Raw genomic sequence first — 72,089 nt, forward strand, 5'->3', positions numbered from 1 at the left:
TACAGTATCTCTATACACCAGTTTGCATAACATGGTACTTGTCTCTGTAATTAGGTAAAACGAGACAAAAAAATACTAAGCAGAAAATCAGATTTCAGGCAATCACAAATACAGAATCAAGCAGCACAAGGCTGGTGGTGGAGATATCTAATGGCTACTAAAGTGTACACAATATTTCACAGATAAAGAGGAAATCTTTTGCCAGCAATCCATAGAATGTGTAAACCAAATAATCAATTTAAAACTCTGCAGTCCCTTTTGATTGGTATTTGCTTTTAAATGGCTTATAATCATTTAAGCATTAATGAGTATAAAATACACACAACCTCTGCAAATTTGCATATATCTGTAATTTCCCTCACGGGATCAATAAAGTATCTATCTATATAGTAGAAGGTTTGTGACTCTATTTTGTTAATATTGTAGTCTAAAAAACTTTAAAATTACATCTATACACAAATATAGTAAAAGTTAAACACATTGAAGTAATGGTAAAAATACTGACTTATTTAAGGTGCCTGTATATAATATAACATGGTAGGAAATTTATCTCATGGAAACATAAAAAAAGCTCATATAGATTTCACAGTGTGAAAAAGAAAATATAGGAATTCAGACTAGTTATACAGATATATTTATGTAGTTTTGGTTAAAAAATGGAACTGCAACATATTTTTTTCTCATAAAACAGGTTAATTAGACTTTATAAAAAAATATTTTTCTTTGGATTCTTCTCTCTTTACTGATAATTATTTAATGATTGTTACAATGCAGACATAAAATATTTTTATTTCATTATTCTTTACCAAATCTTTACAATCGTGGCATGTTGAACAACCCAGTGCCCTTTTTGAAGAGCGAAGATTACATTAATTAAAATTGCACAACATCTGTGAAGACCAAAGATATGGTAGAATTTTACAGTTCATTAAATCAACAACGCAAAATGTCAACATCTTCAGTTCCAAACCTGTCTGGTGTACTAAATCCTTCTTTTACATCTAGAGGAATATTGCAAATTACTGTAAGAAAAAACACACACACATTTCACTCTAATTAAATATGGTGGCCTATTGAGATAAATAAAATGCCAAATAAAGGGCATTTAAAAGAGTCTCGTCTAGAACACCAGCAATTGAGTTGTCTGTATGTCTGTTAATTACACCCCACAAATATGAATTAATGAAATCTGTCAAAACATAAGCATCATTTGGCAAAGTTAAAGGAATATTATTTCACCAGGAAACTTCTTTCAATCTCAAATATTTACCACCAAAACCATGAAAAATAAAACAAAAAATGTGTTTTATAATGGAATTGTAATGTTTTTCTTTTATGAGCTGCAAAGTGTTCTATGTTTCACATTCTGGATTCAGGAAATACGGTATATTGAACCTGGTTTTTAATATAATATAAATTATAATATTCACTGTTGTTGGAAAGAATGGATATTGTGACACTGCCATAAGAGACAGAATACCATATTTAATTTTTAAAGTAGAATGAAAGACTGTAAAACTGAGAAGTTTTGAGACTGTGTAGATTTCTATCCATACTTTACATCATTCATCAGGGATTAAAAATGTCACCAGCAAACTTTTTCACCAACATTTTTCACCAAATCCACCAAAAATAACATGTGGCAAATTGTGTCAAATTCTGTCAATTCTTATGTTTTAATTTAGTCTATAAGCAGCAGCTAGCATATTACCTCAAGACATGAAAACAGCAACATTTTCCATTATGGCTTTGTATATAAATTTGTCTAATATCACAGTGATCTTGCTGATATAACCAAAGCTCAAACTCTGAGCACCTTATAATAATACTTAATTAATTAATATAGACTTACAGTATTTAGTGCTTTTCTGGACACTCCACTCAAAGCTCTTTACAGGTAATGGGGACTCCCCTCCACCAATGTGCAGCCTCACCTGGATGATGCGACGGCCATAGTGTGCCAGAACGCTCACCACACATCAGTTATCAGTGGGGAGGAGAGCAGAGTAATGAAGCCAATTCATAGATAGGGACTATTAGGAGGCCATGATTGGTAAGGGCCAATGGGAATTTTGGCCAGGACACTGTGATTACACCCCTACTCTTTTCAAGAAACACCCTGGGATTTTTAATGAGAGTTAGGACCTCATCTGAAGGACAGCACCTGTTTACAGTATAGTGTCCCCGTTATACTGGGGACACTATTATACTGGGGCATTAGAACCCACATAGACCACAGGGTGAGCGCCCCCTGCTGGCCCCACTAACACCTCTTCCAGCAGCAACCTTAGTTTTTCCCAGGAGGTCTCCCATCCAGGTACTGACCAGGCTCACCTGCTTAGCTTCAGTGGGTTGCCAGTTGTGAGTTGCAGAGTGATATGGCTGCTGGCCATAAGATCCTGACCATAAGATTTGTGGTCTAACAGTTCTAAACCAACTCTTCAATGCAAAGCACTGTGCCTCTCACCAAGTGTGGGCATGTGCACAATGTTGTAAAATGACACTTGTGGTGAGAGCTCAGCAGGTCTTTGTATATATTGCTGGATTGCTCATCTACATTCCTCCTCAAGTGAAGATGTGTCCTACTGTTACACTAAATCAGGGGTCGGCAGCCTTTCAGAAGGAGCGTGCCAAGAGTTTGCTTATGCATTTGCTTTTACAGATTTGTGTGTCGTTAATACATTTTAATGTCAATAATAAATAATGTCAACAATACATTTTAAAGGATATAATACTTTTTAATGTCAATATAGCCCACTAACATTAAAAAAATATTTTAAAATATAATAATATCTAATATTAATAAATGAATATGTGTATCTTACCATTTAGTGTGATCTCTGCCCTTGCTTTCCCTTGCTGAGTTTTGGTCTCAAAACTTGACAATTTGAGTAGCACTCAATCCTCTGAGTATTCAGTTGTTAACCACCTACAGAAGGGACCTGTACCTGTTATGTTGATCCAAATGCTGAAACTGCAGTGAAAATGCCACTTTCTTCAAACAATCATATTCCATTGGCAGGCACATTCCAAAAGGTCATGATAGAGATGCTGTGATCCCATTCAGTAGCCTTAATGTGTTTTGGAAGATCCTGTAACTTTGAGTTCTGTTAAGTCTGAGCACTGTAATTCAATTAGCTGCATTTCAAAATTTTCAACACCAACACACTGAAACATGTCGCTGGTATCAAAGCAGTCTGGTTTAAACAGAAAAGAAAACACTGGGCCAAAGTGTTGGAACTCCTGCACAATCATGACAAAAACTCTGATGCCAGTTCTCACATGTCCACTCCAAACTCGGCAACATGGATGGTACAGTGTTTTGAAAGTTCTTTAAGATGTTGGAAATAACGGAAACTTGAAGTATCGATGTCCAGAGATAAAATGGCAAGTCATATAGCATTTGGAATAGTTTAATGGTCCACATGGAAGTGTGTGACACTAAGACATGTGCTTTCACAAAATATTGTCTTCATCTCTTTCCTACCACATGATTATGACTTGAGCTTTCAGGTAGTTGGAGACCACATCCATGAGTCACTCATCGCTAATTTCATTCTACAACTCAAACATGGCAAAGCTTTCCAAGGCCAAAATTTTATTAATGACATTCAATTACAAGTTTTAGTACAGGAATGGTTGAAAGAACTACAGTACCTTGTCATTTTATTACAAGCTCACCCATAACTGTAGACATTTCAAGTTAAAACATACAATATGAAATGCATCCTAATGACAACAACCTCAAGTATTAAAAATATACTTTAGATATACATATCTACATATCTTTCATATTAGATTCAGTGTTTTCATACTGACAAAGTATTTGCCATAGTTTTGTGTGAAAGCTTAATTTTAATATTGAATAACTTTGCATGCATCATATTATTGAGGTAGATTTTAATATAATATTGCACTGCATTTTAGTTTTATACAGAGTTTTTTGTATCCTCATGGACGGAAAGACCACCAATGGTGAATTACTGTATGATGGTTCTAGAAGCATACACATTACTTCACAGATAAAACATTTTGCCAGCAAGTCACAGAACATGAACATGAACGGTGTAAAACCTGTCAATCACATTAATTAAATGGAAACAAACAGTCGACACAATTTCGGTGCTAAACTGATGTATAGTGACTATGTAACAAATCGTTAAATATAGTTTTAATAATTGACAGTGTTAATTAAATACTTAATTGATGTGAGCATACATCTGTTGCAGAACAGGCTATTACTGTAAAGTCGCATAATGACTTCCTGTATTCCGATTTAGGTAGAATGTAGAATTGTAGAACTGATTTAATGAGACGAGTCTTTCGAGCAAACAAATTTGCAGCATTCTTCTTGGAAACTGTAGAACAGTTTTCTTTAAAAAATCTTTTTTGTCTTCAGAAGAGAGGGTTTATGTATTATGAAAATGAAAACAAAAAAACACAAAAAGCTCACACCAATTCAAGATCAGGCAACCTAAAACACAATAACACATAAATATTACTTAGACCCACAAATTAAAAACAAAAATGTAATCAGCAGTTATTTACATCCTACCTTCTCATCTGGTGAATAAGAAATATTAGAAAATGTCATTGAAATCGGGGTTATTGGAATGCGGCATGTATGAATGTATCCAGATTTACTACTATCGTACTGCACCAGCCTGGGTGCCACAAAAACAACTCCGTACTATATTTCCTGTTTTGCTAGCTATGGCAAATTTATTTTTAATTTTTTTCTCCAATTTAATTAACTTTTTGACTATTGTAACTCAGAATATTCCTACCCAAAGTTTTAACCAATTTATAACTCTGCAGTCTCTTTGATTGTTATTATTTCATTAAGTGTTTGCTTTAATTTCATTTTCTTATTCTACACAATTATTGCACACATTAAAAAAAGTTTTCTAGTCCTTTATATGTAAATGAATACGTTCCACCACAGCATACATGTCCTTTACAGCAGGACATTTATGACTATTTAGCGAATATCATACTGATTTCACGCTTTTAGCAATTAACAGCCTTCAAAGCATTTACTTTTCAATACTAAAATGGGTAGAAAAAGGAAAGTGAATACAGTACTTCTAGATACAGCCTGTACTGCAGGAAAATGAGCTACAAAGAAGTTCCTTAAAAAACTGCAGTAAGTATTTACACCGAAATCCTTTGCATCAAGAATTAGTCATAAATGTAATTAAATGTATAATTGTTATGAATGCATATGTATTAATCAACAAAAAGTCAATCGTTATTCAATTAAGTTTTTTATAGGTGAATTATTTTAAATTACTGATATTTTTATTATCAGTTTTGATGATCCTTTTATTAAATTAACAGTTTATTAAAAAGAAAGCTTGATTTTTGTTGGGGCATTAGAGATGCTATAAGGTTTATATAAAAGGTGGCAAACTGTGCTTTTGAGTACTATTTCAGATCTACCGCAAAGTCATCCCTTCCATTACAGCATTATACTGCTTTAACTTCTATATGAATCTTTCTGTATTGGTCTACATCAAAACTCACCTTGATCTTTCACCAGTTTTTCACCCTTTTCAACCCCACTTCTGACATTTGCACATTCCAAGGAAATGGAACAAATAAACATAAAAGCATTTTCAGCCTCTTTTCTCATCAATTCCTAATGTGTAAGCACACATTCCTCTCTTTTACGTAATTTTGAGCACGCTAGCAGTATTTTAAGCCTATTAATTGGATTGAAGGCTTTTTATCCTTTTTTCTATGGTTATGTACAATATACATATACCCCAAGGTGCTTTGACATCTGATTTACAAGTTTCTTTCTGCATTTTACAGCAAAATAAAATAGGTTGGGGGCAAATTTTGCTTGAAGTAAATAACCACAGAACTAATGTTTCACCCAAGAAGAAGTAAAAGAGGATTTTCATGTTTGAAACTGCTGCTTCGGTGCTCCAGGCTGATGATAATGTTCAAAGGGACGAACAGATCTAGATCAGATAGATAAGTGGCGTGACACTCTCGACAAAGTACATGTTATGCGTAGGCCTAAGAGAAGGTTTTCCAAGATTTTCCAATGAAACAGGATGGTATTTTTAAATTTAAAAATATAAATTTTGTCACTGATACTAGAGCATTTTCAGGTTAAGAAATAAGATCCCTTGGCTGGCTTGCTGTGTATTTTCATTGAAAATATCAGATGTCATGACTAACAGGATACTTCAGAAAGTCTAATATGGTGAACATTGTGGGGTTTCATTATCCATCTCATAACTTGAAACAAGGATTTTTGAGTTCATGCCTCAAGAGGGTATGAAATGAGGCAAAATTTACAAAAATGTTACTCCCTGCATCCCTACAAACAAGTCTTCTTTTGAAAAGATTGTTTTTTCAAATTTGCCTCATTTCCGAGTGCACTTGGAAATACACCGCATACAGTACAATTGTACATTTTAATAGCTAGATATCCACTGTGGAGTGAGATGCAGATGGAGTCATTTTATTGATTGGAATGATTACTTATAAACCTACTTACCTTGCATAATGAACTAAAGATAGGAACAAAAACCACCCGAAGAAAAATGTGGGTGGAGTAAGGTAGAGAAGCTTACAGTTCTGCCGTGTTACTGAAGAATGCAGTACTGCTGTAGGGGTCAGTAATGGTGGTTATCACTGCTTGTCAGACAGTTTCCCTTTCCTACCTAACTCACGTCACCCAGGTGTTGCCAAACCCCTTGGTTTCAAAAGGACCCCTGAATAAAAATGACAGGTTTAATCACATCTGTTCTATATCTGCTTATTACTAAACCCCTTAGTGTAGAACAATAAACAAATTGGCACTCATTTAATTTCTAGCTTGGTAAACCCAATTACGGTGGATCCCTCCCGTTGAAAATAAGGAGAGACAAATGGCCTCTATAAGCCTTCTCCATAACAGAGCTCGGGTTTCATGACCACTCTTTGCATGTTGCAACACACCACAAGTTGTCATGTGCAACAGAAAGCCTTGCCTGTTATAAGATGTTAATTTTCTGTAGCAGGAGACACCCTTCCAATCCCCAGTGAAACCTACAGGTGTGCCGAGTTCCACCCCCCACCTCAACCCATCCTAAAGCAATAACTGTTCTTGCATGCTAATGTGGTTACATTTTTCTACTGTGGTAATTCTCTTAATAATATGATATGTTTAAATAATTTGAAAGACTTTAGTGAGCTTAATTCTGTTCCAGATGGTGCTTCTGATGTTTGAAGACAAAGGGCTTTTTTGGATATCATTTTTGAATGTTATGACAGAGACCTATTAAAATAAAAAAGACCACCAATTACGTTTACAAGGTACTTAATCTATCTACATTATCTGATATGTTCATAATGGCCCCAAATATACAACTATCTGAAGTAGTATATTTTCTAAACTGTATTATACTAGAAACTTCCTGGGTGGCACAGTGGCACAGTCATAAAGACATACTGGTAAGTTCACTGACGTCTGAGAAAATTGGCTCTGTTGTTTGTGTGTGCGTGTCTGTATGTGTGTGTGCTCTGCTATGGACTAGCCTCCCAACCAGGGTGTACCCCACTTGCGTCCGTTGCTTCGGACCCCCTGTGATCCTGAACTGGATCAAGAGGTTAGGAGATGGATGGATAGAAACTTTTTGCACTCAATTTTTTCACCTGCCTCGATACCTTATTCAAATATGTTCTTATCACCGCAACCCATATCCAATATGTTTAGTGCCAGGATCTTGGGCTGCCATTCAGCTTCAGTGCAGGAACTCTTTTCTCCTTACAAAAAAATTATAATGAATGCAACATTGTTTAGGGTTCTTTGCATGATGGGTATTTAAAAAATACCATATCTTAATTCAAAGTAATCAACTGGAGTTTTGTTAAACCTGTTAAAAACTTGAAAGTCACAATGTCAAAAGCTATGACATTGAGGATATTTTTTAAGAACGTGAATTCCAGGTCAAAATGTTTACTGTAGCTTCTGCAGTTCACTAGAGAGCTATACATGATCTGCAGTTAATAATTTAACAAATCTCCAGCTTCTGGTTGGCTTTTGACAAATGGTCTTAAATGTGTTCAGCCAAATTTGAATATGCCTACTGTACACCGTGTACTGTACTCTACACTGTACACTGACTCATAAAGCCATGTAGTTTTAAAATAAGTGATGTCTAAAGTAAAGCTGAATTCCATGCTGAAAAAGAAAAGAAATACAATACAGTAATTCTTTTTCATTGTACTTACATGCATATGTACAACAAGGAAAGGATGATTTCTGTATGGTTGTGAACGGGAAGTTTTGCATATTTTGCCAGTTGTAAATATATACATAAAATGAAAATTTAAAGAGCTGTGTTTTCAAAGGTGTGCTTTATGGATACACCATAGTAAAAGCAGACAGATTCTGAGTAATACAAAAAGACAAAAATGTAAAAAGCGTTTGTCCACAAAATGCTTTAGGCAACCTGGACAATAATTTTCTAGCACTAAAACTGCTCTTTTGGAAAAATATTTTGCTTAAATTTGATTCACTTATTTCTTTTTGCATGGACTTGCATAACTACTGATTTAGGGCCCTTTGACAGTTATACTGCAGGTTTAATTTACAATAATTGATTACAGTCTGCTTTACATTGCTGTTTTTTAAGCTGTCAATGTTACTAGCAGTCCTGAGAACCCATCCACTGCCCTGGAGCTAAGCTAAAAAGTTTGTACTGCTGCCAATTATTACATTATATTCCAAACTGCTAGTGTCAGAAATGGTGGTTTAAAATGTTCAATTACTATTTGTTTGTGACCTATCTGTTATTTTTTGCTGCAGGCATTTAATGCATAAATCAAAGGTATTTAGAAAACAATTCCCTACATTTTAATTTTTTCTGAGCCTTATTTTTCCTTTTATTTTTTTTCCAGCTTTATACACAAGAAGGCCTGGGCTTATTCCTTTAACGCATTATTTAAAGATAAATATACTTCCAATAGTTTTTTCCCATTATAGCTCTATAAATAATATAACAGACAACGATATTTTACACTTCAACCATATAAATTCAAAAGAGATTTATCCTTTATTTTAAATTTATACACTGGTATTTTACAAATTTGCTGTTAACACGCCAATACTACATACTACAAGTTAATACTACAAGGTGTAGGTAAATAAAGGACAAACATACTGTACATACACATCTATAAAGGACTGAGAGCAGTTACTGTAGGTGTTCATAGTTCAAGCTCTTTCATTTAACAGTGCATAAACACCTTTAGTACATTTTAATACATCATTTTTCATGTGTCCCAGTGTTTTCTTTTTTATAACATGATTCTCTCGGCTCTCATACAGGCCTCTACAATACAATTTCCCAGTGTAAAATTTGGCACCACTCCTTTGCCACTGCAACTGCAACAACCTCTTTGTTTATCAGGGGGCTCCAACTTCATCCACATGGTTTAACTTTGTCTGTCAGACCCAGTGGGTCAAAACCCCAATACCAACAGAGTTTCTTTACCTGCATTATCTGAAAGTGTATCTTCTGAATTGCCAAGAACGATGGCTTCTTGTACATGCCAGAATGTGTCACACAACTCTTCCTAAAGATTTGTTTAGAAGTCATCTTCACTTTAAATTTTCATCCAGCAAGAAATTTTTAAGCCATCAATCTATGTTCAATCAACCCTAAATACTGTTAATTACATTTTTAAAATAATGATGAAGGATTTAATCTTCTAAATGTCCTCACCAAAACATCTGTAACCCCAAGCCAAATAATTTAATTTTCTTTGAGCTGTGTGGAATTACAAAGTAAATGTCTTATACTTGGCTGTGAGAATCTACCTGTCCTTTCCTGTTTAATACACCCCCCCAGACATTTCAGTTAAAATAGAGATAAAAAATCTTTTTACAACAATGGAAAGCAAAGAATTAAATATATACAGTATTTAATCTGCAAGTATTGCATATCTACATATAAAAAATGACCTCATTTGTAAAAGCCCATCCCCACTGCACAAAGCTCGATCCAACACATAGTATAGTAGTAAACAGGATACTCTTCAACACCGTTATAAGACACTCAAGGAGTAAATACGGTAAGGAAAATGTACTGTACGTTGTACAGTAACATCTTGTTTGGACAGTGATGTGATCATGTTTGTAAATGGCATTCACCACATTGATAAACATGTCCAAAGAAGGTTTTAATCTGCACAGTCTGTTTTCCTTAATGTAGTGATTACTTGAATATCCCAAGCATCTGCTGGAGAATATAATTGCCCTCCTGTAAAAAGTGCACCAAAAATAAACAGCATATTGAAATTATTGCTCAAAAAGCATAATTTGTCTATGATTTTTTAAAATGTTTTCCTACTTTTTTTTCCCTTATACACAGTATTTGTTGTTGAATGGTTACAGTAAAATAAAGCAACCAAAGATGCAAAACTGGCTCCTTTTATTTTATACAAAAAATATTTATGGGAGCTGTGGTTGGAGGTTAGTAGGGTTATGCACCAATGAAAAAAAAAATTACAATCCTCATATTGCTGCTCCAGCAATCAGGCAGTAGGGAGGAATAACCAGACTGATTAAACAGGAACATGAGAGATAAATACCTACCTTACTGAAAAAAAACTGTTCCTTTAAATTCCCCCAAATCAACATGCTTATCCACAGGCAGCAAAAACACGTGTTTAACTTTTCATCAAACCACTGCATGATTGCTGTTGTATGGTACAGTACGTCCAAAATCACTCTGGCTTTGTGACTTTTATGTCTTGTAACAAATAACAGACAACTTTTCGTTCATGCTGCTCACATTTTGCTCTGTAAAGATCTGTCACACTCAACCAGGGAATTACATGTTCAATTACTTTGGATTACAGTCACAGATATAACATCCTATTATCGGTGTGCAAGTCAAGAACTGGATGGATGCCCAACTTTCTAAAGGAAATGAACAACATTAAATTTGGGTTGCTCTGTTCACTTCCCAGCCTATCAAAATTGCTTGTCAAATTAAAATTAGAGTGAATGTTACAATTAATTAACAGTTAGCCAAATCAAACGCTTTAAAACCCCTTTCTTGGATGGACGTTTATTTTTTAAAATATATTACCATATTAATAACATAAAAATGTAAATGTTTCTATTTCTGTACATTCCTTGCAGCATTCCAGTTTTCTGAGCATTCCAGGAAAGCTTAATACAGTGAAAGTCAACATTAAGATACAATGTGATATTTCATTTTTTAATGTCTACAATTAGACAATGCTTCCAAGAAGTTGGATTCCATATTGAAACTAAAGACTTATTTTATTAGTAGATTTTATCAGTAGCACACATTATTGTATTGATTTGAGACAATAAATTAATCAACAATATTCAAATATATAAATCATACACAATGGCTCTTTCCTTAAGTTCACAAGCAACATAACAGAGATTTGCTTTGTGCACTGTGGAAAAATAAAGAGCAGGATTTTTGACATACGTAAAGCTAAAAATAAAAAAATCACATGAATCAAACAAACTACACTGTATTTAAGTATATTGTACATGTATGTACCTACCATTGCTGCTGCTTCTTTGTATTTTTAGTGACGATTTTGCATTTCTAGTAATGAAGAAAATATAAGCACAACATTCAGAGAAAAATTTGATTCTAGGCTTTTTTAAAGAACTGTTGATAGCTATCACATTCATGTTTGCATAGTAATTATATTGAAGAAGACAACCACTTAAAAAAAATCAATTTCAGTTTATAATTTTTATACAAATCTAAAGAATTTCTGATGTTTCATTTAGAACAGTGATTCCCAATTTTTTTTTCATTTTTAATTGAGCAAATGTAGCTTAAATAATGCTAATGAAATTGCTATAGTGACTCAAATGCTTATTTTCATTGCCATCCCATTAGTATGATTGCTAATATTAATGTTTCATAAGGCGTTTCTTTGTACATTGAAGCGATTGTTTTGCATCTGTTTGTCAGCAATGGTTTTGTAGCCAACATGTTACAAAAGGCTAAATCTAATGTGCTTTTCAGCCTTTGACAGAGGTAACATTGAGGCATATTGTTTTGAAATGAGAAATAAAAAAGGCCAAGACATATGTTTTGCTGCCAATCCAAAATTAAAAACTGTTAACAGTCGGTTTTAAAATTAATTTTGAAAATTATTACCATATGTTTGTGACACCTATTGCAATTTATCATAAAATTGTTTCAGGAATTGTTGATTACAGGCAAAGATGTTAATAGGAAAGCTTAAGAGAAGTTCCTTTATGCTTCTACTCACAGGAAGTTAAGAGTTTTGTGAAGAGCAAAATTTGAATAACATTATTCTGAGTCCCCAATATAAGCACACAAGGTACTGTTTTTACTTGTGCCGTTTTTATCATATGTGTGCAAAAGTACTTCATTCGTGGTATGTTATGAATAACACAGAGCAAGACTTAATGACATACATGATCTAAGAGTCTGTCAGCAATTTTGAGAAGGTACCTTGATCCAAATAATATTCATGGGAGTTCTTTGATATGCTTTTATTTATTTAAGTGAAGGTTAGTGTGAGTCGTAATTTGTTTCAAATAACAAGAAGGCTAAAAACCACCCATCTATGGCACTGTGAATAACTAACACTAGAATAGAAAAAATAATACTAATTGGATATTCAAAAATTTAACTTGCCTAATTTCCTTTTTAAAACAAAATATGAGCCATAAAAAGTGAAACTTTATAATCTAAGGAAACCTTTATTATTTGCCAATCATCCTGCAATTGAGCGATAAAAAAACAAAAGAGATGTATGTTTTCCACAGCTGCATTTCTAATCTGTGGCAGGAACCCACGTCTGGTCTTGAAATGTGAAAATATTACATGTAGCCCATGTTGCTTTTTGTCTCCCATCTTTTCTTGGCTTCAAACCTGAAATAATGCATAAAGTTTTCATTTTAGCAGTTAAATCATGCTGTGTGCCACTGCACTGCTGCAGAGAGTATTAAAAACAATAAAACATAAAAAACAAGACAAAGAAGCACTACTTTTCATACTTTAAACATTTTAAGTTGAAGTAGCTATATACTATATTTTGACTTGTCACTGAACTTAGAAGCTTTAAAAAAATCAACCTTTTAGGACCTTATGAGGATCTTTAAACAAATGCCTATTAATAATTAAATGGTAGAAGGTTGTGTCAGAGCATCTTTTAAACCCAAAGTAGAAAAAAATACCTTTCATTCTCTGGCACTTTATTGTAACACAAACACCAGTATGACAAGCAAACCAAAACCAAAAGGCAATTCTTATCTGAGACTGGACAGCAAGACTCTTTACCATCACAAACTAAAGTTGTTAAAATCATTCTGATCAGTTTTTAGCTCCTTCTCACTTCTGCTTCGTAAAATAGACCACACATCCACATACAGCCTGTGTTAGATGGCCTTTTAAGCTTATTCTGACTGTCTCTGCAAATCTGGGCTCATTTTATCTTCAGTACACTAAGTTTTCTGTAATTCTGTAGCTCCTAAACTCGTTTTATGTTAGTGTGAAATGCACCTACTTCCACAACATGGCCTCTTTCTGTACCACAATATATAATAAGAAATTATAAAACACAACAGTTCTTATTTGATGCACTTTTAATGCATCATCACCTTTCTTTTGGAAAATAAAACGCATAGCAATGTTATGTTCACCGTAAAACAGAAAAACAGCTAAGCATGCCACACCCTATGAGTGATGCAACTTGCTTTGCCTGCAGATTTGTATTAGCGCACCACAATTGCCATGTTTTCTGCTTTGTTAGGCAGTTCAGGAGCTAATTGCCATTTACCACCTCATTCCATGTGTAGATGTGTGCAGATTAAATTGACCTAATTTATAAACAATAAATTAGCTCTTAATGTGGTAATGTTAATTAGAGTAACAGCTAAAAAATTGTCAAACCAATTAAACAGCTTTCTTCTTTTGAAAGGAATTCATTTCTAACCCTAATCAAATCAAAAATCATATGCAAGTACTAAACAAAACTAGCTGTCATGCCAGCATTGGGTAAAACTGCATTTTTTACTAAAATACTTTATATTTTCAAGATTGTAAATGTACTTTTACTGTATTCTGGTTGTTCTACATATGTTATATGTTCTGCATATATGAAAGAGTTTATATTGAACAGAACCATTGTCAAGAAAAAATCTGTATTTTTATCTAATTAAGTTCTCAAAAACACTAGTACCCAAATCCAGCTTTCTTTTTACTATCTACAGTAGATAACAATTATACATTTGAGCACAGAACATGGAAATCTAGACTTCATTACAGTTTCAGTTTCTTCAAACTAGATGAAGGTACTTACATAAGTTTAATAGTGGATGCCTGCTTCAATATTTTCACAATCGATTCTGCTTTGGCAGGTATCGGAGTTTCTATGCTCGCATCTAAAATCTCTGAAATTACTGGTCTGCTTTGACACAATCATTATTTTTTCTTTACATTTTATCTAACATTTACAGACATTAAGTACTAGTACTATCAAAATACTAAAAGGAAACTTGTCTGTTTCCTTTTTACTTTTTTTAATTACAAAAATAGATAGTAATATCTATAAAAATTGTATTTTTTGTGTTCACCTTTGATAAAATATGTTAAGAATGAAATGTGCAAAAAAAAACCCAGCAAATGTATTTTTTTTCTCTCTAGAAACATAGTATAATTTCTTTCATAAAGGCTTAGGTAATTGCCAGTAGGAGTAGGAATATGTGTGGGAATGCAAGTTGGAACCAGTTATTACAGTAATGACAGTAATAAATGTGGTATGCGAATCTTCCTCAGATTTAACTCACAACTATAAAAGTTAATAGGAAGAAAATGACGAACCCCCAAGCAACTTGTTTCTTTCTTTTCTGGGCCTCCCTTGATGCTTCAGCTTCCTGTTTGGCTTTCACAAAGTCACGGCAATCTGCAGATTTTGCAATTTTCACAGCCGTCTATACAAAGAGAGCAACATGTTACGTCATCAAATGTACAGCCTCAAGTCTGGTGTATAACCTGCAATTCTGTGCATGAATATCTAGGTTTGGCCTCTTAAAACGTGCTTCAGGAAATCAGGAAAAGGTGTTTCAGAATATGATGAAAACTTGTTTCTTTACCCCATTTCAAGTACTTTCACACTACAGCTTTAAATGTGCATAAAATTCACAAATGATATTCACACTATACAGACAAATATGGACAGACAATATATACAAGAAACAACGAGGGAAAGTAATAGTTATCCAATTCCTCATCAGTAAACAAGGAATGAGCATAAGTAGTTGTTCCATCTTTTAAATTTGTGCGTTTAGATTAATATAAGTACTGTATATAGACCAAATCTGGTTTATAAGTGATAATACATGGAGTCTTTAATACTGTAAGTCATTAATAATGCTATCAATTGGATATTTGATTATCACCCTTACACTCACTCCTAGTCCATAGAATTACAAAATATACAGAAAAACACATCTTTAATAAATTTAAATATCTTTTTGTAATTTTTTTAAAGTTTCTTGGCAGCCACAACTACTTAGGTTTATATTTTCTGCTGCTAAATAGAGGTTTGAAGGTACACGTCAGCTGACGCACAATTATTGTACCCCTGAGCAAGATACATCACCCATTTTGCTCTAGTAAGACACCATGCTGTATAAAAATGTACTGTTCCTCATGTCATTGTAAATAGTAAGTTCAAGCTGGTAGCAGCTTCAGTATGTGTAGGATGCACATGAACAAGTAAAGGTTTATTCCATGGAGAAAAAAGACACAATGTTTCGGCTGTGAAGCCTGAAGCCTGAAGACCAGAAAAAAGCTCCACAGCCGAAACATTGTGTTTCTTTTCTTTTTTCAGCACGATATAAACTTTAACGTGTTCCATTGTAAATAATTTGTTTACATCTGACTTACCTGGTGAAGTAATATGTTATCTTTATTTTAAAAAAGCCTACAGTGTTATAGACAATGACAGGGCTATTCAGCTTCCTCTACTGCAACTCATTCATTCAGCCAGCACTTTGCTATACTGATCATGTTAATTACCAATTCAATAACTGAAGAGCTGGCTGTAGCAAAATTCTGCAATGGAGTGGACTGGAAGGGCTACATGTTGAGTAGCCCAGGATTACAGCTTTGCGACCTTCGTGATAGTTTGTCGTCGGACACCTGTCATGTCCTTAACCAGGAAAGGAAATTTCCTATACCTAACATTTCTTTAACTGAGAGATTGTACTCTCTTTAAACATAACATGCATGATATGAAATTTATCAAAATTTCAGTATAATAACGTTATTATAATTATAATAATCAGTAGTGAAAACATACATTACCTAAATATATAATAAAAATTATACATATAAGTTTCAGACAATTAACTTTTAAAAATGTTTGCTGAATTTGTTAGATTAATACAATTATTCTCTATGGACTGCACATCCATTTTTGTGTGCTATTTTGAGCCTGGAAGTAAAACCTTGTTCTGTGGCATGTGACTAGACAAACGTTTCCAAATACCCACCATGCTTTCTGAGATAAGAACACAAGTGTGTTGATTCTGGGGAACAATTCTGACTCTATAATTGAAAATGGCAGGGGCACAAAAAGCCTCTTTAACTCGAATGTGAAGATGTCTGTACTTTACGTTATTTAGAAATGGCACAAACAAGATATGTCATACAGCTACTCTAGGTTCTTATTTTTTGAAAGACTTTTCAATCTGCATCATCCCAATTCATTTTCAATGCACCACATAAAGAATACTTCCAACAAAAAAGTGATGTTTTACATCCAACAATTAGGAGCGAACATGGAGGGAGGGAAAATGGGGACACTTTTATGTTACAGCCTTTGTAATTTTCAATTGAGAAAATGCATGTTCTTGCATTTGCCACAGTGGCTGAAGGAACTACACATTCCACAAGGCAAAGGGTGTTTTCATTTGTTTTGTCTAACTAAAATGACCCTTAGTTTATGAGGCTCTATGTGTCATAGAGCGTGCCTAAATGTACGTAAGAATGTACAGGCACAGGTTATTTGGTTTGGACATCAACTTTTCTGTGTTGGGAGTTGGTCTAATCTCATAGTGAAGAGTAAAATTTGTGAGAGAACATTTCTTGTTATATCATGTTTTTAAGCAACTAGTTCATTGTAATTTAGAGGTGATTTTCCCTAATACTGCACCTGCAGCTAGCACACACACTGTGGTAAAATATTCTGTTATAAAGTTATAAAAAGAAAAAAAACAAACAGTATTATCGACAAAATCCATCTGAGTGAGTCCCAAGATGAGGGTGTAAGAAAACATTGTTTCAGTGCAATGATCAAGCATCCTCAATGATGTTTATGTCTGTTGCTGGCCAGGCCAAGGCAGAAACGTGATGACTTGATTTCCTTCAGTGTTTGTTGTTTTGGTCTTGAAAGCAGTATATTCTTACTATTGTAAATTGAATTAGAAAAGAACTGACTTCACAGCTGTTAAATATTTTTTTTCCCAATAATTCTAAAAATTAAGTCTGTTTGCTTAAGTTGGTATTCTTGGGTTTAATAGCCGAGACATCACGATAAATTTACCAGCATTCAAAGTGACTAGTCAATTGACGTGCAACGTGCAGGCAATCAACGTGCAGTGCCTGTGTGCATTGATGTAGACATTGATACACCATATAGTAACCTATAAACAGGGAGGCAGAAGTCTAAAATAATAAATTAATGATCTGAATAGTCTGTTCACATCATACCCTTTTCACTTATAAGAAATCTGGAACATCACCTATGCTACATTCTCTTTGTTGTTTTCCACACAAACAGCTGGACATCTGAGTGCACAATTTCAAAGTAACTTCCAAGACTTTGTGCAAGAAAAGCAGTAAAGGTAGTGTGATTGAGAAATGTCTATATTGTTTCAGGGCTTCAAGAGGCACACAAAATTACTCAAACTGAGATTAACAACCCAGTAAACTAGATTATATAAAATCTATCTTCTATATATAATGGACTTTGGGGATGTTAATCATTACAATATCGAGTAATAAATCTTCTGAATTCCTAAACTACAGCAATTCCATTAAGATAAATCAGCAACCCCAGTTATGACTAGCTATAAATATTCTAGATAAAAACTGAATCCAGCTTTCCAGGATACTACTGAGATAATTTTATACTTTGAACAAATGACTACAACCCTTTTGTAATACAGAATAATAATCAAAAACAGAATGAATTAAAGTACACAGAGAGAAAAAATCTTTGAGTAATGAAGAAATGTGTCACTATTTCTCTAGTTGAAAAAACCTGGAGAAAAAAAAATGTTTCAATTATAATTAACTGGGATAAACTTTATTAGAAAGACTGAAACTAAAATATCTTATAATGCATGCTGGGATTAAGGAGGTCAGAGCGAGCAGTCAGGAAAAATTAAACTCTAAAGGCTTTTTATCACCATATTTCAGGAACCAAGGGTGTAAAATGTTCTAATTTGGGATACATTAAAAGCCATAAAGGTCTTTCAAAAAGATTAATGGTACTTTGCTTGGATTTAAGATAAGGGCTTTAGCTGGCTGCAAGAGCTGGGCTCCGGCTGGGCCCTTGAGGCATTCATCTATACAGTCACTTGGAAGATTTGTAAAAGCGTCTGCATAACCTGAAGCTAACACACTGTGACAGTTTTTTAATTCCTCACAATTTTTTATAGGTTTTAAACCCGTAAATCATGTTTTCTAGTAAAATGTTTAAAAAAGGGTAAGTTATAATGGCTGATCATACTCATGTTAAGTGTAGATTGCTGAAAGATAATTTTCTAGGGCTGCAAGAACCATGTAAACTGGTGTAGGTGCTAAAAGCTCACTTGGCAATAACATCAACAGAGAGTAAATCCGAGGTTTATTAAATTGTCTGCGATCTCTGCAAAGCTCTCCTTTATTTCTTGCAAAAACCCAAATCATTACATAAAAAGCATTATTCTGAGTCAAGATCAATTTAGGGGATGCTAAATGACTTCTTTTGAGGTTTACACCCAGAGATTTTTATTGTTCTACACAGGGATTACCCAAATTAACCTGCTTTCCATGTGGGGAGATTTCTTATGCTAAGGTCTTTAAACCGTTCTGTCCTCAAATTTTTTTCCAAAAACAAAATAAAAACCTTTTAAAAATACAGAGCAGAACTGTAACTATATTTAAAGCGTTAAAGGTCTTTAATTTTTTTATCAGTTCAGTCTACAGTTCTTGATTGTCTTTACTGAAGCTCGACATTAATGTCAACCAAGTTACCTAGGAGACGGAACAGATCAAAGAGACAAAAACCCCTCAAATGTCTGATTAATCAAGCCTGCAAACAGCTTATTTCTTTTAGCCTGCATGCAAGTATGAAAATGAGATTCCGAGAGCAGTACATTGTGCAGATTTGTTCATTCTTATCAGAACAAAGCCAGCGGCAGCTTATTTCATGGATCACTGGCACTGTCATCGCCGCTGCACAGAGCAGGTGACAGCTCTTCTTTCTGTGGCTGGAACAAAATTAGCAAAAAGTCGGCACAAATTAGCCTCTCATATTTTCAGTAATATGACATTATTTTTCATTTACTTTTTGATCCACTTTTCAGGATTTTTTTCCCCCTCGGATACACTCTTCTTAGTGCCAAATGTTTTCACATCAGAATCTGGCAAAGATATAGAAATTAAAGAAAACAGAACAATAAAAAGAGGAAGAATGCAAATGGCTTTAAACAGCCTGTGTGCTCTTTGTTCTATTGAGTCATACAACATACCCCATGTTTATAGCATACTGTATTCAGCAAGTTAGAGGAAGATAATTTGGTGACCCTTTCTTATCTTCAACTTTAGGTGCACTGAACAGTTAACCGCATTTGGCACCATCTTTATTACAATAAATGTTATTTCAGTGGTATTAATGTTCTAAAGGTCTTTAAAACAACTACCTTGTGAATCTCTGCAGCATTCATTCTTTTGACACTACAGAAATTCATCCACTAGGGGGTGAAACATTGACAGCAATATTTTCGATTGTCAATCATATCTGTAATGTTCCATCTTTATTCATCCATAATGGGCTGAGATGCTGGTTGACTCCTCAATAATGGCCTGAAGAAGATAGTGCAATGCCCTATTGATTCAACTCTGACAGATATTTACTTGCGCCTTTTATCACCAGTGCCAGTCATTCGTGCCAGTTTTTCGCACAATGTGTTATTTAATCTAACACAAACCCCGACAATTCTGTAACAGAAAACAAGATAAACAAGAACACAGATAACACAATAATATGCTATGAACAGACAGTACAACCAGGGATGTGATTTCAAACAAGACACCTTTCCTTGGTTCTAGGCACAATATGTATTGATGGAAGGATACAGTGTGAAAATTCGCACTCTGCATGACTTGAGGTGGACTCAAAATAAAAAAGCACTAGTTAATGTTAATTGTGTGATCTGCTTAAGAAAGTTTAACTTAGTTGCATTGTGCTTCTGAGCTCCTTAATTACACAACCATAAATAACTTACCACAATTAACCTCTGAAGGAATTTTACATGTTAAAAAAGCAAATATTTTGTAAAAGAATCTTTTTTTTTCATGAACATGATCCATGAACTGTATCCTTACAATTTACATTAATGTATAGACTAGCTACAATGTCTATCATAAAGGCGTTTTACCACCCTCTCTGTGATAGTACAGTGAATGGCGAGTGATTCTGTAAGATGAGGTGAAAATAAGTATACAGTCTAGAATATGCTTATCTCAGTTTTTTGGCAAAATAATTTGTTGTTTTCATTTGTAAAATGTTTGATTCTTGGCAAAGAAACAGAATGGTTAAAAGTTGAACCAATTCTGCAAAAGTAAATATATCGCATAAATCCTATATACAGTATATAACTTTAAAGTGAGAAGACAATACTTGGCAGTCCATAACAAGCCGCTAGATATAATTTCAACCATTCTTGTAAATTTATTCAGTCGCACTTTGCTACTAAACACATGTATTCTGCCATGTTTTTCTTTTTCTGGAATAACTGACTCATTTCAAATTCATTTTGCAGACGAGTTATTATGCAGTTTTTCAAAATTACCACAACCAGAGAAGTGCAACAACAATCACATTAGTTCACTCCAGTGGTTTTGAAATCCATCTACTAGTTAGATTTACAGATGCAGAGTTGTGTTTCTCCTTAATAAAATGCTAAAGAATTGATTAACATCATACTATATTATAAACCACTAAAATTATGCAGAAGGTAAATCTTAGAGCTGTGATTGCAAAAGAATAAATGAAAGCTGAGTTATAAATTTGTCGTATTTTGTAGACAATGGTAACAAGTGAAAGTAAAAAATGACAAATTACACAAGATTTGTTACTTTTTGTTAGTCCCATGACAAGACTAATATACTTTATAAAAGTATTTAAAAGTCTGTGGAGTGTTTTTAAAATACCAATATATACTAAAACTGAAAATCAAAATGGCTATAGTTAATCAACATCCTGTTGTGGAGGATGTTCTATATATTCCGAGACATTATTATGAATACAAAGACACTTTTGTTGACTTTTTCTAATGATAAGAATATCTTCATACTATCTAAATAATATAGTCAAAAATACAAGGTGAAGCCATTCAAGGCTACATAATCAACTGATTCAAGACAAAATAAATAAAAATGTAAAAACCAAAGTAAGATAAACATTTACTCTGACCTATACATTTTTGAGCTCATGTGTCACCTGATCTGTTTATGATCAGAACATGGAATAAGGGAGGGTGGTACCTGCTGTACATGGAATGACAACGAATGGGCCAGGTGGTACCTGCTGGATGGGAACTGGGCCATTCAATCTCCTGGGAGGCGCAGCAGGTACCATCCGGCCAATTCCAATCGTACAAACTCTCATAGATAACTGCCCATTCACTGCTCTGATTGCAAACACATTGGCTGAGAGTGTCAATCCAATAGACTTCTTCAGAATCAATAGTGAAACACAGGCCAGAGGATACAAGACTACAGGGTATGGACTACAGGGAAGTGCATTTGAAACTGAGACTCTTCTTTTAAACTAAGGACTGTCTGTTGTGGTAAGGGACAGGCTATCAAGGTATTTTGTTGGACCCAATACTCTGGCTTCTTTCAAGAAATTAGTGGTTGAGATCCCTGAACCACCAAGCTACTGTACTAGCAAACATGCTATATGGGCCAAAGGTCTTAATCCACAGTCCTAAACTAAGCTTGGACCTGAATAGGGGTTCTTCACTGATCAAGTGATACACAAGTGGCATGATGACAAGGATCATATGTGTTAATATGCCTTAACGGAGCTGTCATTTTCTGCAGCTGTGCATTGGAATTTATTTGCAATCTCTGATTCAAATTTCCTGTCACTGTTTCTCATTGCACCGCTTCATGTGATTGAATGTGCCTTTACCTTCGTAAGAAGAACGAAGAGACTTGTGAACTGAGAAGTAAGGTAAGGTTTATGTGAGGAGCTTCAAAGTATCATGAATGAAGAGTCTAAAACATGCCAGCTACTTTTTTTCAACAACCATTTGATAGTAAAGCTGGTAATTGAAGACGCAAACACATTTTCTTGCTAAAACGTGACAAATATCTGAATTTTGGCAAGGGATATGAATGGTTGAAGGTCCTCATGAAATAATATAAAAAAGAACAACTATTAATTAATGCTATGCACCAACAACTATTTTGGATGTTTTTTACCCTTTAAAAACTATAAAACAAATGCCAGCTTATATTTTAAGGACAGCACTAAAAACAGAAAACCTCACAATTAAAATAAAATATTAGCCTGGTATGTTTTATTTTCAATAATTCCTTATGATCTATGCTATATATTGATACTGTTCACAATTTGTCTGAGTGAACAGTAATTTAACTAGTATATAATAATCTATTATTTGGCAGAACAAATCATGTTCACATTATCTTGACTCGGCTGTTTAGCAAACAGCATTACTGGAGCTCCATAAAGTACAAGGAAAACTCATGGGAAGATGTAACACCCTAAAGTACTATGCGCTTCTCTATTTTCTTTAAAATAATCTGATTCTAGATACATAACACACTATCATCTTTGGGGAAAAAAGTATGAAAGTTCGCCTGCTTTGTGCTTATTCCTTTATCTTAGCTCTTCTGAGTAGGGAAGCTTATTAGCAAGCTTTGAACTCACATTTACAATAATGTGCCATCAACAGTTTTATAAGCTAATTAGAAAAACAGTTTAATTAATGACTGACTGGTAATAAAATGGCAATCATGAAAAAAGAAACCGAGGGTGCTAAGCTTCGACTACCACCAATTAAGGACTAATTACAAACAAATTATATATGTGTTTTGCTGTGGGCTTTAATTTAAAAAAATGGCTTTAATTAAAAGAGAAAACATGCTAATTAATTAAACAGCACAAAAAATCTACATTGAAAAGTATGCTTTGTCTATCAAGTAATTAATGAAATACAATAATCCAAATTAGATTCCCTAGCATTTGATAAAGCTTAGTATCACTCGATTTAAAAATTAATGGGCAAAATTTAACTTGAGTCATCCAGAGATATAATAAAGTTCATTCGGTGAGAAATTGCTTATTCTACTAGAAAGGGAACAAAGAGGAGACTTTTCCTGAACAGTTTTCCTGTTGCCTCAGGCTCCAAGGGTAAATGGGAGGGGGGACAGGGATCTGATAATGACTATTTTCCACAACAGAAACGCTCATTAACATTTGATTACTAACATGCAGTATAGCAGGGAAAAGCATATAAACACCCAAATACATAAATAACATGAAATGTTCTTAGCTCGGCTCTTTGTCTTTGTTAACCAGCCATGTCCTTTAAAACAAAGCAAGCCCTGACACCTTTATTTCACAGTGTTTTAGTAATGCCTTGGAAGGAAAAATGCCTTTATAACACATTGGCTTGATTTCAAGGTGAGGTTAAAGGCCTAGGGTCTTTAACCTTCACAATATTGAATAATCCTTAAAATGTTTTTACCTAGATTTGATTGTATTCAGAATTGCCTATAAACATTTTGAATACAAACATTCATTTTGATTTAATAATGAAACAGTCATTTCAAAATGAATACAAACATTCATTTTGATTTTATAATGAAACAGTCATTTCAAACAGAAAAAAGAATATAAATCAAGGCCAGCACTACAATTAAATCAAAAGGCAAGGGGATCTACTGTATCTGAACTACATATATTGAATTGGCAATGGAAAGGTAAAAATGTTAAACTTCAAACACAAATATCCAAACAAATTTATAAATATAAGAAATTTGTTCTTGGTAGTTTCCAATTAAGATGATAGATGCATACTGAAAAGGCAAATCTTTTTTGTGTGTACAAAACAGAGTTGACATATTTGAAGAGACCTCAAGGAAGGATATTTTCATACAACAACGACTTACAATTGTGCACACAACTAGCTGTTATGGAAGACCTGTAAGCCTGATTTCAAACAACCAGGTTCCAATTTGTTTTACAGTAACGTGACAACTATGAGTCCCTGTATTGCACAACTGCAGCTGAGTGTCGGTATGGATAACAATGTGAACATTCCTCAGGACAGAATCTGAGTTCTGAAGGTATATCTCACATGGGAATAAACACAAGAAGGTTACTGGAGGTCTCTATATGAGAATAACCTTGGTTTGACGCTGGTAGTTTAAATTAGTAGGATGTAGAGGTAAATTCCGGACACGGTCTTTTGTCAGAGATGATCTTGTGTTTAAAATAAAGGTGCGCAGGCCTGGTTTTAAATACTAAGGAAGACAGGGCTGGAAGTCCACTGCCTGGCATAACTCAAAAACAACTAGATTATTCTCATATACTAGTGAAAGATAAATTAAAAGCTTTTTAGAAATCAACACTAGTTCTTAGAAATCTTATGTAAGGGACAAATGTGGCAGCTTAGTATCACTCAATACAATTCAACTTGAGTCATCCTATTCTGCAACACATTTTACATTATTAGTAATCAAATTAAAGTTTATTTCATCTGTTTAATATATAATCTCAGAATTGTTCTAATTTTCTTATTCTATTTGACACAAACCATACTTCTACTTGAAAGCTGTTCATTTGGTAATATTAAAATATATCCCTTGGCATTAACTTCAGGTTTTCATGGAATAAAACACTTGTGTAGTTTTCTACAGATTACTTTACACATAGTACATGCATGGTAGAAACAAAAAATTCCTGCAAGCTTAATTTAAAACATATCAAAGATGAATCCAGGGCAAATGGCAACAAACATCATAAGTTTACACAGAAAAACAGCCTATCTATATCATAGTAGAAAAATTGTAGAAATTGCATTTCATTTTATAGAAATTTAAGGACAAAAACTTTGACAACTCGTTCTTAATAAAAGCTTGTTTAATTTCCTTACACTTGACTGTACCCAGGGAAGCAAAATTTTTAATATAAGCAGTAGGATCATATCAACCCTCCTGAGAGAGTGACACAAGGCGAGTGAGTTATATATAGCAGTCGGTTAATGTTATGCTAATTAATGAAATTAATTACTCCTTATGTAACTTAAAGCAGTTTAAAATAATGTGCAGTAATCAAAGGACCAAGACACTTGTGTCTCTTAATTTCAGGGCCGCTAACATTTAATCTACAAAACTAATATTAAACAGTATCTAAGAAGCCAGAAGCTATTCCCAGTACATTGCCACTTCTGATGTTTCTTTGCTTTTTTTAAAAAAAAGTTTCTCCTTGGAAATCGACCTATAATTTGTACTGCAAGAGCAAACACAGCTTGTTTTCAGCAGCTTCTTCTAGTTTCATCTCTGAAGTGAAAGCTGTTGCTATTATTTTCCATAGCTACCAAGTAATACATTTTATTATTGGATTTCTGTGGAATGAGGAGGTTGCAGGTTCAAATCCTGGGTGTGGCACTGTTATTGTACCCTTGAGAAAAGTAGCTCACTCAGAAAGCTCCTATAAAATGCCCAGGAGTATAAATGGGTAACTAATGTAAGTCACTTTGGATAAATGTTCCAGCCAAATATCTTTAGAAACGTACAGCAAATACAGCAGCAGTGAACTTAAATCTGCATATATATTGACAAAAAGACAGATTCAGGCATCAGAGCAGAAAGCGCTATTGTGTAGAATTATGGTTGTATGAAACAAAGCAGTGATAAATTAACTTATTCATTGAAAACCAGGTAAGATACTGTAAATGTGAAGGAGGTTATCTTACAATTCAAGCTAATTTCCTCAAAAATGGGCTTTGATTTTGGAATTCTGAAAAAAGGTATGAGCAAATGAAAGGCTGATGAAGAATTATAAAACTATTAGAGTTCTTTAAACAACGTTCTACAGTCAAAATGCTGTGCTTTCTTGTAATGGAATAAACCTATTACTTGTTCCTTTGCAGTCTATGCATGCTGATGCAGCTACCCACCTGAAATATTTAAATCATTATGCTATCATTCATTATTATGATTATGTTAATAAATATGCAAACCCGTATTGATGGCATATGTCAGATGGCATATTGGCATATTCATGGGAGACAACACTACAAATCATATGGTACTTTGTACTTAATACTACCAAAGGTCTGTACAGACCACAGTTTCAGTAGGTCCTGTAACAATAAACTGCAATATGGAACCCAACTAATGTGTACCTAGTACTAAATGAACAAAAAAAACCCAATAATCTTTTATTATGCTTTTGTAATTCCCTAGTTTCTATAGCTTTATCATTTTTCAGCCAAATGACAGTTTTTAAAAAGCTTTAAATAGAACCTTTTCATTTATTTTTAATGACAAGTACATTTCAAAGCAACCTGTATTTTTTTTTGTTTGTTTCTAAAGGCTTGGCTGCAGATGAAAGAACACAAACATCACAAATTTTGAAGAGGCTTAAAAAAGTCATGCTGAAAGATTTTAATATTCACTCAAACAGAAGAAAGCTTTGGAATTAACAATAACAAATTAATTGATTAAACTATTGTAACGTATTAATACACACTGTCTCCTTTATGTCAAAATACTTTATAAACAAACTTCAAATGCAACAGTAGTTTCCTTTTGGATTAAATTTAGTTTAGCTTCCACTGGTTTAAAGATACAGCAATGTGATATTTAATTTTTCTTCTCTAAATGACTTTTCTTTAAAAAAATCTAACTCACTGCTGTGCAATCATTTGCTCGTTCATTTTCTGTCCACTCAAATATTGGAGTTGCAGGGTGGTATGTAGAGTGCGGAGGACCAGAATCATTGCTCCACAACTGCTTTTCTCCTTGCTGTATCGCTTAGGCTGATTCAAGCCCACTGAAACTTTACAGAGCTTGGCCAACTATAGCTTAAAAACAAGCTATATGTGGATCACACAGCTCAAGTGGTACTCAAAATTGGCGCCTTTCACTGTGTCACCAGATAGCTCTCAGGCTCCAAAAACATTTAACCTACAAATCACGGTTCAAATCATCTTTCAGCTGTAAGAAATGTTACTTTGGCATCTCATCCTATGCTTGATGTACCTTTTTTTAATTTATGCTTACATATAAATATGATTCCACACATTTAAAATATTTGAATGAAAGCTTCTGTATTAGCCCATTTTTAATGTTTTATCATACAAGAACTTGTTAAAAAATATTCACAGTTATAAAACACACAATGAATAACCTGGCAAATATCCCATTTCAACAGTAATATAGGCCTTAATAAGTCTGACTCATTTTTTGGATATCTGAGAGTTTACTAGACCTCTCTCCACTCCTGTGCTCCTGAGTTCTGACATCATTTTCTGTTCATTCCTCTAGGGGAAGAAGGCCAGAGGCATGGGATGAGACAACACCTGCATTCCCATGGTGTAATCTCATGCCCACCCCCACTTCTTTAAACCTCTTCATGTACTGAGCTGGTATGTGCTGGTTGTGTTAGGCCTGCCCATAGCCATCCTGAGTGTTTAAGTACTGTGCTCCATGACGTTTTTGAGATGTCACTTTACTTGTAAACCTGTCCTGCATGTCATTCCAGAACCATGTCATAGTACATCTAACTGTTATCTCTGTTTCAGTGAACAAGGGCAAAAAATAAATCACACTAATTTCATTGACTACAGATGGGTACCCACATCACCCACCACCTGGGTTATGCACAGCAGCTCAGGCAGAGAAACAAGAAAGATCCTCACCAAAAGAATTAAAGGTAAACTTTAGGAGGGACAGATTGTTCAATACCAATATGGAATTTAGCTATCTAACTTGGATTAACACCCCTACGTGCCTTGGGATCTTAAGAGACTAAGTAGTCAAAGCATTAGATTAACATGTCACCTGAAGGATGAGGGACACCTACGGGTCCATCAATTTTACATGAAGAAGCAATCTGGTTTTCCTTGGTTCCCCCATCCTAGTACTGGCCAGAGGAGATCGGGTTACAAGATAGTAATCCTGCTGCCACCTAAATTCAGTTTAATAATTGTGATTATATATAGGACAATTAAGGATAATAACATCAGTGGAGGAAATACATTTCTCTCTAGGCAAAGAAAGTAGAGATGTGCTTTATCAATGTTAATGGTTTTGTCACAAACCTATTAGCAGCAATGAGTTTAATTTCTATGCAGGTTCAGAGGCATACAGCACCACATAGAACAGGAAAGTTTGCTTGGTATTCAGTAGACACAAAACCTGTTAGCACCTGATTACGGGGGACAAATAAGGTGCAAATTACTTCTAAAGGGGTTGCTTCATTGTGTGATTGCCTTCTATGCTCTTGGTAATGTCTGCAGAAGCTTTCTGGAGTGACCTTTTTAACACACCAGTTTGATATTTAAAAAATAGCACTATCAAATATGTTCAATGGGTTTGTAAAATAGAACTTCTCACACATATGTTTCAACTGGCCTAGTAAATAACAGCACTATGTAAATATAAGTGTTTTGTGAAATGGATGGACAGGTGAAATGAAAGTCAGTTGTCAATGCTTTAATATAACAGAAAATAAATTTCTGAATCAGCTTGTTACGCACACATAGCTTTGGTTTTCATATTGGTTACATTTCACAATGTAAATAACTGGATTAACAGCTACATGAAGGATTTAGACAAGCCAATAGTTTAAGTAAGATCCAACTTCTAATGCTAGTGTTGTCTGTAACTCTTGTTTTTCTTGCATATCCCTCTATAGTAGTTTACAGAACTGGCATCAGGACAATCAATTATTATCTTCTACAGTGTGAACAGTATAGCAGGCAACAAGTGGTATAGTCAAATGGGGAGGTTTTTACTTGTTCATTTGCATCATTTAAACAGCCACAGGAATGCAGTGATGTTGGAGTTTCAGTCCTAGTCTAAGTTAGTGAAACAGTTAAACATTTACTGCAGCAACATATTTTCAGGGATATCTTTTTGAAAGAACATTGGTTTAAGAAAAGGTGCAATGTGAAAAAGGCAAGATAAAAAAGGAAAGAAATGCACATGCAGAGCTTTGACACAGCATAAAATTCACAATGTCCTCTTCATTGTTATTTGTCTTAGAACATCACCCCTCTTAGTGTGGATTGGCTGTTCATGAATAGCAGCATTATAGGTTAAAGATTTTTATCTTTATTACACATATATTTCATATTTCAGTGTTCATTTATATAACTTAATGTAGCACTCCATTTTCAGTTAGTCTTTCAAAAAACACATTTTCTGTGTTTGTAGGCATAGTGGAATATCAGAGTTAAAGAACTTTGTCAAAGAGATTTAGTGTCATCAACACATTTTTAGTAGAAAGTGTTGAAATTAAATTCAGTAGCCACTACTGTCGCTTTTGCTTCTGTGCAACATCTAAAAACATTGCACTATTTCTAAACATTAAAAACCTAACCCCAGAGCATCCTGATACGTGATGAAAAACACAAGGCAACCTGTCATATCATTCAGACACATTGGTCATTTTTACAACTTACAGTAACAACTTACGGTATCATTATGAACTACCACTGCCCCATTTTTAACATTGAAACCTCTGATGTTAGTGGCCTCGACTCAAACCCTGATAAAGTGTTTAGAACAAATGCGTTATGACTGAAACTTTAAAAGGAAATGAAAAATCTAGTTTAATGGGAACATCTAGTGCAAAACAAAAATCAAACAAACTCTAGAAATCTACAGTATTTATTTTTGTATTTATTACATCATTGTATAATGCCAAGCTGCCATCGCAGAAATTTTTGCCTTTCTCTAGTATAAAAACCCTTGCATTTGTACCAATGAATTCTAATACATTATGCCCATTGTAGTTTCCATACAAAAGCAGCCATGCACACTTTAGAATCGAAACAATCAGGGAAAATGGAATCTCCTACTGCTGTCTCAAGATATCAATATTTTGCACTCATAAAGTTATTTTCAGGCCCTACATGCTTGATCATTAAACATGCATCACTACATCTAACTAATGAGCAGGTGTATGTTAATGAGTATCACTGTGATTCAGATGAAAACAGTGAAAGCTAATTCAGACAATGCATTGTGCAGTCTGAGTTGCAATCAATATTCATTGACTGTGACTCAGAAATACACCAAATATGATCTTGTCACATATCAGATCGCTGGCACAGAAGTTGCTCTCTGGGATGAAATGTGCTATACCAAAACATACTGAACGTACTGTGTTTTTCATGTTCGTCAATTTCTTATTATAATGAAGAAGAATATAATATTTAATATGTAGTTGGAACAAGTTTCAGTTCTAATTTCACGGCTGTCAATCTCATTCATAAACAACATGGACAACTGAAAGAAAAGTGTCAGTCTGAAATGTCTAAATCCTGTCTTCAACATTTTATTGCAGGATGGCTCTCTTACAATAGAACATACCAGGTGAACTGGGAAATTACTTTCCTACTTTGAGAGAATGCAAGAAGGGATTGGCATGCTGAGCAAATATCTTCCCGTGTCAATTCTGGTACACCCGTCAATGATACATTCAGATATTCAGAGGTTTCTAACAGCATATGGAAGGAATTACATAGTGCTGTTTTTAATTCGAGAGTTAAATTAGTAATGGTGCCATGTCTCAATACTTGTACTTTTAATTATTCCATCCGTAAAATGTACATTAACTGACCACTTGCTGTCTGTAGCCAGCAGCCATATCACCCAGCAACTCACAACTGGCAACCCACTGAAGCTAAGCAGGTGTGAGCCTGGTCAGTACCTGGATGGAAGACCTCCTGGGAAAAAAAAGGTTGCTGCTGGAAGAGGTGTTAGTGGGGCCAGCAGGGGGGGCTCACCCTGCAGTCAATGTGGGTCCTAATGCCCCAGTATAGTGACGGGGACACTATACTGTAAACAGGCGCCGTCCTTCGGATGAGACGTAAAACCGAAGTCCTGACTCTCTGTGGTCATTAAAAAAAATCCCAGGGCGCTTTTCGAAATTGGCCCTTACCAATCATGGCCTCCTAATAATCCCCCTCTGTGAATTGGCTACATTACTCTGCTCTCCTCCCCCCTGATTGCTGATGCGTGGTGAGCGTTCTGGCGCACTATGGCTGCCGTCGTATCATCCAGGTGGATGCTGCACATTGGTGATGGTGGAGGCGAGTCCCCATTACCTGTAAAGCGCCTTGAGTGGAGTGTCCAGAAAAGTGCTATATAAGTGTAAGCAATTATTATTATTATTAAAGCCAAATCTACAGCAATATATTAACCTCTGAAGATGTACATTTTCAAACTAGGATCAAAAATAATAAAACATAAACCTTAAAATATCCTAATGCTGCCTGCATTCTAGACATGTAAAAAGATCATATGGAGCATATTTCTGAGCTTTCATCAATCATCACACTGTGCATTGTATTGTCTCTAAATTATCTACCACTGTGCTGCCACGGCACCAGCATTGCACAGTGGGCAAGCTTACAGACTCATAACTGACAGGTTGTGGGCTCAAATCTGAGTGCAGATGTTGTTGTGCCCCTGAGCAAGGGACTATACTGCAGTTGCTCCAGTTCATCCAGCTGTGCAAATGGGTCCAGTGTTGCTGGGAATAACCTTAAATGGTCAGGAGTCCCATGCTCTCTAGCCCTCTGAATTTCATAGAAACCAGGATTGTCTCTCAGGCAATGAGCTTCTGGTTTGGTGTTTACCTCTTTGTACCCCCCAAGTATTTACTAATTTAGGACAGAGGACAAAAGATTAACTTTAAGAATGTGGAACCTACAGTACCAATTTATAAGAATTGCACTACATGAATGTATCAGTTACACAAAAGTGCACCCCTCCACTTAAAAATAATATGTAGTTTCCTTGAAAATTACAACTTTGCACTGTAAATTCTACCCACCAATTTGCCAAAACTAAACGGAGCAGTATAACCACTTATTAGCAAGACTAGTATTGTTTAAACACTCTGACAATCACCCCAATAATTTAGCCTTCCAAATTACACAGTATTTTAAGTTTTTCGCTGACAGGGTGATCTAATATGCTCAAAATGATTTTATGATAGTCAATTCACTACCCTGAAGCCAATGCACCCTCAGACAGCACGGCACCGACACACAAATAGCTATTACGTGCACCAGCACCTTAAATGCTAACTTTGAATGTCAGCCAGGCATAGAGAACAAAGCTCATTGCCAATGCATTCCTTCTGCAATCTGGCAGGCTGTGAAACAGGTGAGCAGGCCCATCTATGTAAATACTGCTGTAATCCAAAAATTCGTTCTAAGAAGCTATTTAAAATCACATGCAAACAACACACTATAAGTAAATCATGACACTATAAACCTGGAAAAATGATGAGATTTGTCCATAACAATGTTTTATATTCTTTATTCTATGCCACATTTAGCTAATACACACTGTACTGTATGTATTATTTCCTTTATCTTTTCCTGACAGTTGTCAGCCCATTTTGGAATTCCCAATTCACTGTTTTGTCCCATTCCTGTATCTTGCACTTGAACAAAGAATAGGAATATCAGAGTGTAACCAGATACTGGTAAAAAAATACCTTCACCTGCTGACAGTAATGGATTGGTGTTTTGGAACTTTTTAAAAAAGGACAAGAGCTGATTGAAATCTGTGCCACTGTGTACTTAATGTTAGTGTTAATGTACGTGCAGTGGTGCAGGCAGTCCATTTATCCCTTGTAAGAACAGAATAATTTTTTAGATGCATTTATGTATCAGATGTATTTATTTTAAACTTCACTTTATGTTCAATTTTTAACCAAATAAAATGCACAATAAATCACAGAATGAACATTTTACACAAGTCGCAAAACCTACTGGGTGATATGTACTGTAGACCAAAAAGACAACTCATTTGTTGGGGTGTAAGTTGTTTTAAATAGCATTTGAACCTTTGACACAGGAAAAGATAGGTGCTCTATAAAACATATTCATATGAAAACATATTCATATGAACATATCAAGATACTGAAGATCTTACTTATTATTATTTAAAGTTATCTACAATTCAGATCTCAGTTAAATAGGACTTATTACTACTCTATTAGATATTGATGAAAAATAAGGAACTAGTTTAGGTTTATTCCATGCTGAAAAGAAAAGAAACACAATGTTTCAGCTATGGAGACTTCTTCAGGTGTATTGATGTATAATGATGTAATCAGAAAGAAAAAAGTACTGGACTAACATTGTGTCAGCAACAATCTGTGGAAAGGGGCATTCATTGCCTTTATAAGAGAAAAGAGCTTAATAGTCTTGTCATTGTAATCCCACCTTTTTTAAACTTTACTTTTGAGGAGCTTTTTGATATGAGTACTTTATATGATCCTGATTACAGTAAGGTTTTACGGCTTGTAACCCTATTCATTTTTTTCTTGTCCGAGTAATCTTCTAATAATAAAATCAGTTCTTAGCACTAGAGCCGGTAAGATTTACAGCTATTTAGTCAGGGAAAATAATATGGTGTTACTTGATGATGCCTGTATTCTGCAACATTCCAATAAATATTCACCCTTAGCTTGGTAATTTCTTAAACTTAGACTTCTAGCAGGAATGTATTTCTAATTTTCCCTGGCAAAATATCTTGGGATTTTTGAACAGATAATGGCTCTCTTTCTTTTTCTACAGAAGCTGTACAACTAGGGGGAGGGGTGTATGGTGCCTTATAAACCTATTTAATGCTTGTGCTCATTAAAAAATGTTTGTCTCTGAACAGATAATCACCTCCTCTTTGAACATATGCAAGTGTTTAATGAACAATATGTCCCCTAAGTGTAGTAATACCCCAAACATGATCCAATTTCTGCCTGTGTAGAAATGACTGTATGACATACTTCCACCTTTATTTTGCAATATGAAATAGATTTTATGGGAAAGGAATGCAACTGCAAGGGCAACGCTCCAAACGATTTAGCAATCACAGTTAAAATGACACATTTTTGGAGCAAAAAATAAAAAGTTGTAAAGGATTTCTAACAGTAAGGTGTGTGAAAAAATGCTTTTACACAGAAGTATAAGTGAAAATGTTCAAGTATTTATATTCTACCACTTGAGCTGCAGTACATATCATCTGCAGTTTTTGAAAACTTTATCACCAACTGCAAAGTGAACTTCAAAGGTGTGTGACCATACCTAAAAACTTTTAAGTGTCAACTAAAAGAACATTTCCTCTATTAGGAATCAAAGTGCTTTAAACAAGGCTAAAGATCAAAAAGGAGGAATTTACATGAACTCGTTCTACTGAGCAGGAGGATCTGTACCTTACCATTTTTCAATGAGTTAAAGTCAGAGATCCCATCAGAGCAAAACATTTTGTGACTACAGAACTATTAGTTTTCATCTGTCACATAAAGAACACCCATCCTATCAGACCAACTTACCTCACGTGCGGCCAGCTTGTCACTCAGTTCCCAAGCTGTCTCAAGGTCCCCTTCAGCAATGGCTTTGTCAATGTTCTTTTCTAGCCCTGTCTGAAAAAAGCGATTAAAAAAAATAAATCAAAGAACCACAGAGTAAAAAAAAATCCCTGAGGCAATATTTTTAATATGATTGCTTTCACTACAAATATGTAGATTTTTTTTTTCTTTCAAAAGAAAACCTTTGATTAGATATTAGGCACGAAATATAGAAATGCTACAGGAGATTAATAAAAGTGAATTTGCCACTTTAATTACATATTTCCATTACAAGCTAAAAAGTAGCACAAGCAGAAATATCCCTGTTTCAAGATGTCAGGCCTACAAAGTTTGCTATGTAACTACGCAGAAAATTTAACATCAAACACTACAAATCTAATATGTCTAATTTTTATAGTAGATTTTATCAGGGGAGAAAATGGTAGGGATTAATTGTGAAATGCATTGACTGAAACACAATAAGGTTTGTTTTCTTTTACTTAAGCCTACATATGCATTATCAATATTTTAAACTTAACCACTCCTGAAAGACGATGACAGAAAACATCCCCTTTTAAATCTACAACAAATTACTTCACTCCTATTATTCCTGACAGTCCTCTGGTAACAAAATATTAAAAAAGTGGACGGCCTATTTTGAAAGAAAAATAAAAATTAGCTTAAGGTACATAATTGATGGACATAACTACGCTTCATTAAATTATATCTGTAACAGAAATCTCTTTCATAACAGGTCTGTGCTTTGGAGGATAATTTACAGCAACAATTGGTACATCACTGATATCTTCCATGCAGCGATTAAAACCTTGAAAGTTAAGTCTTTTAAATACACCAGAAAATGCATAGTTACCTTTTAATCTAAAAAGTGAGAGAATAAATGTGTATTTTTTACAAATTATATGTAATGGGATCAACTCATTCCCAGACCTATTTACTTTTAAGAATGTTAAATATACTGAAAAGTCCCTGCACTTGAAACGTGAAAAATTGTAAACTGGAAAAAACATAAAAAGTCAAAAGAAAATTACTGGGTTCCTCTTTAGTTCATAGAAGAAAAGCAAACATGAAAGGTGATTTAATCCTCTAAGGCAATTTTTTAAAAAAATACTGTATATGGCAACTTGAATTGTGTTTTTAACAATTCACATGAAGGTCAACACATCCAAGGTTTCTGTGTTTTGTATGTATTTCATAAATATAATGTTTACACATTATAAACATACATCCAATATGATAAAGCTGACAATTGTGAATATGAAGTTTACTATTTTTCTATTTACTTTTATGAAAAAACGGACAGAGAGAAAAACATCAAAACAAAAACCAAATAATCAATTATAAAAACAAAAATTGAATTTATAGCTACATTGATAAAGAATTAGTGATATCAAAATGATCACGTGTAAAATATTGTAAGTTGTGTATCTTACCAATCTTTTAAAATCTCTTAGATTCATTTTAAGACATTTTAAAATGTATATACAGTAAAATATTTTAAAATAAGTCAGTTACTGACATACATACAGTACATAACTAACTACATAACTTAACTAAATGATGTATCTTAAAATTAACAGGAGTGCAAAGAATCTTTCCTTAAATTCAGTGTTTTAAAATGAAGAAAATATTTTTTTAAGAGCTCAGAAAATAATCAGGTTATTTTGAGATATCATAGAAAAAGTGGGTAATCATTTAAGATATCTTATATTTTCGGAGATGTTGATACTGTAGCTCAAAGGAAGGCATTTCAATAATCTTAAAATGATGTAAAGTAGAAGAAATAGTTTGAAAAACATTTAAAGATAACTTAAATCATCAAAGTGAATTCAGCTAACTGAAAATCTTTAAATTATTTACTTATTAATATAAAATACATGTATATAAGTATTTCGAATTATATCAGGATATATCAAATTATTTTCAGATAACTGATTCTAACAAACTATTAAATATTTCAAAATATCTACTATTTCATTGAGGATATCTCTAAATGCTTATATGCTTTATTATTAACCTACTGGTGCTGTTAGCTTTGTTGTTTTGGCAGATCTGCATATTTCTATGTAAGGTACTTTGCAGTATAAACAAATTATGCTGTTTTACATTCAACATACCAGTACATAGTGGAAAGCATTAAAAATCTAAAGGTTTTGGAATCAGTTCGAATCTGTTGGATTTTAAATGCCACACAACATAGAGTCTCAACCTCCAAAATGTCTTATATTCATTTTACACTACAAGACAAATCAAAACTTCTGAAACAGCAGGCAAAAATGCTTAATTTCATGCTATTTTTACAACAAATTAACTTGAAAATTACATTTTAAAGAAGTTTTTAAACTACTACTATGTTTCTAATCAAATTATATTTAATTTTGTCCATTTTGAAGCAAATTAAAAGTTTGCTATCATTGTTTCTAAAATGAACATTTAAACATTAAAAGAAACTCATACACACAATTTACAGTTATCATAAGTCGTTTTTAATAAGTTATAAGCCTGCTGCTAAAGAATATATGGCTTAAAGTAAGAAATAACTCCTTTCTATTTACAAACCTTGCATTCCACAAAGTTGGCTTAATTAGAAGAGTATTTTAATTAGATTAATTAAATTTAAGTCAAAATTGTAATGCTCCGACTGCTTTCATTGTAGCTGGTAAATTGGGGCACTAGTGGTCTGCAAGTAAAGCTGTAATTAATGGACCATAAATCAAGATTTTCTTAGAGGGTCTTCTGCCTGTCTATATCAAATGTCGGCATTAAAAGGGCAATTTTTTCTGGAGGCTGGCTCCCAAGTTCTGATTGTTCATGAGGTACAAATATAGAAAAACTCAGGACATCAACTGCCTTCAAATGATGAACCTCAAAGGCTTAAGCTCAACCAACTCCATCTGAAAGTATAGCAAACCCCCACCTCCATAATACACTAATGCATATTCTCTTATGGTGGCATATTCTATTTTGGTTAGCTGTTTCTGGCAATTAAATAATGACAGATCTAGGTAAGTCATTGGTAAATTAAACCTAATAAATGTCATCATCTCAAAAGGCTCAACAGTTCCAAGTGCTTCCTTGAAATATTCATAGATCAGTGGAAGACAGCACTCGGTTATTCATGAGGATGTAGTAGTGGAGTAAGGTGGTTATCAGAAGTATACACCCCCCGTTGGACTTTTTCACATTACAAAATGGAATCATATTGTATTTAATTGGGATGTTTACACAGTGAATTGTGAATATGCACAATTTCTCCCTTCTAACTGTAATTATTTTAGTTGTCATAGACCCCTTGGTAGCCATTCTCAGACTAGTATGCTCAGTTTTTGAGGATGCCCTCAAACACAGTTGTGCCATAATTCCTCTATTTCTTTATAATAGATTTTAAATTTTCTTATAACTTTTCTCCAATTGGTGCTCTTCAACAACCTTATGCCAGATTTGCTCTGAATGTTCCTCTGTCTTCTTGATGTGGTTTTTGTTCAGAGCTGTACTAAACAACTGCAGGACCTCCCAGAGATAAGTGTATTTAACCTGAACACATGTGAAACACCTTAATTGCACACAGGTGGACTCCATTCATCTAATTATGTTTGCACCAGGTGAGTCATAGCAAAGGAGGTGAATAATTATGCAATCAGTAATTTTTTTCCTAATTAATTTAGGATCTGTTGAATTTTGTTTTTACTTTATAGCAAAATTATAGTGTTTTGTGTTGATAAATAGCAAAAAATCCCAATGAAATGGATAATGATGACACATTGTAACACAAGAAAATGTGGAAAAAGTCAAAGGAGGTAAATACTTTTGAGTGTTAAACAAATATAGAAAAACTGAGAGGAATGTCTAAAGACTATATCTGGAGGGTTTATGATAGTTGCTTTTTATGCCTATCACTCCTGTGTTATTTATTTTTGCAGAATCTTGAAGTAATAAATTCCACAGTGTTTTCCCATATGCTGTACAACAAGTACTTCCAACTCGTTCTGCTAGCTTGGACATGCTGTTCTTTAAGTTTTATAAAGAGTTTGTGAAATTTATAATAGGCCCTCAAGCTCTCCCATTTTCAAAGCTGGTGACAAGAAGCAGAGTTAACCAATTAACACTGTCAATCTCCTGCAAAGACATGTGAGTTTCATTCAACTATTTTAGCTTAGGCCCTCAGCTACAACCATTGGGTGTGCATTTCTCAGGAATGAAAAAAAGATCCTGGCACAACCTGAAATGGTTGCAATGCCTGAAAACAAAACTACGATAATTTAAGAAATGTTATTAACAATTAACAATGTAGTTGTGACAATATAACCATGCAGTATAGATCAGAGTCCAATATTGACTCAATTTTCTACAGTATATACAGTATAACATAAAAGAAAAAAATATGAGATATTCAAATAATTGTTTTAAAAAGGCAGTCAATTGTAAATTAAACATAGTATTCTGAGATATCTTAATATCTGATACAATTATAGCTAGGTACTTTGTGGAACATGAAGTGTACATACTTTTTCACCCGTTGCTTCATTAAACACCTCAAACCATGAAAAACTTTTATTTGACTTGACATTTTTTGAATATCGAACACATTTATTTAGTACATTTATTGCTTTCTTTTGTAGACATAAGTTACTGTACACTGTAGAAGAAGACACTGCACTGAACATTGAAGGTACTACTATATTTATCCTTTTTATTACTACACGTTTGCAATGAGGAGATTGCATTGACAAAACCTGGACACACAGAACTTGGCACTTTAGTCTAAAGTTCTATGTAAACAGATGAATTATTCTTGTAGTGTCTTCAATAGCTTCATAACTAAATATTTGCTCAAAGTTCACATGAAACAGCATTCTACCTTATTTTCAAACTATTCATTAACTTTGTATAACTTATTTGCAAGTTCTGTTGTAGTTTCTGCTTCCATAATTATTAAAAGCTGTAACTTACTATTGTAATAAGAATACTTCCTAAATGTGCTTCAGAAAAGCTATATGAGTTTTACAATGCACATCAAAGAGACACTAGCTTCAATGGACTGTGGCTCTAATGAGTTTTGTGTACAACAGCTGCTACATTACATATTAAGGGGGAACCAAAGAAATGGATTAAAAAGCCATGTTAACACAAAGAATACAATGAAAAATACAACAGGACAATTGTAAATGGATTTCAAGAAATATTTGTAACTTTTCTGAGCAGCATTTTGTCATCTATCCTACTTTACAATCACCTTCAAGACCTAGTAAAGATATTTGTCAAGTTTATTTTAAGATATTTGCCAAGTCTATAAACATTTTTCAAGAGTACGAATACCAATCCAACCAGACAAAAATAATCAGACAATAACAGCTGCTTTATTAAGATATGTTGCACGACATAAGCAACAGGAATTTTTTAAAAATGAATTATAGCTTTAATGTAATCACCCTTAATGAGACCACCAGTCCCCATATGGCACTGTGGTTTCTTCTTTTAAAACAATCTCGAGTCTGACGCGGTAGTTGAAACTATCAAACACTTCCCCCTGATGAAATGCCTTGAACAGATGTACGCAGGAAGTGAAATCCACATTTTATTTAAATCATACTGAAAAGAACCCACAGAATTATCACTCCCATGTCTGCTTGAAGGTTTTCTTAAGCAGATAATCTGAGTGTTAAATATAACAGCACACATAACATAATACAAAATCCCAGAAAGCCTTTTCAAACTGAATTGCTTTATCAGTTGCTAAATTTGATGTTTAAGCAAAGGTGGGGGGGGATGCGGCTCATCTGTCCTTTATGGACATTTAAATACAAATATTACACAAGTACTTAAGAGGGGGGAAGGTTGTAAAACTACATTCTATTTTACATACAGCACAATGGTATTTAAAACAAAATCTTCATAGAGAAAATAAGACAGCAAAGGAATCATTACCTTGGGAAGAGGTCTGCTGGAGGCAGGAGGCTGAAACCTATCATTTATGCCAAAGTACTGCTTAAGCTCATTCCAGTGTGCTTCACGCTCAGCTTGAAGCATGCTGAAAAATGACAACATTTTCAACAATTTCTCACAAACTGTTTTATGTAAGATCATTACATAGACTGTTCAACACAAGGGTTTTCAACATGAATACATTCTTTGACACCACTACTCTTATACCAGGTACGATGAGCTGTCTGGTAACATGTATAAGCTGCTATTTTTTTTTAAAGATTGGTTTCTTTTATTTGCTCTTTTATTCATCAAATAGAGCAATTCATAACAAAAAAAACATAAGTAATCACAGGTACTTAATGAATACTAAATTCAGAAATAAAACACTGGTACCAGATGAGCCTAGAATTAATCATAAAATGGTTCATAACAAAAGGTTAGACTGCATGCTAAATTCTAAGCTTGTCACAATCTGAAAAATACACTTTGATGCATTATACAAAATAATTTTGAAAACAGCTGGAATGATGGAATAATTACTCTGCTTGATTTCCGGGAATCTGATTCCTCAGTGAATTACTCTGTATAAACTGCTTTGTGATTTCTGGAATTCATTCATATTCAGGTTGTATCATTGCTGACCAGAGCTGGACTGCCACGATCCATGCCATGTTCAGCTGCAAGGAAATCTGAAAGGACTCTGGGCTTGCAGAGCATGAGAAAGTCGTAACACAAGGTGCTCGTATCAAAGGAGGGAGGGGAATTTGTGGTAGCATTGTCTTTCTTCCAAAAAAGCTGCAGATATGACTTCTGATTTGGTATTCTTGTGAAAAAATGTGAGTTATGCCTAGGGTTTTCTTAAAGTGAAGTGATGATTACACACCAGTGTAAAAAGGTAAAAAACAACAGGTCAGCCAACAAATCTAAAATATACTTCTTAAGAAAAAAGCCTTGTAACATCAAGCTCATCTGGTAAAATGTATGTCTACTGAAATCAAGATGTCATTCACTTTGATTTAGTTTTGAATTTCAGAATAATATAGGGAACATAATTTCTCTCTCTTTTCATCAAATGTTTTAGTTTGTGAGAAATAGAACATTTCACAGAGAGGTTTTAATATTCACAGCTGAATAAAGTGTTCTGCATCCAGCCAGAAAAGACATTAACAACATCATTTTCATTTAAATACCTTACTAAGTAAAACAGTTCCAAATAACTAAAGTAGGTTTTCAAATCATGGCAAATTTCATAATTATTTTGGAAAAACTAAATCACCTCCGTGAAACATGAAACAAACACAAAGTTTATTTGCAGTACTATCAGAAAATTCTTGATTTTTAAAAAATGTTAAAAGGCCTTCTCTCTCGTTTTTTAATTTAACCTATCAGTAAAATGGATCTGTCACATAGTATGAAAGTCCTGAAATTGCTAAGGAATTAATTTTTACATTTGTACATGGATAGCACATTCATAACTCAATTATAGCACAGAACTAAACATGTCCAAATAAATTCTATGCAAAGCAGACTGATGTCAAAATATTTTCTGTCAGACTGAGGAATTGCACAGTTGGGTATAAAGCACTCCCATATTATTTGCTAAACTGGCAACAAGTTCCTAATTTTACAAATATAATTAAAAAAAAATAAAATGAGTACTTTATCATGCGTCATGATCACATTACTATTATTTTGTTTGCATTTTAAAATATACAACTTATTCCACAATTCAGTCAAATATCTAAATATTAACTCTACTCAGTAGAATGCACAAAAATACATTCATAAATTAAAACATGGCAACAAATCATTACATGACAGAAGCCATGGCAGCCCAGTTCACATGATGTTTAACAGAACTGTTATATCAGATCTTTTGATCTGTATAACTAACATGTGTTCTTTACGTGATATCCCTTTAACTGCAGTACATACACTATTCATTAAAGAGAAGTAATAGTGTCTGCCACTAATTTAATAATTGGTGGACTGTGTAAATGTATAAACATTGCTTCCAGACTAACCATAAATCATGCAGTTGCATCAATACTTCAGATTTTAAAAATACACTGTATTAAATTGGTTTATTGATGCCTCACCAATCTTTCATTTAAATATCATATAAAAACGGAGGTCTAATCTTCATTACAATGCATACTGCCTTTTTTGATAAGCCATATGCAGGTGAGCAAAGGCTTTCATTTATGAAAGGCTCTTTTGTCACTGCTTCTGCTTCTATCAATATTTTCCATGAGAACTATCCCCGTGAAAGATGTTAACTGAGAAGGCATTTTTACTGTACTATATCAGTTAACACAGCAGATAACAATATACAGTATGCAGGAACATCAACAACAGAATATCAAGTAGAATACATCTAACTGGATGAGTAAAAAGCAAAAAAATGATCAACTTCTTTCACAACAAAAACTTTGCATTTTCATTGCCTTTAAATATCTTCATTTTAGATGAGTGATACCATAAAATGAAATTCCCTGTAAATATTACCTTTTCCTGTAATTAAACTGTTTTACTGTTATTTCGTAACTGACTACTTGCCATTTTAAGCACAAGATCACAGGGGCAAAAAATGTAGCGATGCAAATAGTTTATGTCAGGAGGAATAACCCCAGTTTTACAAATATCAGCACTTGGTTTGCTGGTAATGTGCTGGGTTTCTCCCTTTGTGTGAATCTAACATTCTTGCACTCATACACCCCTTGAAACTTAGTTACACTTCAGAGAAATACAAATTATCTAACACGACATCTTAACACCTTATTACTGCTTTTATGAGTTATAATAAGTTTATTATTATACTCTCCCATTAGAGGACAAAAACTAAACATAAAACCACAACATATTTTGGTACTGTACCTCTCCTTCTCTGGCTCCATTGAGACTGTTTTCTCATCTGCTTGGAAACATAAAATGCACATGAGGAAAAACTCCTTTAGATTCTGAATCTACTTCTGGAGGTTTAAGATAACACAATGTAGTCATAAATCTTACTTTAAACACTTGTAAAAAACGTTGTTTCTTACATGTTTATCAACCAGTTTGAATGGTTAGACACAATAAGTTCCTTCTTATTTAAAAAATACCTGCACCTCCATTTAAGATCTATCATTTCTATATAAAACATTGGTTTTACCTTTTTTGTGGCGTTTTCTTTTTCGGTGCCTGCCCTTCGATTGTGGCTTTTTCTTCATTTCCAAATGTTTATGCTTAAGTTCTTTAAACTTCTGCACAGATGAAACACACAATAGAATTAAAAAAAAAACCCAGAAAAATACATACAAAAAGCACAAAGTTACATTTTATCAAGAAAACAATGATTAATTCAACCCCATATAAATTCTCTTCATGGCTAAGAGAAAAGAGCATTCATGGGTTTCTCCATGTTCTGCATTTCTAGGTATTTCAAGGTTCTTAATTACAGTTTGGGCCTTATAAAACCAAAATATATTGAGATCATACCAATCTATTTAAAAATAACTCCAATTCGAATTCTAAAAAATGAAAACACTATTTTTGATGATATAATATCTGCTATAAATTTTACACTTTGGTGTAAGAGGAAGTTTGCTTGCTTAAAAAAATGAAAACAGTCAATACGTTTTAAATACATCAATTGCAGATGGTTCAAACTGTAACACTTTCATTTCTCACACTCAACACTTCTCCAAATACAAAGATTTGCTTTGAGAAAAAAAAACTTTCATACTCAGAGAGAATATTTTCAGTTTCTGAAAAGTACCTGTAACAGTTACCAAAAGCCTTAATGCATACATGTCATTTACCATCCTTCTACTTGCTTGGTAAGTATTAAACTGTTATTAAACTATTTTGAATATTATTTTAAACATTAGACAATCTAATTAACAAATTAGTGTTGATAATTCAGCTCAGATTCAGAACACCCTCCTGATTAAAGTTACTGCATTATACTCCTTTGTCACGACTTTTCCAGATGTCATAGCATAGACATATTAACTCACACCATGTAGGTTTTGGAAGCATTTATGATATAAAAATGTTAACAAATACTTATTTGTATATATTCTTCTGAAAATAGGCTATAAAGATTATGAAGTGTTGTTATGTTTAAATATAGCCGTAATGGACGTGTTATGCAAAATCGTTATCAAATATGATTTAGGAATAGGATAAGTTTTCTTTAAAACTTTTAAAAAGCTTTCTTTAGTGTTTAAAGCAACAGTTTTTGTTTTCGTTCATTTAACGATTTTATAGTCTACACCACTTGCACTGCAGTCTTTTAGGACTTTATTTGTCAATTTATTTGGGTAGTTCCTTATACCATCAACAATAACATCAACACACAGTATCTTTATATCGCATTTAAAGAGAGTATCGAATCTCCGTTTGGATTATCACACATTTACATTTCATTGTATTATTTTTCTTTACAATCAATAACCAAACCTACTTTCCACATCTCAAGTGATACTCCAGGTAAGCAATCGTCCGTCGATACATCTTTCGACTCGCTCTCAGAGTTTGACTGTGTATTTTTATTATTATCGAGCCCGGTGTCAGTTGCTTCCGAATCAAAGGCAGATTTAGTGTTCGGAGATACAGCTCTTATTGTAGTTGTTTCTAAAGCATCTTCCGTAACGTCAGCACCTTGCTCATCAGAATTTATTTCTTCATCACTTTCGTCGTATCCCCTTGGAAGAAGTCCACTGTACATCTTGGAATCTCAAGGTTTTCTTATTCCTGATTTTAACGAGAAAACACCGTTTTTACTCTCAACAAATCTCGTTTCAGGCCTTGCGGAGGAGCACGTAACCGTAGAAAATACTATATTATAAGAGCAGAATGTAACAGCGATTTATTAATTGTAAGGACTCCCATTTTTAGCAACATCAACAAAGTGAAAATGAAAATATCATAACATTTTTTAAAATATCGAACCCTCTCATGGACTTGTGCGTTGTTGCGAAGTAAATGCTTTTTTCTAACAAAGAAAAAAAACACTAAATGCTAAAGTAAAAAACGTTTTTTTTTGTATATATATACAGTATATAATTTCCATTTTTACACCAAACAGTTCATGATAAAGTCATGCTCCCACAACATTACCATGTTTATCTTCCGTGATGGGCAGGCAGCGTGCCTCAATGCAACAACAATTATTCTGATTGGTGGCTTCGTCTCGTTTGCAGCCAATGAGATACTTAAGTCTTGACTTGTTTCCTAAGTAACCGCTAGTATGTATGGGGTTTTAAATTTAGGCATCTTCAGAACTTCGTGTTGAATTTTGAATTTACGAAGGTGATAAAATAAACAAATAGACCTCTAATAAAGGTTTGTAATAATAATACCTGACTGGCAAGTTATCAAACAATGATTGTGTCTTCTCAAACGCTTATGTCTATTAAATAAGCCACCAATCTGTCTCTATATTCAGAATCTTACAATAACTTACCATTATTTATATAGTTTTTTCTTTGTTATACAGACCGATAACTATTTTTTTTACTGTTTTACAGAAATATCCCAATTACTGTATCTGTAGAAGCTTTCAATAGTATAATATAATTATTGTAAATGATAAATATTAAAAATACAGAGAAATATACAGATAGGAGACCTATCACTCCATCTTTGCAAATACATAGAAATAAACCTCATTAAATGGCAAATAAAAACGAAAATTTGGAGATTCAATGGAATTGTTACAGAAAGTCTCTCGATTGTTAAAAAAGGGTGTAAAACAGTACCTAAGAGCAACAGACCCATTGTAGTACTTGACGTTTGCACCAAAGATTTTTAAATGTCATCAATCTCCTACAGAAAATTTAAATGTTAATCTATTCAACTTTGATTTGCAACCTTGAAAAAAATAAATTACCCCCTGTTGTGGGTTAATTAATGCAGACAATTCTGATATTAATTTGTTGTGTCCTGTAGAATGCACTGAGCAAGTCTCTTGGTCGTTTCATATTTATGAAATGAAATTTCAGTACCACAGGTTTTGCCTTTGAGCTAATGTTACCAGGGTGATCATCAAAGCCTTTTCAGTTTAGAGTGAAATTAGTTCCCAGTTTTCTAAAAGTCATTGTAAAAGTTCAAAGGTGAAATCAGGTAAAGAAATATAGGTGTGGAAAGAAGAAATAGTATTGGTTTTAGTTTTTGTTAAGTTTAAATTTGTTGATATAGCTGTTATGTTTTTAACTTGGTAACGTTCAGTTGTATTTTGTTAGAAGGAAGAATAAGTCAAGTTTCAAAGGTTATCTTTTTACGTTTTACATTCCTTTAATAATATAAATAAATAAAAATAGACTACAAGCTTGTACTCTTCTGTTTCTTAAATTATGTTGTATATGATATTGGGCTTCTTCCCTGATTTTGTATTACTGTGATACTGTAACTCACTGTCCCAGCACAAAAGGTCTGAAGAATGTCCAAAATTAAAATAAACAAATACATAATTGTAGCTGACATGTGACTATTTTATAGTAAGCAAAGAACTACTTGCAGTATGTCCAGATCAAATACATCAAATAGAAAAAATAAGTGTGTAAAATGAAATAGTAGTTTTACTTTGCACATAAAACATACATATCAGTATCTTCTAATGGACTTGTTTAGAGGGATAATTATTTTAGGCACAATATCAGGAATGTTGCTTACTAGACTGGAAATGTTTTAACTAGTGAGTGTCATGCTAAAATTACCAATGTTTTGCTTAATTATGGTCAAAGCTTTATATATAGGGACCCAACTTTGCTGTGTGCAAATTACTTGACTAACTTGATTCCCAGTCAACAGACACGTTGTTCTTTGTTTACTTCAACTTAAAGTTTAGGGATAGGACTTGTGACACACACCATAAACATTACTCTCATCAATCTCCACAAGTGTTGTCCTTAAGTAAGCGTGTACAGTTGTGGCTAAAATTCATTTTGCAACCCATAATCTATAGCAAAGTCTTCGGTGATCTAAACAGACCATTCAAAATCCAATCATTAACAATGTTTAAATGTATAGCTATGATTGAAATAAAAGAGTAAAAATCGTACATGTATGAATTTTAATCATACAAGTAAGTATAAATGTATATTAAAAATAGTCCAACATTCATTCAAATGTCCTGTGTCCTTTGAAATTGAATAGCTATTTTTAAAGTTCTTGGTAGTGAGAGTGAATGTCACATCAGAAATTCTGACATTTTAATCACGCTTCTTTCCAAAAGATTAACATTCAATCCAAGTGCATAAATGAATTCTCTTCACTTACACCCACTACAGTATATGTAGTCATTCCAGTTTTAATTCTTCTGTCTGCTTAAAAATTTAATTCAGTTCTGCAGCGACGAAATGGAATGGATTGAAGCTTGACTTAACAGAAGTTGAAAGTGAAGCTTATTTCTTGTTGGAATAAACCATCAGAAAGAATAACATACCCAGGTAAGAGTTAGTATGTCATCCTAGAAGGTCATAACTAGAACTTTACGAGCTGGATTTTTGCCCAAGGAATTGGAAATTGAAACAACTACAAAAAAAAAGACCTACAGTAGAGAATGACTGGGCATTGCACACTATAATTTTAAGTCAAAGAGGGAGTTTTGTAGGATAACCCAGCATCTGGAAAGGATAGAAAAAGCTGTGGATAGTTTCAGTTCAGAACTCAGCCTATTACTGTTAACCCAGTGTAGTCACACAACTGAGGTAGGTTGTACAGGTGTCCCTGCTCGTCCCTTCAGGGGGTGTCCAGTGTGCCTTTATAATACCTGCTTTATAATATCTTGGAGCCGGAACAGCTGTGACTACAAAGGTGAGGCGTCTTCCTCCAGGGCTCCGCCTCCACACTAGACACGCCCCTGCCTAATGCCACAATATACACTACTATTCAAGCTAGGAAGTCAGTGATGTGACATGTTTACTATACGTTTCTACTTCCTATGTAGCAATTCTGTTGCAATTGTCAGTGTTAAATCTCTTTGGCCTAGTGTATGACCGATCCATGATTTATTTTTATAAGTCTCTTCTCACTGCTGGCTCATCCCTTTCATTTTGAATCATCTGCAAATTTTTGTATCATCTGCAAATTCAATTAATTTCTCACTATACCAAAGTCTAAACTTTTAATCTAGGTCAGAAGGTACAATGGTCTTGAAATTGATGCCTGTTTTACACCATAAATTGACTAACATCAGCCGATTTAGAAGCTATTGTATGCTCATTTAGATGACTTGCAGTTTCCTACATGTTAACCAGTTTTCATTTCATGTACCTTCATTCAATCTGTGTGCATACAATGATTGTCATTGTGGCAAAAAGTTCAACTTTTGACCCATTTGGTCAGAGAGCATTCCTCCAGTAGTCTTGTGAATCATACAGGTACATTTTGGTGGAGCTGAAATGGGTGGCAATGTTCTTTTTAGAGAGCAAGGTTTCCGCCCTGGCTATCCCCCGATACAATCCATTTCTGTTCAGGTTTTTCCAGAGGGTTGAGGCATGAACGCTGACATTAGATGCATCAAGAGAGGCGGGAAGATCCTTAAATTGTTTGGTCTGTGACGTCCTGGATGATTTTTCAGGTGACTCTTCAGAGATATTGTCAGTATGACCGGTCCCGATTAGAGTCACTGCTGTGGTTTTGAATACTTTAAAATACGTTTTAAAATGTCTGACAATTAGTTGATGGAACTCCAAATGTTTAGATATGGTTTTCGGATCCTCTCCAGACTGATGATCATTAACTGCTGTTTTTCTTAGGTATTCTGAAATCCCTTTTGATATGGCAGGAAGTGTTTCTACTAATCTGTATAGTGAGGACCAAACTCAGATCAATCCTTGTGTACCTATTATTGTTATTGTTTATTTGGTAAATATAACCCATTTTGGTTGTTTAAGAAAATACTAATTTTGATCAAACAAGGGTATCATGGTAAGAAATTATAATTCCCCTAATTATATTGGGGGTGTACAAATTCTTTCTTGGCACTGGTATTGACAAAACAACATTTTGGCTCTGTGTTTTACTACATGTAAAATGTGTAAAAGCAGCTATCACAGGGACTAAAAGAAGCTGAAAATTGTTGTTGAATCATTACATCTGAATTCTCACTGGGTTACTGTAAAATGGATTAAGAAACATTTATCTATTCCAGCCTTCTTTTAAAGTGAAACACTAGCTTGAGGCATCAAGACTCTTAACTGCAGTGAAACGCTTGGTTTTGATTGCGATTAAATACCATTACAGCTTTCCCTTTCCATGTCTGTCATTAATTCTTGGTTTAACCTATAAAGTGAGCCTCACCCATTATGCACTCAGGATGATTTTAGGTCATCTGCTTCAGATTAGTTAACTCAGGGTTCAATGTCTTCTTATTGCCTAGTTGGAGGACACTCTCAAAAATGTAAACTTGATCATTTTGCTATATATAGTATAGTTTTCATGTATTTTATATTATTTACATTAATATAAAAAATGACAAATGCCAACAGCTACATATACAGTACACATACTGATATAATAGGGTGTTACGGACTATTTCCTTCAGTTTCCAATAATCACTTAATCCAATACAGGGTCATGGCTACAGCTTAACCCAACATACATTGGGCACAAATTAGGGGACATTCTGGTTGGGATGCCATGTATTTGTGGTAGACACAAATACATATGTACAGAGAAGAGTTTTTTAGGTGCCAGTTAACCTAGAAAGCATGTCTTTGGACTGTTAACTGTCTTGGACTTGTAAAACACTTCGACTTTGGTGTCTCTACTGGCTTCACAACCCTCAGTACAGCACAACCTTGCTACATGTTCATCTACCGTTATAGATATAATATTCCTTTCCTCCGAAAGGTGTAGAACATATGAGCATCATTAACAATACAACAATATAATTAGACTAGATACAGAGTACATCTTTTGTGCTGCAATCTAGTCAATGAAATCTACACTTAACCTTGAGTACTCAAGGGTAAAATATGTAAGTCGATTTTAATCATTATTAATAATTCCTTTCACTTACATAATGTTTTTCTGGACACTTCTGGACACCTATTCTTTTTGAGAAATGCCTTGGGATTTTAAATGACCACAGAGAGTCAGGACATCAGTTTTGCATCTCATCCGAAGGACAGTGCCTTTTTACAATATAGTGTCCCCGTCACTATACGGGGCCCAATAGCCCAATTAACACCTCTTCCAGCAGCAACCTTAGCTTTCCTAGGAGGTCTCCATCCAGGTACTGGCCATCTTTGCACCTGCTGAGAATCAGTGAGGTGCCAGTTGTGAGTTGCAGGGTGATATAGCTGCTTATTTCAAACTATTCTAAAAAATTACAAAATAATTTAATGTCTAACCACATTTCCTCAACATTTCCTGCCCATTTAAAATATATCAATACAAGGTTCACAAAGGGAACTGACACATTTCTCCTCAAACCAAATGCTAATATACTATTTTATACTATTGGAATCCTTTTCTTAGAAATTATAGCCTGTTGCAATATGGAGAAATGAAACAAATGTACAGGTGTAAACTGAGAACAAAAGGCAGAATGGCAAATTTAGCAACTTGAGATAGAACATGAGCTGATGAACACAGACATTAAAAATAAACACAGTATTTTTGATACCAGGTCTGTAGGCGATGTGTACCCCTGTTTTGGATTATACAGTCTATTACTACTGTAATTTTTTGTGCCAACTATTTCAAGCAGGCTGTTATAGAGGGTTTAAGTTCAAAACTGTGAACCCACTGTTAAGTTTTAGCTCTGGAGGATAAGAGGCAATAAGCGCTAAAAGATAAACTAATCATCTTAAACCCATAATTATAGGAGGTATCTTAGTGTGACAGGCTGTTTATTGGAACCAGTTGAATTGAGCTTCAAATGAAAAAGGCATATCTCTGGAAGTGGTAATAATTTTAGTCATCTCGGCCTGGCTAGGGGTGGCAGAATTCATTAGTGCAGATTAACATACTATGTACAAAGTGGATGAGATATCTAATGGCAAACGTAGAGGTCTGGGGACTGTTAATTTACTACTGAATGTAAGGAATGAATGATGGCATGGACTTGCACACACACACATACATACATTTATATATAAAGGCTGAATTACTTTTGAGAATAGCTTTAAAAATAAATCTGAAATGAAGTATGTGTTGGCAATAACAACCAGTTACTAGGAACTAACTAAATAAAAAGCATTAAATTGATGACAACTATAAAGCTTTGATACTGTATGTAGAAGGCTGGATTTTTTAGGGAAAATTAAACAACTATTTAGCAAACAATTTCTTTGCATCTTTGCCTGATAAGTTACTGATATTGATTGTCATTTGCCCTATCTCACTAAATAGGAATTGAAAATACAAATAAGTATAATGTGAAGACAATTGGAATTAATTGCTTCTTTTCAAGACAGAAAACATTTACATGATGTGAGCAGTATAAAGACTGCACTAAAAACAGAAGATGAATGCGATAAACTAGCAAACGTTTTTTAACAATATAATTTCCTGATGCATCATAAACTACTGTACTAAGGCATCCATCCATTCATTTTCTAACGGCTTTATCCAATACAGGGTGATGAGGGTCATAGCCTATCCCAGCTCTGACTCCCTCATCACCCTGTAACAGGTGCAAGCCTGGATACACCCCAGATGGGATGCCAGTCCATCTCAGGGCAGACCCAGACATAAATCCAGACATGGAAACACACTCATACCAGAGCCAATATTCCAAGATGCCAATTAACCTGCCAGTATGTCTTTAGGCTGTGGTAGGAGACTGGAGCCCCTGACAAAACCCCACGTGAACCATAGGAGAATATATAAACTCTGCAGATAGCACCCAAGACCTGGAATTGAAACCAGGCCCCAGCACTGTGATGTAATACAGCAATGCTAACCACTGTGCCACCAACCCATCCCTCATATTTGTATATTGAAAGAGCCCATTCATATTATTACTATATTACTGACTTCCAATGCAAAGATTGTTTTGGTTTGAAAATCAGAAAATTGTCCTGAATTCACAAATCCAAGAATGCATGTGAAAATAGTTCGTATTGCAAATTCTACAATAAGAGAAACATTACTGGTATGCCTGTGGTATTTATTGTTTTTCTTGGTGCTAGAGTGCTCACATTCATACTTATTTGATTGTAATGGTAGGAAATGACCTGTAGTTTAACTTTTATGATATTTTCTGTTTTCTATTCATTCTGAATTTCTAAGGGACAAAGACATCCAAATTGCAACTGTCCATCAAGGGCTTAGCAGTAAAAATACTCTTCTACTGTAATGCTGTTTTATCTTCTAAAAAAACCCAATTACTTACTTCCTTTTCTTTTAATTGCCCCAGATGGGAAATTTTCTTTGCAGGCAGGTAAAAGACATAATACAATACACAGACCATTTCACACAACATTAACCCATTAACAACTAAGAGAAATATGTGTATCATGAGAAAGAAAATATATAAATGATGCAAAATATACAGTTGATTATCCAAATTAAGCAGGTCAATAGCCTTTGGAATAAAGAATAACTTAGTTCAATTGCACCTGAATCTGGGTGTAAATCGATGCCCAGATGGAAAGAGCTCAAATTCACTGTGCAAGGGGTGGTCGTGACAGTCAAAGATTATATTGGCCTTCCATACTATTAGTTTGACTTATAAGTCTGACAGTTGTACTGTTGCCATTTTGCACCAATAGTTTTGCTGGCTACCTTCACAATCCTGCTCAGTCTGTTTTTATTGAGTGTATTAACGTACTAAACTAGACTGCCACACAGAATGTTAGGACAGATACAATAAAAGATCTTTAAGATTGTATTGTACTATACACAAACAGAGTGTTTTCTCAAGAACAACAATTGCTGTCTGCTTTTTCTACATATGGCATCTGTGTTTTCCTCATGGGCTAGCTTGTAATCAACAATACTGACAATATATTTGTAACTGTTGACATTTCTTGCTCATTAATAACTGTTGGTTTTGTATCTTTTGGTTGTTTTCTGTAATCAATGATCATATCTTTGATTTCTGACACCTTTTGTGGAAGAAATTAGTTCTTAAATCCCTCACAGGCCCATGATCAGTGTCTACCCCTTGGAAGAAACAAAAACAAAGTCAACTGCAAAAGTCAATAGCAAACATCCCTTAGGAGACCCTGTGGAAGAACAAAGGTACTGTGATTTAAGACCATTTACCAGTACTCTTTGTGATCGGTTGCTCTAAAAGTCTAATCTTCATCTTTATCATCTTTCACTCCGCTTTTAGTCCTGTAGGCACATTATAATGGGCTCTACCTGGCGGAGGACATGACTTTAATTACTGAAGAGGTCAGTTCCTCTTGTCTGATATTATTTAATGTCTTGGGAGATATATGTTTTGCAACTGATATGGTTGTAGCCTGTTTACAAATTTTAGTTACTTTCTGCTGTGTATGTTTTAAAAATGTAAATAAATATAGTACTGAGCTGCTCAGCACATTACCTCAGTACCTGCCCACTGATGTTATCAGGTCCAAGACTTTCTTGACTTTTGTTTCCTTGAAAATGTTTGAAACACACATTGTTTTTCTGGTTTAAGCTCTAACTTCAGATCTGATTTCCCTCTTAACAGTCACATTACCCTGTTGGTGTGAAGCAAAGCTCTTTAGGCTCTTCAGTGATTTGCTTACCCAAGGCTTATTATTTGAATGAACTTACAGGGGTTTCATAGTAAAGATATATGACTAGAAATCACATCTGTAAGTTCGTCTAATTGTCACAAGATTCTAAAAATCATCCCTGTCCTAATTAACAAGTACAATCGAAACAGCCCTGCAAACGCTGTGTGCTGTCGTTTGGCCAGACCTTGAGTTGCTGTATTGTGCTTTCTCCCTGTCCAGTGCTGTGTAGGTTGGCATTAAGAGCACAGAGTTGTGGTCGGATGAGCCAAGCAAAGGCTTCAGAGAAGCCTTGTAATGCCCCTCTGATTGAGGCATAGCACAGATCCAGGGTTCTATGTTTATTGTTTTATTGTAATAAAAGAACACACAAAGTGATGTCTGCCATGTATTTCATTAACCTCACAAAAATATAAGTAATCAAAACGTTTGCCAACTATGTAACTTTTTCTCCCTGCTTTGGGTGTATCCCTGCAGTGTTCCCATTGGGCTCTTAAAGTTGTAAAAGAATCCCTTTGTGTGATTTCACTTTTTGTATTAGCTAAAATGATGCCTCAACAATTATAACAAAGTTGTCTAATGTAGCTCAAGAATTTGATATAAAAATCACAGCCCAAGATCATTTAGGGGAGAGAAAAGGTGAACACAGTTCTCGAAATGATTTTACCTGGTTCTGGTTACTACCTTTTGGTTATCTTAATGAAGAGATGAAGAGCATCAAACACTTAACATAAGGAAAGTTATAAGCAATAGGAGGTCATTTTGCCCATTTAATGAAAGAAGCTTTGATAATATGACTATGTAGCTTGTTCCAACTCCTATAGCCATTTACATGAAAACCTTCCTACTTTCTCAGTTTTAAATACACTTGCTTGTACTTTCCAGTATTAGTTCACTTCTTGGAATTCTCTTTTTAAGACTGAAAAGATGTTGTAAAGTGGTGAGCGGAATTGCAGTTTTTCACTCCTGGGTTCAGTAGCACATTGCAAACACGTGAGCTGGTCTCCATAGATCTTGATTCCATTCCCTACCAAGCCCAGATCCCTGAAGACTTCTTTCAGCTTTGCGATGGATAGTTTTGGTAAAAATATATTTGAATTTATAAACGCACATACTGTATAAATATATAAATGGTCTTAAAAATACACATTTCCAAACAAGTATCAAAGAATACTGGAAAGAATGGTAAGTCCAAAACGGATTATATAGCTTTGCCCTGTCTGGCCAGCAACTTGAATTGTTTTTGAGAGGAAATGAAGGAAGCTAATTATGTGTGTAAGAAGAAGGCTGAAAAAAATAATAAGATTACAAAGAATAATTTGCTGATATAATTACACCAAAATTGGGTACACACAATCGTCAAATACATGTATTGCTTGACCTGGGTGAGCCAGTGAAATAAATCCTCCTTCTATAGCCTTTGTTAATTTGTTTTTATCATCTCCAAGTGGTGTTTGTGCAGGCAGTGCAATTTGCATGTGTAATGCCGCTGAGCAAATTGACAACAAGTAGATAATTCTAGGAAATAGGCTGGTTGCAGGCCCGAGCTATCTTCCCAAGCCTATTCATTTTGAGGAACTGCTGAGGCGTGAAACTCATACATCAACTATTTCCTGACAATGCTCAGACTTATTGTCTCCTAAAATGTCATTACAGCCATTATTTATGAAGCTAATTCATTTATTAATCTATATTTAACTCTGACAGAATTTGTAATATTCTATCTAATGCCCACGCAGAGGTTTTGAATTGGTGCTGTAATTTTTTTCTTTAAAATTATAAAACAAAGTTAAAGCCTACACGTTCTTGCATTAAGCAAATTAGGTTTAACCAGCAGTATCCACTGTTCTGGCAGAATAAAAGCAGCTTAGAAGTCAATACAGCAATTTTGTGAAAGCCAGATTGAGGCTTCCCGTGTCCACACTATTCACAATTTTCTCTTTCTCATTCTCACTACACACACACATGAACGACTGGATATAAACCTCATTGTTAGTTTTTAATGTGATTGTACATCTTGCACGTCACATATAAATCATGTTGACATTTGAGAACAAATGTACATTTTTAAATGACATACTCCTGAAAATGATTTTTTAAAAAATAATATTTTTGAAAATCTTACATGTAAGAAGGGGGCACAGACACATTGTGAAAAGAGGGATCTGAAGGATGAGCAGATCAGATACTCCCTTCTGTGACAATGACATTCCCATGCACATTATTAGCATGTACTGTAGTAAAATCCTGAAAGACTGTAACTGCTGCTTTAGTTGACATCGATTAAGTACAAGTAAAGGTTTATTCCATGCTGAAAAGAAAAGGGCCACAAAGTTTCAGCCGTGGAGCCTTCTTTAGGTGTGGGACTGCACAGGTACCTGAAGAAGGCTCCACAGCTGAAACGTTGTCTTTTTTCTTTTCTTTTCAGAAAGGAATAAACCTTTATCTGATTCTTTGCAGCCTTCACATGCTGACACACCTACCTGAACTTCATTGATTAAGCAGTACCTTATCAACATACGAAACAGTAAAATTAGGGTTCAGAAAAGTCATTTAAATTACTCGTGTGGGAATTATGTTTAATAATCTTTATCAGTTGTCCATCCATCAACTTTCAACTACTTTATTATGCTTAGAGTGTCACAGTGAGCCAGAGCCTTACACAGCTGGCTGGGGGGCAGGCATCCCAGCCCAATCAAACCAGGTTTCCCCTAAAATCTTTGCCTCTTTGCCTCGAATTTTAATTTTAAAACATAAAAAATGTCATTGTAACAGGATAGGCTGTCTTCTCAGGCATAAAGAAGTTTGACCATTATTATCAGTAGAACAAATTGAATATATAAAATACAGAGAATGACTATTCAAAAGTTCTGTATATTCTATTACACTATAATAACTCATAGATGAAGGACTTAAGACTCAGTTACTGTATGTGCTGCTTATCCATAGTAAATAAAAGAAGCAACTGTAAATATATAAAAAAGTGAAGATTACTTCCACACTGAAAAATAACAAGCTTTCAACTGTTGAGCATTCTTCACACCGTTCTATTTTTCAGCTTGGAATTAACCTTTTCTTGCAGCCCTCAGTTAGCATGACAACTGCAAGTTAGTTGTCATGACATATATATTATAAAACTTTAATGAGTGAATAAAATAAATGAGTGAGTGGGTCTCTGTCTTGAGTGCATGTTGGGCCTCTGGAAGTTGCCTTGGTTATTAGCTGGCTATGACTATGTTTCCTCAGAAGCCCTGGCCAAGACAGACAGTGTAAAGCGCATTTGTACTGTAGCTCCTTTCTTGGCTGGCTCTGCATTTATGATGAGCTTGAAGTGTTATTAATGACAGCAGCATCAGTGCTTATTTCTGCTTTTGGAATTGTGGGTCTTGAAATGCGAAGATTTGGAAAAACACAGAGTGACAGCAGTGTGGAGAAGTGCTCAGAGCTCTGCACTCCTAACTGGAAGCCAGTTGATCTACATTACAGATGGATCTCCTGAGTCAGGGACTTCATTCAGAACACTTCAGTTACATATATAGTTATATAGATTGTTATACTGATTGGCACAAATGTAATTCACTTTGTATAGGCAAATTAATTACTGTGTAATTAACAACTGAGCTATTAACAGTTCCAAAATTGTAAAAACATAAAAAATAACTGTCTATTTGTAAAAAAAAAAGAAGATGGATTTCAAGTGCATTAAAAGAGGTATTGAAAAATGATTGAACATGCATCTTGTGGAAAATAAAGAAAACAGATGTTCAGTTTAAATGTGATTGAGGATAGTGTTGGGAAATACAGACCGGAATTTGCTATCCTTGATAAGTATTCATCTTTGCCATGAGATCTATTGTATGTTCATCTCAGACTGAACAGGCAGAGCTGAAGGGCTATTGTCACGGACGTCCAAAGGGACTAACCGTGGGGAGCAGGAGAGCGGAAAAAGACCCATATGCGTAGCGGCGAGACGGGAAAAAGGCCCGGGCTCATAGTGCAAAGAGTTCAGGAATGCCGTATAGAAACCTATGCCCTCAGGGAGCGGACGTGGGGCGCCCTGGTGCTAGGCGGGTCTCAGGACATCCGAACGTCAATGCTGAACGAGGACAGAGAGCAAGACCCGGAAATATATAGCCCAAGGGAAAGAGAGGGACAGGAAGGACAGCAGACCGGAAACTAGGGACAGGACAGAGAAGGAGCGCCCTCTGGCTGCAGAGGGCGTGACAGCTATATTTGCAAGATACGTGCAAGGGCTTATTCCACACAGAGCTGTCACCAAAATACATGGCAAAGTGTATAAATTATATTTATATACTTAGGTGCTGAATTTAAAATGTTAATGTTACATTTCTTCCCACATTACATTGCTATAATTTTATTTTATGTCTTCACTAACTTGTCATCCCAAAGCACTCATCAGTATTGTTATATAGGGAGCTGTTTGAACAGTTTTATAATGATAATTTGGTTTGGTGACATATCAATTAATACACAGTGGCAGCAGCAGTGACAGACCATATTATTGGACTGGGTTAATGGGAATACAAAGAAGGTCACTAAAGTTTTAAGAGCATCTACCAGTGCCTTTCCCTCAAATGGTAATCAATTACAGTTTGTAAGGTGTGTTATGGCAGAAATATTTTGCAGTTAAGTTTGTATTGCATGTTAATTTACAACCAGTACATTAATAAAAAAAGATCTATCCTAATTGGGTCCTTATTCATCATATCTGATCAAAATCCCATAGTAGTATTAATCTAGTTAAAAACATTGGTCCTTTAATAACTTTGCCCTTTATATTCGGTGCAGGTGGAGCACCCACCCACCTACCCAGTGAGCCCAAGCAAAGTGATATTGCTGAATGTGGAATAAAGCAATCAGACCACTGCTGACTTCAGCTCAGTCTAGTCTCTTAAATGTGTTTTGATTCTTCTTATTTGAAGATTCTGATTACTGTGTTGTTTTATTCCTCTTTTGCACATGCCTGTGCATATCTGCTTACAGGATTACTACTTTGTTGCCTGATCTTCTGAGCTAGGCAAGGCTGAACCTATCTACTAAGAACATATGTACAATAATGGAACAATATAATAATGTATGCAAACAAGAGGAGGACATTTGGCTTCATGTAGATGGTTTTGTTTTTAGAAGACAGTTGATCTCGAAATAAGCCACGGTATTAGCTCCAAGAACATGTCAGGGAAGCTTGCTCCAATCTCCTTCAACTCTCAAACAATTTCTACTGTAATTATTTTAAGTGCACTTGGATTCCATTTTTGATATGGTATCTGTTTCACTTTGGATTCTAAAGATGTCCATCAGGTTGAATATGTTAAAGCCTTTTAAAGATTTTAAATAATGCAAGGAAATATATATTATTGCTTGAATGTTTCCTTTTGGTGTCACTAGTATAGATGAAACACTATTTGAATTGACACAATTATCAGGTTCCATGAGGGCTCCCATTATCATGTCCCACAATCAAGTCACTAAGATCTATTGCATTAGATTACTCATGTTTACTGCTGCAGCACCACCTGCTTATATATACCCCCATAATCTCTACTTTGGTGGCAACTCACACACTGCTTGTTTAGGGTTTGACACGAAAGCCATTACACAGGCAGAGATTTTAAAGCTTTTCTGGAAATTTCTCAGTTTCTCTGCAGCAGAAACATACAAAAATAAACGACTTAGGCTCCAAGGAGGAGAGTTTTAAACATCTTAAGTGTAGTGCTACCAACACTGTAAAAAACATTTGAACAAAACAGACACCATTAATAAATAATTAATATGTGTTTTAGGCACGGCGAGCAAAAACATATTACAACGGTGAAATTCATCATCACTGTACAGTATTTCAGATTCAAAACAGCCCCAGGCAGATTGCAAGAACAGTAAACACTGAATACATTCAAACACGCACAGCTCTCTCTTCACCTTTTAGATATCCTTCAGTCAAACCCTGTGAAAGCATTCACAAAATGCAAAGATTTCTAACAGTCATTAATTCTTCCTTCACCTGGCTGCACACCCTCTCACTTGTCATTTAAATGTCAAACCGTTCTTCACAGCTAGCCATGTTGTTAAGGAACTGGTGGTGTACATGTTTTCCTTATTTGCATCATGACTTATGAAATCTCCCTTACTGACATGCAACAGCATTTTTCACAAGTTGTGTACAGGATGTGTGGCAGCTAACATTATCCCCAATGTCTAAAACCTGTATACAAGAGTCTGTGCCTTCTCATTTTAGTACTTCATCAAAGTTGTAGTTATTTCATAATGTAGATCTAATTATTTACTCAGATGGATAACACTTTAAAATGTAGATTTAACACTCAGTCTTTTAAAGAGTTGTTAAGTAAAAAGTTTGTTTCAATATGAGTATATACAAACTATTTCAACATCTGTAGGGAAGTGATTCATTTGGCCAGTTTAAACAGTAGCAACACCAATTCCATACTTACTGTAGGAGATCCAGTGCAATTAAAAGCAGAAAGAACTGACAACTTTTTTTCAAAATCTGTGGCCTGTTTCAAAGTGCCACTTGTTTCAAAGTGTTTTTTGTGTTTGAGTCAGGTTACTGAACGAGTAAAAGAATAAAAGAATCCCTAAATTGAAAGGTCATGTGGCCGAGCAGTCTAAGGCGCTGGATTTAGACTCCAGTCTCCTTGGGCGCGTGGTTTCAAATCCCACCACTGCCAAATGTTTCTGGATTAAGACCTTGTTTCCTTTGACTTTTCTTGGAGAGAAAGTTGGGGTATGCGAAAAGACCAACTCCTAATACAAGAAATTGTATATGGCCAACAAAGGGATCTCAAATCTCTCTCAAATTCCAACTCATCCCTCCATCAATGTTCTAACTGCTTCATGCAATACAGGGTCCCAGGGAGCACGAGCCTATCCAGGCAAGCGATGGGCGCAAGGAGGGGTGCACCCTGGCCGGGGATACCTGTCTGTCACAGGGCACGTGCAAACACACACATACTCACACCAGGGCCAGTTTTCCCAGAAGCCAATTCACCTGCCAGTATCTCTGTGCACTGTGCGTAGAATCCAGAGCGCCTGGTGAAAGCTCACCCGAATAAGGGGCGTATGTACAAACCCCACACAGACAGCTCCCCAGTTTCAGAACAGATTCCAGCGCTCCAGGAATGCCAGTAACTGAATCTCCAGTCAATATAAGTGCTTATTTTGTTTGTTAAAAAGTCAAAAAGGAATTTACGTCATGACTGAAAAATGTCAGTTCTGCAAAGCCAATTGTCAGCAGCTGTCAACAGGATGATTTGTCAATTGTCAAGTTTATGAGTGGAAGCTCTAACCAAATCTGCAGTCTACAGTGCATCATGCTATCATTATCATTATTTCATTACAGCAAAGCCAATTGATTAAATAAAAACAAGAAGGATCAATATATTTTAATGTGAGGCTCTGTAAAAATTACTTGGACTTTCCCTTCATTGATTAGATATTAGTTCCGACAAAAAATTTTGTTTTGGCAGGGGATTCAAGTATCTGGAAGAGTTGTCCAGTAAACCAGTGCTGTAAAATCCAAGGTTTAAGATTACTGATCTATATTCTTTATTAAATGCAAGCTACTGTAGCTTATGATTGCCAAACAATGTAAAAAAAATATAAATGAAGTACATCATCAACATGATTTTATTTCACTGTCATTGGATGTACTGTAAAGAATTCCAAGCATCAGGGCATGTATCCTTTAAAAAAATAAACCATCATTTAACATCATTAACATCATTATTTTGATTAAAAACATTGAACAGCACTTGCAGGAGGACCTCATTAAAAGGGAATCTGCTGAAACCAGACTGGCACAGTTTAATCTCTGATAGAGCAAACCTATTTCAGTTTATTGTGTCAATATTGTGTGCACTTTCAGAGAACATGGGGACTCCACAGGACTTAAACAACAGCAAGCATTTCTTGTCTTTTAACATTTGAAATTTAATCAACCCTGCTAAGTGGAAACTGAAAAACAAGCACAGCTCTGGAAATGGATAACAGAATTGTGAACAACAGCTTAAATCTCCGCCTGTGAGGCATCCTGTGAAGTCAGAGCACTGAAGCATTGCTCTTTCAGTGAGCCCTATGGGGGATTTAGTGTTTCTTTCCCCATTGCTTAAATGGTTTAGTTGGCAAAATTCATTATTTTTTAACTCAATATGTACATTGGATGTCTACTTGAGAGGAGTAGTAGAACCATCGACAGGTTCAATTGTTTTTCTTATACAGTTATGTTTCTGTGCAATGGAATCATCTCAGACAATTATTTGCCATATGGATTAACCATCTGAGCAAGAACAGACAGAACATTGCTCAAAGCATAATGACAGAGTGATACTGAGAAGCTCCACCTCCACATATTCCCACTGGGCAGAACATCATGATGTAATTCTGATTATATTCACCTGCGCACTTCCTGTCAGTAGGTTTAGGAGGTGCTTTCAAAAGTTACATTTGGATATTACAAGCAGAATGACCCAGAAAGAACTGTGAGAACATACAGTATTGTCTGCAACAGAATATATATTAGGAAAGAAAATAAAGTACTAGGAGAATATAAACTAAAAACCTTATATAAGTCTTATAAAATCCTTATGTAAAAAATTATATAAAACTTTAATTATTGATTGATACACTTGTAAAGGCACATATTAATCAATGATATCATCCTGAATCATACAACATCAGATAACATGATACTAATGATATATGACATACTTTGGATAATGTAATATTGTAAATAATACTGAATTTGAACATACACTTCGACTGAGAGGAATTATGTGTTTCATGTTACAATAGTCCTTCTAATCCCAGAATTTAAACAATAACCTGTAATGAGAACTTGCAAAGTTAGAAAGGTTAATTTTCAAGGCTTTAAACCAGCAAGTTGGACCACTTTAACGTGATAAAAGTAAATTGTTAAACCTCTTGCTGTTCCATTTAAAATCTTTTGAGGTAGGCAGCTGGGGTTCTGTTGATATAAGCAAAATTATTCAATCAACAGTTTATGGCTTTAAAACCTAGCAAAGAAGATGGTCTTTTTTTCCCTTTTTTATGAATGTGTGATACCAGTAATGCATCATAGTTTATATGAATGTATTGATGTCTTTAATTATGGGTTGTTGAAGACCTGCTATAAGCACATTTGTTCTGCTTACAAGTGCCAATGATCAGGTTTCGTAGCTCTTTTTAGTACACTTTCAGCACAGTAATGTGAACCTTTGGCGAGTATGTGTATATTTATAAATTTAACGTATGCGGGGAACGTGACTTTTCTTTTTTATTTCTTTTTGTGATCAGAGATTGACAATGAGTCTAACTAACAAGATTCTTAAATGCATTGCACTGTTCCGTATTTATTTTTTTAACGGTTGCTATGTGTAAATAACAATGCCAATCCCTCTTTTCTCCCAGGCTGATATGCCATCTTAATGACTCATTCCATTATTAATTATACCATTTCCCCATGTGGTGCTGACAGCCGGTGTTTGCAAGGTCTGAAGGTAATTGCTAGAGAAGCCAAGGCTTCCTCTGACTAAACCTGTGATCAACACCTGCTCTTTGGTTTAGATAATGCTGGCAGAGAAACTAATAAAACAGGACATGTTGGAGATTGCAAACTGTCAAATAGGGGATCTCACTGTCCCTGCTTTCCTTTCCCCTGTGGAGAACTGTACAATGTGGGGAAAAAATACCAAACTGATATAATAAGTGTCTGAAGAACCCGTGCCTGTAGTGACGCAACTCTGACAACAGACCCATTGCCACATGACTTGGAAAGGAAACTTGTCTACGTTTATTCAAAACCTGTAGTGTCCTTATACTTTCTAATTAATAAAACACATGGTTTAATCTAAAATACATTTTCTGATCTGCAGAACAGATAACATAAAAGTAAATAATTGAACCAGAAAACATTCAAGAATAATAATATAGGAGGGAATGGTGTACTGTACAGTATATTCAATAACGTGTACAACATAAATAACTGCCAAATACAAACAGAATGGGTGGATTGATTCTGATAAATAAAAAATGGACAGTTCAGTTTTAAAAATATGCTAGACCAGGCACAGAACATCAACATTTCTAAAGCACTATAATCAAAGATTTAAACGCTGTGACCTAAATAGGTCAATGGAGAAAATCAGCAGGAAAAAAACCCTACAATAGATAAAGAACAACGGCATCGAAACAGGACAAAACAAAACAAAAAATAAAATGAATGAATGTTCTGAATCATAAGCAAGTCAAAAAATAAAATGGCTAGGAGATACAGTACATAGAAAAGAATGTGTATGAATTTAACAAAATTAAACTATGTCTAAATGAATAGTTAAAATCTGAATTAATATATCTAAACGACATCAGTGGGATGCTAGTAGAGGAAGAAAGAGAAATAGACAATGTACTCAAAAAGTGTACACAAAGGAATGACCTCATGATGCTCCTCAGGTTAAATAAGGATGCTGGACAGTACTAGAAACACAACAAAGGCCAAAGTGTCTTGAAGCGCTTAAGAATAACAAATCACTAGTGTCTGATGGTATTTTTCAATAGAAGTCAACCGAGGGACATTATTGATGAACAAAGATCTTTCAACAGTTACTAAAGACAGGAGTTGAACCCTCTATAGAATAGCATATGTGTAAGTCTTACATTTCTTACATTCCAAACCATAAAGACAAGAATTTGATCTGATTATTTTAATGGAAACTGATTCTAGGAAATAATCATCAATGATAAAAAAAGCCTGATTGGTTTAAAGGCTTTTCAGATTATTTTGAACAGTGGATACCACTATGACTTGATATGATACTATTGCATTAAGTTATGGTATATTTAGATTTCTATAATGCTTATGATAACATGACTTTATCTGTAACAGATCAATTCTTAAATTGAAAACTGAAGGTCAAAGGAAATGCATTCATATGGATTGCAAATGTGCAGAAAAGAAGACTTCTGGTGAAAACTTTAACTGGAGGAACATACTGTAATTAGTGGTGTACTGCTGGGATCTGTACACCACTAGAAGCTGGCATAGTTTGTAAGTTTTGAAAAAAAAGATATTTTGGCAATGAAAACAATGTCTGGCCAACTGTAGTCTTTTCAATATTGACAGACACGACATATTTCCACAATTTGGTTTTTGTTGCTTAAAAAATGTCTTATATTTGGAAAGTGAGCACCAGTGTTGCTGGCTTCTCACTCATAAGATCTTAATACTGCAATATTCACAGTACAGGTACGAATTAAGGTAGATGGTGCATTTTTAAGAGGTATCCCGTGTATGCAATAGATTTCTAACCTTTAGACCTGCCAAGATCCCAGTTTTACCTTGATCTTCTCAAGAATAAGGGTTTTCTTAAACACATTTCAGCTCAATAATTGCATACCTAAAACAATAAGCTAACATTGAGTAATCAGAAATTTAACATCCTGAAATTAGTTGGAAATTGTTGATATTTAAATACATATTTACAAATACCCCAAAATGCATTTACTGTATATTGTACTTTTAAGATTGCTTTGCAATATTGCAAAGATAAATTTCATTTTCACTTGATTTTTAACAGAGGCGTGTAATGCTCAGTGTTCAACCGTCGACTGAAGATGCACAATGAAGTAACAGCAGATAAATGAGGACCTCTGCTGGTAATGTTTGAAGTATCTTGCAAAGTAAGTAGATTGGTTCTTCTGGAGTGAAGTTCTTGGGGCCTGGTGTACCGTCATTAAATGTGGGAGTGACAAGGTTTTTATTTAAGGTTAATGTTTTCTCTTTCTTATTTCTTTTCTATTTTTTATTTTCTGGGATTTAATATATTTTCATAATGTGGTCTTTGTGTTTTTACACTCATTTCCATAAACTGATTGTATGGCCTTTATTGCATATTCATCAAAGTACTGTACTATAAAGGATGCATTAGTTGTCTTTATTTTATTGGTCTTAAAATTGCAAAATGTTATCAGTTTTGTTCCTAATGTTTCTATAATACAAATTGAGAATGAATACATTGACAAACATGATTAGTATTTTCTTAAATACAGGTTTTGAAGACTGCACTTTGCAACCTTCTAAAGTCATCTATTTTTAAGAAGCGAATTGTGTTCTTCTGCTTTCACTATTTCACCTGTTTGAACTATCTAGTTCCTGGTTCTATTTAACATGGAGAAAGAACAACTGGTGAGCCCATGGACTGTACAACAAACCAAAAAAAATCTGTTTACAGATCCTAATCAAAATATTGCAAGTTTTTCTTTCCTCATCACTGGTAATATCCAAAGCTAATACATTTCACCCTGGCCCCAGATACAGTAAGTCCCAGAAAGTCCCACCACCAGATATGGAACTATATTAGATACCTCCCTAAGTGCTCCTAGGTGCTACTTGCCATGCACACCACTAGAGTTTTCCTACAGTATTTTAGTATACCAAAACACTGAAGTTAATCCCATCACCAGCATTCACAAAAACTAAACTCTTCCATATTTGCAAACCATTACAAAGAAAGCAAGCACAAAGGCATTCTTTAGTCATTTAGTCAGCTACTGATTGTTGAGAACAGCATCCAGTTAAGCAATGATGTGACAAAATTACATGTTTTTGCAATACTGTAATGCTCAGTTCATAGGTTATTATTCTGGCCTATGTCCTGACATGACATAGAAATAATTCACCTGCCTTTAAAGCCTTGCAAAGAACGTACAAAATTAGTCACCTCATTCCTGTCTAGGTCTCCACACAACAATAAGGCACCATGCTGTGGAAACACTGATCACCAGGAGCTCTTTTAATGAGTAGACAGTGTATTGAAGTGTCTCTTGTCTCTTCTGAGTTGTTAGTTACAGCATCATTCAGTATTGCTCTGTGCTTGGTGACAGTACTGATCTGTAGAAGCTTAACTCTGCTTGAGTTGATAGTTACTGACTGTTTCTTGGCATTCTCTCTTTGATAATCCACACTAGACATTTTCTGGCTTTTCACCAAAGGGACATGGGCTCTATTATGGAAAACAAAGTGAAAGGGTCTACTTTGAAATGAGAAAAACAACAGCAGGAATAAAGAGCTAACACCAATGGATAGAAGCATGTTTGAACAGTTTACTACTAAAATGGTTTCCCTTCTTTTTGGGGAATTTGCCTTTGGTTTGCACTGAGTTCTCACTAGAGAATATCCAAAAATAAGAAATGAAAGAAAAACATATTTGATAATAAAAGATGAAAAAGGTGCTTAATTCCAGCTAACCTCGTTACAACCACTTCCCCACAATTTGACAGTGATATATCCCTTCACACCACATGGAGAACAAAGACTCAAGTTTGGGGTTGCAAATGGTGAACTTTATTATGGTTAACATAGTCAAATCTGGTTATACTCTATGCACACAGTATGAAAAATAATGCACAGCAAATGAAAAGCAATAGTTTTAGCCATGAGAACAACATGGTGATAACTGAACTTTGGGCTTGTTGAATTTTTAATATATTTGTGACATTTATTTGTTTCAATGTGTGGCAATGCCTGTTTTGGATAATATCCTGGGCTGCAGTACTGTGGATCACTTAAACCGACAGCTATTCTAAACAAGAATATTACTATTAACTGTACATACTGTAGCAGATATTTAATCCAAAGCATTGCATAATCACTATTACAGTACTCACAATTTGAGCATATTCTCAGCTGACTTCTGTAAAGTGAGTACTTCAGTTTATACAAATCAGGTGTCACTTTGCAGCTCTGTATATCATAGATTTAGTCCTAAACTTGATTTATCTGAGTTTGACTTTTACACAATACAGTCCTCATAGTTTATGAGGAGTACAATCCCCTTTGATGTTGATTGTTCATTAGAAAGTCTTGTTTAGACATTTTAACAGTAGTGCCATATTAATAGAGCTTTCTATAAAAGGGTTTCTAAGTCAAAAACTGTTAATGAAAGGATAAATCATTGTTATTAAAACTGCATGTTGATTAAGCTAACTAAATTCTGTACAATTTAAATTAAGGAGGAGCATGTGGTTGTCAACACTTCATAACTCTTTATGCTTTGCAGAAAGAGACAGACAACTGTTGTACAGTACATGAAATTTCAGATATAACTGAAATGTGGGGATAAACGTATCAGAAATAGCCAATGTGTCATTTTGTATAGGATCTAATGCATGTGCAATGATTACTTCAGAAAACATCCATTTATAGCAACATACAGTAAGTGTGACCAAAGCTGGACTTAAACTGTAAAACCTTCCCGAAAACCTGTCAGATTTAGACAATCTGTGATGTCTTGCATCATCTCTACACCATGACTGAATTTTGTCTCCTGTTACAAGGAGGTTCAAAACAAGTTAATCAGATCAGTGAGGCAGGTCCTGCATTTTGGGATCATCACAATGTGATATTTGTTCATTTCCTATGTTAAAGAATTCACCCTAAAAACAGAATTACAACCTATAAAACAGCCCAGGTTGCAGTAGCAACAATAGGTGTCATCTTTCTGCACAATAGTGCCAAGGAATGTACTGCCAGTTGCACTGGTAAGATTTTACATTGTCCTGGGTGGAAGGTCAAAGCCTTGACCTGGAAACTTTTGAATTCCATTTTCTCCATCCATTCCTTAACAGACAAAGAAAAGACTTTAGGAGAGTGGAAGAAGTATTTTGAAGAATTGTTGAATAGTGACAAGATACCCGACAACACACGAGAAGAACAGAGGACTCAGGATGTACAGTCCTTAGTGGGTGATCCAAACTTGGAAGAGGAAAAGTTAGTAATCAAGAAGTTGAAGAAAGGGAAGGCCTCAGGAATTAATAGCATACATACTGAAATACTGCAGGAGGGAGGAGACACACTTCACAGGAAGATGCACTACCTCATAAAATTAATCTGGGGAAAGGAAGTAATTCCAGATGAATGGAGGGGGTCTGTTATATGTCCGATTCTCAAAAAGGGAGATCCAATGCAGTGTACAAACTACAGAGGAATTGCACTACTACTGTATGTATAGCTTATAAAATCCTAAGCCAAATACTACTAAGAAGACACCGTACATGGAAGAAGCCTTAGGTTTTCAACAAGCAGGTTTCAGGAAGAATAAATCCACAGTGGACCAGATGTATACTCTACGACAGATACTGGCAAAGTGTTGGGAGTTTACCTGAGAAATACATTGCCTGTTTGTGGATTTTAAGTAAGTGTATGATAGTATAGACAGGAAAACAATTTGGAGAGAAATGGAAAAATCCGGAATCCCAGAGATTCTGATAAGACTTACACAAATGTGTGTTGCTGGCTCAAGATGCATAGTAAGAGTGAATGGGCGACTATCAGACGTGTTTGAGGTAAAGACTGGCATCAAACAAGGAGACTGCCTGTCATCATTCCTATTCAATTTAGTGTTAGAAAGAGCCATAAGGAACGTCGCAGAAATGGAACAGGAATTAAAATAGGCAGAAAGGTACATATTTTAGCCTACGTAGATTATGTAGTACTCATACAGTAGTTCAAAGCGAACAAGAATTGAGAGACATGACAATGGTTTTAGTGTAGGAGGCCAAAGGAGTGGGTCTAGAGATCAATATTGCTAAAACTAAATACCTCCCTGTAATTAGACGAGGAGATACTGAACAAATGGCTATCTTGAAGTAGAGGGAACGTCCTTCGGGAAAGCAGAAGATTTTAAGTATTTGGGAGGAGTGGTTCAAGAGGAAAATAGAAAATAGAGGAAGATATTCTAGCAAGGATTCAGGCTGGAAATAGATCGAGATTTGCTATGGGGAAAATGATGAAGTCAAAAATGCTGTCACAAACAACACAAATAAGGATATATAAGACAATAATCAAGCCAGTGGTACTGTATGGTACAGAGCTTTGGACTCTGAAACGGAGAAAATAGAAAAGAAGGAAAAACTGAGAATTAAGAGAGCTTTATAAAGACCCTGATATTGTTGCTACTGTCAAAAGAAGAAGACTACGGTGGTATGGCCATGTAATGAGAAGAGATCAAGACCTAATAAAAGAAGTAGCAGAAGAGAATAATTACTCTGAATTCTAATTCTCAAATACACAGAAACTCCATGTTGCTTTGTTGTAATGTAAAAATTCACCCTCTGTATGTTGAACCAACTCTGTAGGTTTGCTCTCTCAGGACTGCAAGTAAGAGGTATTTCACAAGGGAATAACACCCAAACTTACTGAAAATGTCTATTGAGTACTTTGTCATAGTAGGATTGACGTAACCCCCATGGCGGAGATCCGGCTGTCTGGCTGTAGGAAGAGGAGGCTGGATCCATTAAGAGTGAGGAGTGAATGAAGGGGTAGCTCCAAAAGTGGAAATGGAAGCAAAAGATGATCGTGAAGGAGAAAAGTCTTATGTATGTTATTCATATTTTTTATCTGGGAAATGATGTAAGGAATATTTACAAGTCAGGGCACCTGAGGTGAGAGTGAAGTTGGCTACTGTAATCCCTTCTGAACTTTTGTTGTGAACTCCATTAAAATCAGTATGTTGCCACGTGACATACAAATAGAGCGTTCTGCAATACAGCATCCAATTCTATGGATATTGCACGTTTTCCATCCAGTAAGGTCCAGTAACACTTTTTAACTGTTATTATATTAACCTAAATCAAAACTTGAAACTGCTTTTCCTGGGAGTGTGTGAAATTTAGAAAGATCTGTCACCTACTTTGTTATACACGTTTACCCCCTTCTTGCTTCTCCTTCACTAGATGCAGCCTGATCAGCATGAAATTAAGCTCAGCTGAAATCTTCACAAGTGAAAATCAGATGAGCAGAGATTTAATCATTGCAAGCACAGTGTTCCCTACTGGAGTGACCCTGTGAATATGAAAATGGTTAGAATATTTATAGATTCATACACTTACATGCATGATTAGGAAATGAAAAAAAGTAATCACAAACCTTCCTTTTATAAATTCATTCCTTTTATTCTTTATCTGCTGAAAAGAGTGAATTCATTTTCAATTTACTTAAAAAGTAGAAAGGAGATATGACACATTACATTTCATTTAATGCTCAAAAAATGCAAACGAAGAACAAATAAGGAAAATTAATTAAAAAAAAGAACACAAATTTCGGTCTTGCCAAAAAGACCTTCAACTTGCATCCCTGTACAAAGATCGCGTGTGACTTTGAGAATGACATCTTTTGCATTCATTTCCTGCAGTACAAAATATCATTTTCACAGCAGAAAATGTGAGTTCTGCTGCTAATTTATCTGCATGCCCCTGTAATTTTTCTATTACCTTCTTTGACACAAAATTATGCTTTTGAATAATGGGAAAACATTACCTGATGAATTCATTTGTAAGATAAGATCAGGAGAAAGAAGCTTAAATGCCATCTTAAATTACATGCAGGCGCTGGCAAACTTTCAACTCTTGTCTCATTTGCATAAGAGCTGCAGTGAGTTTTTTTTCTTCTATGAGAAGTCAGCGCGCCCCCTGAAAGGCTAATTGATGAAATAATTGTAATAAATTGTAAATTACACAATTAGCGAGAGGAAACTTCGGAAGGAAATATTATCTGTAGTC

At 34.7% G+C, this 72,089-nt stretch overlaps 1 protein-coding gene across 2 annotated transcripts; it reads right to left on the reverse strand.

The window, feature by feature from the left end:
- Positions 1–11,277: 11,277 nt before the first annotated feature.
- fam204a (family with sequence similarity 204 member A) lies at positions 11,278–46,010 on the reverse strand. Of its 2 annotated transcripts, XM_088635473.1 has the most exons (8): positions 45,937–46,010; positions 45,281–45,570; positions 43,985–44,075; positions 43,708–43,744; positions 40,831–40,933; positions 34,873–34,962; positions 14,859–14,968; positions 11,278–12,908 (listed from the first exon to the last, which is right to left on the reverse strand). In XM_088635473.1, exons 2-8 carry the CDS (start codon positions 45,542–45,544, stop codon positions 12,857–12,859), a joined length of 747 nt encoding a protein of 248 aa, XP_088491599.1. In that variant the 5' UTR covers positions 45,545–45,570; positions 45,937–46,010; the 3' UTR covers positions 11,278–12,856. The 2 variants fall into 2 exon arrangements, with proteins under 2 accessions (XP_088491599.1, XP_088491598.1); XM_088635472.1 differs by lacking the exon at positions 45,937–46,010 and having other exon boundaries at positions 45,281–45,930.
- Between the last annotated feature and the right edge of the window lie 26,079 nt (positions 46,011–72,089).

Source organism: Lepisosteus platostomus, chromosome 6 (genome assembly GCF_059453375.1).
Source record: "Lepisosteus platostomus isolate fLepPlt1 chromosome 6, fLepPlt1.hap1, whole genome shotgun sequence".
NCBI lineage: Eukaryota > Metazoa > Chordata > Actinopteri > Semionotiformes > Lepisosteidae > Lepisosteus > Lepisosteus platostomus.

What these genes read in the sequence shown, in the direction of transcription:
- fam204a (XM_088635473.1), bottom strand. Translation starts at nt 45,544, where the DNA reads ATGTACAGTGGACTTCTTCCAAGGGGATACGACGAAAGTGATGAAGAA. An exon ending in CCAGCAGACCTCTTCCCAAG is followed by an intron (nt 34,963 to 40,830) that starts GTAATGATTCCT and finishes CGCTTTTTTCAG; the next exon opens with ACAGGGCTAGAAAAGAACAT. An exon ending in AAGAAACAAGTTGCTTGGGG is followed by an intron (nt 12,909 to 14,858) that starts GTTCGTCATTTT and finishes GCATTATTTCAG; the next exon opens with GTTTGAAGCCAAGAAAAGAT.